Source organism: Lissotriton vulgaris, chromosome 8 (assembly GCF_964263255.1).
Source record: "Lissotriton vulgaris chromosome 8, aLisVul1.2, whole genome shotgun sequence".
Lineage (NCBI taxonomy): Eukaryota > Metazoa > Chordata > Amphibia > Caudata > Salamandridae > Lissotriton > Lissotriton vulgaris.
Genome location: NC_141696.1, coordinates 884298852 through 884370940, shown reverse-complemented (window position 1 = coordinate 884370940; position 72089 = coordinate 884298852).

Here is a 72089-nt window from a genome sequence, read left to right as displayed (position 1 = left end):
CATTCATTAAAACACAAGGTACATCATACACTGAACTTGGCTTGGGCATTCCCCATATATTCATGGGACGCCTAAATACTATCTCATAAGGAGTAAGACCTGTTCGAGAGTGTGGTACTGAATTAATAGACAATAATGCCAAAGGCAAAGCATCTGGCCAAGCCAGAGAAGTAGAAGCTTGTATCTGTGCTAATTTAAGCTTTAAAGTACCATTGTACTTTTCCACCAAGCCTGCTGACTGTGGGTGGAGCACTGCATGGAATTTCTGTTTTATTCCCAATCCTTTCAGGACATACTTGACAACGTCCGCTATAAAATGAGGCCCGTTGTCACTCCACAACAATCTACAAACACCATATCGAGGGGAGAATTCCTTCAATAGCACCTTTGCCGTAGTAATTGCAGTATTGTCTTTCGTAGGGTATGCTTCAATCCCTTTGCTGAATGCACAAACCACAACTAAGACATATTTCAGATTATTTCTGAGTTAAAGCTGAATATAATCCATTTGCAAAACTTCAAAAGGTGCAGTAGGTGTTGCAAATCCTCCTGCTGGAGTTCATGTCCCTTTTCCTGGATTGTACTTAAGACAAATCATGCAGGTCTGTACTACTCTCTTAGCCATGCTAGCAATCTCTGGATGCTCCCAAACTTGCGTAAGCAATTTCTCAATTGCTGAAGCCCCAACATGTGCTAGCCATTGTGCCATCTGGACCATAGGTTGTACAAAAGCTATGGGTAACTTCCACTTATCCATCTGCTTATTTCTCCAACAACCTTTGTCATCCAACTCTCCATCCTTGGACCATTGCTCCCGCTCTTTATCAGAAGCGGTCCTCTGTATCTCTAGTACCTCCTTCCTAGCATTGTGTCATCGCTCAGCTTGTGACTTCACAACGTACATTGAAGTGGAGTCAGGCTGCATCGCAGTTTCACGTGCTACTCGATCTACAAAAGCATTTCCTTCTCCCACTTTATCTGTTACTTTCATGTGTGCGTTGCACTTCACTATAGCTATCTTCTTTGGATACGTCAATGCAGTCAAAAGATTATATACTAATTCTCCGTACATTATTTGTGCTCCATGTGATGTCAAAAAGCCTCTTTCCTTCCAGAGCAGGCCGAAATCGTGCGCTACTCCAAAAGCATAGCGGCTGTCCGTGTAAACATTCACGCATAACCCTGCACTAAGCTCACATGCTCGTGTCAATGCTATCAGTTCCGCTGCCTGAGCTGATTTCTGCGGTATGCGTGCTGTCTCCACTATTGTATGTAGCGTAGAAATTGCATATGCTGCTGAGGTAGTACCATCTGGTACCTTCAGGCAAGACCCATCCACCCACAGCTCTCCATCTATATCCGTAAAGGGCGTGTCCTGCAAATCAATACGACCCTTTGTCTGTTCCTCAGTCACGAAAATACAATCATGTGCTTCTTGTGCCTCAGGCTGAGTCGCCTGAAATGGCAACAAAGTGGCTGGGTTTAGGGTTACACATCTCTTCAATGTAATATGAGGAGCCAACAGCGTCAGCTCATATTGTGTTAGACGAGCACTAGTTAAATGCTGCGTCTTTGTCTGATTCAAAAGAGCATTAACAGCATGGGGAAACAACCAAGTAACGCTCGAGCAACAGGATCAAGTACTGCCGAGAAGTATGCGCAAGGGCACTGTTTATCACCGTGTATCTGTATTAAAACTGATGATGCGCATCCATCTCTTTCATGTACATACAATGTAAAGGGCTTCGTGTAATCAGGGGTGCCTAACACTGGTGCTGAACAGAGGGCCTGTCGTAATTGCTGGAAAGCATTCTCACACTCATCTGTCCAGGGAAGGGGAATTGGAGTGTCCTTTGTCAAAAGCGCTAACAATGGTCTAGCAATGTGTGAAAAACCCAGTATCCACTATCTACAAAAAGAAGTAAGACCCAAAAATGCTTGAACATCTTTCTGTGTAGAAGGTGCTGGAGTGTCCAAAATTACTTGAATACGATCTGGTGTGAGTGCACTTCCCTCCTTAAACAAAAGGTGACCTAAGTAGGTTACCTTTGGTCTACAATATTGCAGTTTTCTCTTCGATACTTTGTGATGATGTGATGCCAGAAAGGAAAGCAAAGACAATGTACACTTCTCACATTGCTCGGGGGTATAGGCCGCCAACAAGATGTCATCGACATATTGTATAAGTGCCACACCTTCAGGCAGAACAAAATAATCCAATTGTCATTTCAATGCTTGACTGTAGATACTAGGACTCTCAGTATAGCCTTGAGGAACTCTACAAAATCTATACGATCGATTATTCAAAGTGAAACCGAAGAGATATCGGCTATCAGGATGAATAGGGATCGAAAAGAAAGCATTCTTCAAGTCTATAACAGAAAACAAGGTCGCAGTCGGTGGAACCAGAGTAAGAAGTGTCGTAATGTCAGAAACCACTGGGTATTGAGGTATCACAATCTTATTCACCTCCCTCAAATCGATAATAAATCGATAAATCCTAGTGTCAGTGTCTTTCTTCAGAATCGGTAGGATAGGACTGTTACAAACATTGTATGGAACCTCTTCTACTACCCCCTCTTTAATTAGATCCTGCACAATCTGTGTAAGCGCCACCTGCCCCTCCTGTGAAATGCGATATTGAGGTAGGTGTGGCAACACAGCTCCCTCCTTTACTCTAATGTGCACCAGGGGGATGACCATCTGTCGCACATCATTATCTGAAGTAGCCCACAAAGTACCAGGTAAAGAGGCCAATGCAATCTCCTCTTTAACCATACACACCCTCTCCATTATCGGATAGTTGTCATTCAAAATAACACGTACTCCTTCAGGGGAACAACTTATCGTGGCTCTGAAATGCTTGAGCATATCCAAACCCACAATGTTATCAGGCGTGTTTGGGGAGAGCAAAAATGGACATGGTGCAGCAAACTTATCTACGTGAAATGCAAGTGCTTGTGACAATGGGCTAAGGGAAGGCATTCCATCGAACCCTATTGATGTAATCGTTAAGCCAGACAGGGGAGCCCTCAGAACCAATTGTTTAGACAAAGCGCTACGAGTAGCTCCTGTATCAACCAGAAACTGATCAGTAGAACCCAAAACGTATGCTGTAACAGAAGGACCCCTCTGATCTACTGGCACTTCAACTGATTCCTTACCCCATCCTACGCAACCCTATGCATACTGTGAATCATGATATTCAGGGTGTTCGTAATCAGATATTTGATGCTGATTCCGTCGATCAAAAACATTAGACCCATCTTGCGGTTGTATATTAGAATTAAACCTAGCACGATCATTTGTATTTCCCCTGGGGCCTGAAAAGCCCCCGCGATTTCTCATCGGTCCTTGACCATGCCCTTGCCGCTGTGAACGCAACAATGGACACTCCTTAGCCCAGTGGTCCATCTGCTTACAATACGCACATTGATCCCTAGCCAAATTCGGACGAACAAAGGAAGAACCATAAGATCCTCGACCACCCGTCTCGGTACCCCTATGAGGCGGTCCATATACTTGTGCTAACATAACCTTCGTTTTCAAATATTTAGACTTCTCCTCTTCGTTACCCTTTGCTTCTAATTCCTGACACTCATAATACTGAGCCATCGTCAGGAGGGATGCCGGAGACGAAGTCGTCCAAGAGCTTTCACTTGCTTTTAACGGAGCTGCCACTCCTGCTAATAAATTTGAAACATACTTATCAACGAAAAGATGTCGGCCCGTGTCGTTCGTAAGCGACTGACCACTAAAATCATGAAAAGTTTCCTCAAACTGCATAAAGAAATCTGAAACTGATTCATCTACCTTTTGCTTACACGACGCTAACATAGTCCAATCAATCTTTTTAGGGGGATAATCGTTTTTAATTTAGTCAAAAATGCAGCAGGAAGATCCAAAATCGACTGAGGTGGCTTTTGCTCAGGTTTCCTGTCTCTATCCTCATCCTCAAGATCCGCCCATTTTGCTTTAAATGTTACAAGATCATCTACTTTCCGCACAGATCTACACATATCGGGGGTAATATAAGCCCAAAAAATAAATCAATATCGGCTAATGTCATAGTACAAGAATTTAGAGCCCCCTCAACTTCCTCATAAAAGGCGGCGGGATTCTTTTGTGGATAGGATAATGCAGTTTTTAATGCCATAACATCTGCTCTATTCCAGGGAGTGTAAATCCAATTATAAATGAAAAACCCTCTAGCATCAGGAGAAGATGTATCCGAACTAGTACCCGCTCCTGTAGGAGGAACATACAAAGGCGCTGCCTCTCCATAGGCTTAACATGACTAGCTCGATCTTATCTGAGTGAAGGATAGATGACTGCTTCCTGTCGCCGCTCGGATTCGTTTGCTCCTCCTCCTCTTTCTTATGGCGCGCTTTTTCTCGTAGCTGAATCATCTCATCCCGCAACGCAAACAGCCGTCGAACCGCGTTGGGCACCTGGGAAGGAAGAAAAATACCTTTACGCAATTCTTTAGAATCTGATACCACATCATCAGGTTCAAGAACATCAGAATATTTCCGAAAAGATGTAATCACTTCATCAGAAAGAGATTCAGTAAAATATAGTTTCTCCCTATCCTGCCATCCTTCAAGAGACTGCATTAACTCAGGGAGAGAAACAGCAGCATGAGTACTCGATAAGCGATCTTTCGAAGGTCAGCCATACGATCGTTCGATAACATAGACCACATGTCTATCTTGTCTTTGGGCAATCCAGAATCCTCTCCTCCCCCTCTCGGAGCGGATGGACCAGCGTACAGAGGCGGAGAGCGATCTAATAACAAAAAATCATCATCAGTTTTATTAAGGACAGGATAAAGAGGCTGTCCAACAGCGTACTGGCCAGATATCTGCAATATACGTTCCTTTTCCTGTTTTTCTTCCAATTCCTTTGCTTCACGCTTTTTCGACTCTTGCGCTTTCTCATGCTCACTCTTTCGGTGCTCCTTCTCAATCAGCGCTTTCTCACGTTTCTCGCTCTCACGTACTTCTTTCACCCACATACGCACACATTCAAACATGTCTTGCCTCGCTCGTCGCTTACACATACACTGTTCCACATACTCAATTTTACGCAAATCAAACGATCCATACAAAGGCCTACGTAACTCAGGATCCTTTTTCATGTATTTCCTCCACACTGTGCTCTACATTATAGGGGAAAGACCAAACTTCACATACATGTCCCTATTAGGGGTCCCCTCTGGGGGAGTCAGCTGCGATTCCTCAAGTCTTAACCGGTTACTTCCAAAACAGCAGCACCACTTACGGAGTGCGCCAAAAGCAGGCATGTCAAAAATAGTGCAAAATATGCAATATTATAATGAAAATGGCACTTAAAACATTGCGCCGCTCAAATCCAAGTTCAGAAAAAATATCTCCACATTACCTGCCTATATGTGTTGCAATGCATATAACCCATATCCAAAACCAAATATGCCAGTCAAACCAAACAAATTAGTCACACCAAGCGTATCCTAAAACTGCCTTGCCAAGCCAGACTACCAAAGGCTCACAGCAATTACCGTACAACGGCTCTTACCAAACCAGAGCATCCTGATTCCAATTGCCAAGTTCCGAATTCGCCCAAACGGCCACTGCATGGCACACCGACAGAAGAGGTCTCAGTCGAGGACCGGCGCCACCCAGATGGTCAGATCGGAAGGGAGGGAAGAAAACCTCGGGATTCCAGGACTAAAGATGCCGCTGGCAGTGATCACGTCACCGGCAAGGTTCCAATTATTTGTCACGACCAATCCTTCGAGCATCCGAGTCGCCGATGAGGCCTACGTGGCGGTGCCAAAAGATAAGTACAGGCCTCAGCAAGGCCTGTTAGTGCAAAGGGTTCGCCCTTCTGTGCACGAAGTCCTCAGACTATAGGAAGAAATTGGCACGAAAACTGAAAATACAAAAATACAGTTTAATAAACCTTTAAATGTGGTCCTACAACCTACACAACACTCTACAGCATTGTAAAGGGTAGCACACTGAACTCAAGCACATAGCCATATACACAGAAGAAGGGGTTCACAAGTAGGCGGGTACAGCTCAGAGCATGATTTATGACCATATATGGACATTTCAGAACATGATCAATACGTGGGTGGAGTTAACGGCTCTTGAGGCCCACGAAACATTTTCGTATTTGATACTAATCATGAACAGATGTGGTCCCTTCTGAGCATGCTCTAGACACACAAAGGAGTTATTTATAGACTGTTGCTGGGCAGATCTTAAGGGCGACTAGCGAAGAGGTAGGACTCGCCTCATGGCGGGCACATGGCAATATGTAGCATACAAAATAGAGGACATAGAAACAAGATGGAGTCTGAACATTACAGGATATGAGCGGAAAACGCAACATGTGAGTTACGATACCATGTCTTTAGCTAATGCTTAATCTATCGCTGTTTTATTTACAACATGACTTTTTGTCCATCTATGACTCTGGTACACAACACCTATGGGAGAAAATTGATGTGAAGAAATATCTAATGCTCTAACATCAGAGACACTTTTGATGGAAACTAAGCATAACAACATTGTAAGTTTAGCAGACAACATTTTGAGAGAGAGAGAGCGGAATTGTCTGGCCAATCTGAAAACAGTTTGAGAACAACAGAAACATCCCATAAAGAAGAATACTTAGCAAACAGAGGTTTGGTACAACAAACTCCTTTGAGTATACAGCAGATCAGAGGATGGGAGACAACTGGTTTGCCATCAATAGGGGCATGATTAAGAGAAATCGCTGAATAGTAAAGATTGATGGAACGATAAGACTTACCAACACTGGCTTCTGAAGCCAAAAAATTGACAACGAAGTTTAGAGGGGCTGAAAGGGGAGTCAGGGTGTTGTCCAGAATCAGATTGTTCCGGGTACCCTGGGGGCTCAAGAGAAGATCGTCGCATGACGGGAGAAGGACTGGAAAATCCACTGCCATTTCTAGTAGAGAAGGGATTCAGATCTGAGATTGCCAGAAGGGGGCTACAAGGACCAAGGTGATCGACTGTCGACGTACTTGGGAAAGAACTCTGCTGATCATGACAAAAGGAGGAAAGGCATAATGGAGATGGGGAGACCAGTCCTGGAGGAAAGCATCTGTTGGCAAAGCCAAAGGATCCGGCCGCCAACTGAAGAAGCGGGGTAACTGAGAGTTGAGGCGGGATGCGAAGAGATCTATAGGAAAGGGACCCCTACTTTTGAGAGAGAGAAAGGGAAACGGACTGAAGCAGCTTCCAATCGCTGGCGTCTCGGAGGAAATGCGAATGCCAATCCGCTACTGAATTGAGATCTCCTGGAGGATGCTCCGCTGTCAAGGAAAGCTGGTTTGACAGACAAAATTCCCAAAGACTTTTGGCCAGCTCCGCCAGAGGTTTGGATTTGATACCGCTGAGGTGGTTGATGTAACGGACCGCAGAAACATTGCCCATCCGAAGAAGAATAGAACAGTGGATCCTGTTTTTGGAGAGGCTTTGGATCGCAAAGGAACCGGCAAGCATCTCTAAACAATTGATGTGCAATTTGGACTCCTCTAGAGACCATGTACCTCCAGTCGATATTGGACCACAACGGGATCCCCAACCCGACAGGCTGGCATCTGACTCTAACACAAGATCTGGAGCCGTAGCAAAGATAGTACGGCCGTTCCACGCATCTAAATGGTCTGTCCACCACTGTAGTTCGTCTTGGGCACTCTGAATCCAGAGCGATGAGATTGGCGTGAGCCAGACCTTGGCGCAGGTGTTTGATTTTCAAATGTTGAAGAGCTCGCTAATGTAGAGGTCCTGGGAAGATGGACTGGATGGAAGAGGAAAGTAGACCGACAATCCTTGCTAAGGTGCGGAGGGAAATAAGAGATCTCTTGAGTACCTTGGCGACCTCCACCTGGATCATCAAGACTTTCGTCTGAGGGAGGCGGAGAGAGGCTGCGGGGGAGCCTACCATGAACGCCAAGAATTCCATGTTCTGGGATGGGGTAAGAGACGATTTCTCGAAGCTGATGAGAACACCGAGATCCATATTCATGAGGAGAATATCATCCAGATATATGACGAGTCTGATGCCGAGTGACCAAAGCTAGGCCACAACAGGTTTGAGGAGTTTTGTAAAGCACCAGGGTGCTGAAGAAAGACCGAAAGGAAGAGAGGTAAATCTGTACTTCACTCCCGCCCACTGGAATTGCAGAAACTTCGAGTGAGAGGGATGAATGGGAACAGTAAGGTAGGCGTCCTGTAAGTCCAGCCGGACCTTCCAATCGCTAGGACGAAGCGTGTCCCGAAAATGGAGAAAAGTCTCCATTTTGAAGAGGCGATACACCACAAATTGGTTGAACCATTTTAAGTTTATCACTGGACGCAGTTTTTTGTTCTTCTTTTGGACCAGAAAAAGAGAGCTGAGAAAGCCTAAGGAGTCGAAGGGAGAAATCTGGATGGCTTGCTTTTGGAGAAGAGACTGAATCTCGTTGGAAATTAGAAGGGCCATGTCTGAGGAGAAAACGAGAGGAGGGGGAAGAGAGGACTGGAAAGGTGGGGAATAGAGTTCTTTAAGATAACCTTGGACTGTGTTGAGAACCCATGGGTCTGTGGAAATTGTTTTCCATTTGGGAAGGAATAACCTCAACCGACCCCCTACGGGAGGAGGGGAAAGTAGGCTCACCTTGCTGGTTGGAGCTGTTGTTCTGATAGTTCTTCTGTCCTCTGCCGCGGTAGCCTCTACCCCGCTGCGGGTAGAACTGGTGTTTGTATTCTTGGGAATTGTTGTAAGAACCCCTGGAGCCCTGGTTGTTGTAGGGACGGCCGGAAGAGCGACCCATGCCTCTGCCGACCCGGCCAAAAACCTGAGGGGCGAAGACTTTTTTGATCGACTGTTGCGCCTTGTCTAAAGAAGCGAAAGTAGAAACAAATCTACTGAGATCGTGGATAGGGTTCTCTCCGAAAAGGAGTCCATTCACCTTGGAACCTCGGTCCAATGGAGCAAGATTGGCCAATTTGGGATCCAATTAAATTAGAAGGCCTTTGCGCCGTTCGTGCGTGATGGCAGCATTAGCATTACCTAACAGGCAGAAGGCACGCTGCGCCCACATAGACACATCCTCCGCCGACAGGTCAGAACCGTCCTCCGCCGACAGGTCAGAACCGTCTAGGCGGTCCGACTCAACCATATCGAAAATACATGCCAGTGGACCTGCCACGTCCAAAAGTTTGTCCAGGCAAGTGGACCATTCCTTATCTATGCCTCTGTGGGGGTCCTTGCCGAATTTGGAAAAGAAAGTAAGTAAAGGCTGGTTGATGGCGGGGACAAGGGTAATCTTTTCTGGAAGACAAGGTTTAGGGCATTCAGACTTCAGACAAGACCTAACTGTGGACTCTAGGGGAAGGCGAAGCCTGGCAGAAATGTATTCCCCCAAATGTGAAGCGGGCAGCCATTCGGTAGAAATGGGATGGCGAATGGACGAAGGGTCGAACATAGAAAGCCCTTCAGCATCAAAAACAGGCTCAAAAGTAAAAGAATCAGTTTTTGCTTTTTTGGAGGGGGAGGGGGGTTCAGCGTAATCAAACACAGTAAATAAATCATCTGGGTCAGGAATGTCATCATCATCATCAGTGTCCAAGATAGTGGATATAACCAGCTTCTGCTTTGGAGACTCTGCATGCTTGACCTTTTGTTTGCATTTGCCCTCGGTACTAACAAACCCCTCCATCACAGGAGGCCTGGGAGGAGCTCTGTCCTCAATCAAATGTGACGGAACCTCGCTGGACAACCCAGACGCAGTTTTTGAAGCACGAGAAGCAGAGGAGGCCACATTTCTTTTTCTGCATTCCCCCGCAGATTGGGTCAATGCCTTGGACACAAGGTTAATCATTGTATTTTCCATATTTTTAGACATTTGTCTCATAGAGACTTCAAATGCAGTCTCAACAGAATTATTAATGAATTTATTGAGGTCCTTCTTGAAGGCTCCGCCTACATCAGTAAGCTGTGCTGGCTCGGGAGAGCTATCCTTTTCCATAGCCTTATAGGAATAGCTGGAGGTAGGTAAGGGTTAACTGAGGGCCTGGGGGAGTGGCCAGCCACCCTGAAGCACAACCGGAGTGTGACAAGAAGGGGAGAAGCTCCAGAGAAGAGGCGAGGCTCTAGGCAGCAGAGCAATGGAGAAAGGAAGTCCGGGTGCGTGTGGGGCAAAAAACTGTGAGAAAGAGCCCAAACTAAGGAAAAAACGCTTGTGCAACGGAAACTGCAGCAGGTGAGCGCCGATCGTTGTGGGAACAGAGCGCGCCTCGTGCGCGAGCGGCAGAAACAACCGGGGCAGAACCCGGGAGGGGGGGCAGTGAGACGCGAGCAGCGCCCAGCGCCGAAAACGAGCAAGGAAACAGTGAAAGAGAGCACCGGAGGAGCGTGGGGGGCAACCAATATCTGAACCAGCGACAAGTAATATAAAATATGCACATAAACATTAGAAGAGCACAGCAATATTGGAGCACAAAAGATAAGGGCACTTATCTGACTGCGAGCAGCAAGAAAAAAGGAAGCTGCGCAGTCAGTGGTGACCCTTATTACTGTACTAGGACATCATTGGTCAGTTATATTGTTTTTTCTCTGTTCCCATTGGCCAGCCTGTTGCTTGGACCTCTGGGAACTGTAGTATTTCACTCATCTTGGCTGCTGTTGGTAATAAAGCAAGATAAGAGAGCATAATAGGAGCCTCCAGTCTTGCCATAAAATTGATGTTATGCGCTGTTACAGACAACTACAATTGCCTGTAGCCAGACCTAAAATGGGAAATTACCAGCACATTATTTCTATCATAGTAGATAGGACCCTTGCAGGAACACAGTGAGGCAGAAAACGCTGTAGCTGGTGAGGTCTGCACAACTTTCTTTAGTGATTATCATTCAGGACTTCACACTGGTTGAAGTATGAAAACCACCCTCATGGTTATCAGAAAGGGGGTTCTTACACTTAATGATTGGAGTAAGTTTGCCACATCAATTATTCATGTCCTTGCAGTAGCCTCTAAAGCTGTAAATGAAGATGCACTGCTTCCTCGCCACTGAATGACTGTGGGTTTCTCTGACACAGCTTTGAAATGGTTTCGTATTTTATAGCATTCCAAAGGCTTCAGGTGAGCCCAATAGTATAATCTGTTCAAGGCTAAACCAGCGTAGGTGGTAAAATGAAGTGAGATAGTTGTAATTTCAAGTCAAGGAGCTACATTTTTGGTAAATCAATTGCTGGGAGATATTCCTCCTGGCTCAATACTGGTTGAGAGATGAAGGACTCTTGGATGCTGAGGGTCATTGGGGGGCAAGAAACCCTCCTCTTAACTTCAGTAAGTCCGATACAGCGGGATTCCTGAGTGCTGGTCGGAGGCCCCGCCTCCTTCCTCCTCCACACTGAAAACTCAACTACTGGTTAAAAAAAATAGAAATTCACTTAAAAAACTAAAGGTTACAAGGGCGTCATAGTTAGGAAATAGAATTTGAAAACCTTACAAATTCACTGAAAAACAAAGGCTTTGTCACTGACCATGTAATGAGTGATGTAATATGTGAGGTCAGAACCAGTGCATTGCAGGGGCATTAGTTATAGTTAGTTTAGCCAAGATTTTGTACAAGTGAAATCTGAGCATAACTATAACGTCCCAATAACCTTTGGTTTTTTCAGTGAATTTCTAAGCTTTTAAAAAGTCTATTTCCAAACTAAAACATACCTGTAACCTTTACTTTTTTTCACTGAAAATATATATTTATTTATATATTCACTGAAAAAACCATAGGTTTCAGGGGTGTTATAGTTAGTTGGATATTTCACTCGTACAAAACCATTGAAATTCCCATGTTATAGTTAGTTCAGCTAACAATAACTTGTGTGCCCACAGTACACTGCTGATGACATCACAAATTACATCACTCATGACATGGTCAGTGACATCACTCATGACATCACTGTTGACATCTCAAATTACATCACTGATGACATCACTGATGACATCATCCAGTGAATGTGTGTTTTTCTGAAAATTAAATATGTTTTATTTATGTATATCTCAAGGTCGATGGAAGATTAAATGGGTATATAAGTGTCTAAATGGATGTTTTTTTGTTGAAAAATTTATTGTATAACTGACTGATTAAGTGTATCTTAGTGAATACATGGGTTAGTGAGTAATGTTTAAATATGTAAATATCTGTATCAGTCTCTCACTTTGTGTATAAGTGGCTGCATAGGTTGGTGAGTAGCTACATAAGTGTCTGTATAGGTTAGTAGTTGTTTTTTGAGTATTAGTATGAGTGTCTGTATGGTTTGGTGGGGGGTATTACGTAGTGCATTGATGCATGAACGAGTGACTCACTGTATGTGTTGAAGACAGCATGTGTGCAGGAATGTCTTTATGAGTTACTACTTATGTTTTAATCTAGTACTTGTGAGTATTGGTGTTTATAAGTGAGTATATGTGAGAGTGAGAGATTGGAAGAGTTCCTGTATACATTAGTATGTGTTTCTATAAGTGATTGCTTAAGAGAGTAAGTATGTTTAAGTTTCTGGAGCACTAAGTGTGGTGGAGTATGTACAACTGTATATGCAATTTAATGGATGTTTGATACTTTGTTTGCATGTGTGACTATGTGTGTGAGTAACTCTGAATGAATCAGTTTTCAGTTTTTAACGTCTTTATTTCGAATATTCTTCATAAAAGACAAAATATTTACATACATATGAATAATAACAATATTACATAATCAATGACATTATATGAAAATTAAGCGTAAAGAACAATAGAACAAAAAGAATTAAGAATTGATTAAAACCTCAATTAAATATGTGCATAAAGACGACAAGAGAAGATTATTATTGAACAAATGCATATAAAAAGACACAACCTCAATACTGGTCGGAGACACAATCTAGTAAAGTAACGTACTATATGGGTTTTTCATGACGGTATGTTACAAACTGTCTTAGACCTTAATAACCAAGCCCATCCAAGGAATTTGCCCAATCCAATGGAAAGACATTCAGAGGTGTTAGTTCTTAGAATGAGCAAGGCTTCACTGCTCGACCGGGTCTTTAATCTATAGCATATAGGCTTTAGCCACTTGTGGCGTGGTTCACGGTAAGCATTACAAACAAACAAGAAATGACCTATTGTTTCTTTATGGTCAGTACAACATGGACAAAGTGAAGTCGCTGGCTTCTGCCAACCACTGGTGAAGGCCCGTAATGGCAATGTACCTAGACGGAACTGAAAGTAAAGTTTCCTATCTAAGGTTTTGACAATTACATCCCAAAAGCACTCGGTATGAGGGACTAATTTATGTAGCAGAAACAGACCGGTCAGGTTCGGTTTCTCTGAAAGAGCAACGTGTTCATCTTTAACCATAGACCAGAAGAGAGATTTAAAATCTTTCTTAGAGGGAAAGATGTGGGAGCCCGGCTCAAACCACAACTGGGGGAGGCCCATTCCGATAAGAGTGTTTCTAATTGACTTAAACCATGGAATTTCACCTGCCCCCTGTTGTGATCTAACATCCTGAAGCTCTTGGGCAAACATGGCAAGTTCCGGTGTTGACCATATGCGTCTCCATAACGCCACCATCCTGTACTGGGCTTGATGTTTAATTGAATGGAACCCCATATCCATCAATAGTGGTAGAGCGGGTGTTGATGGAGGAAGACTGACTAGGTTTTGGAAAAATTTGTTCTGTATCCTATCAAGGACAGCCAGGTCCACACAACCCCATATATCAGCCCCGTATAATATGGCAGAGCTGATTTTTGCACTATATATTTTAAGAGCGGGCAATACCCTTTTGGTCAGAGAACTCCGCTGCTCCTTCACCAGACAACCGGACAGACGCGTTAATTTCAAGCTAAGCGCCGCTATTTGCTCTTTCCAGCGTGATCTATAGTCCATTGTCACACCAAGATAGGTCATAACTTCAACCTGTTCCAGACTAGACCCGTTAATCGTAACATTGCCCCTCTGTGGGTTTTTCTTTGTGAAGACCATAAATTTGGTTTTGTTGATGTTAATTTCTAAATCGTTCTCATTGCAGAAATCCACAAATTTGTCTATAGCTACCTGCAGACCCTTCTGTGTTTTAGCCAATATGAGCGTGTCATCAGCAAAAATTAAAAGGGGGAATTTAGTCCCACCCAGTGATGGGGCATCGGTAGGGGTTTCTGAGAGAAACTTAACCACTTGATTAATAAAAAGTATGAAAAGGGTAGGGGCCAGGACGCAGCCCTGTCTCACTCCACGAGTCACGGGGAAGGGTTCTGTGACCTGGCCCTGGCGGCCCCACCTAACTCTAGTAAAATTTCCCTTATGCATCCTGATGGTAAATTCTAGGAGCGCAGAAGGAACTCCCATCTTTCTTAATGCAGCCCACATCTTTCCTCTGGGGACCAAATCAATGGCTGATTTGAGGTCCACAAATGCAGCGTATATCGTGCCACCTCTCAAAAACACAGTTTTCCAGTAGATCATAACAAATCTTAAGATCTGATCTACAGTACTAATGTGAGCCCTAAAGCCAGCTTGTAATGGAGAGAGAATGTCAGCTTCGGTCATCCAGGTGTCGATTTTTCCTAAAAGCATTCTAGCCACTACCTTTTGTAGGGCATCAATAAGACTGATGGGTCGGTAGTTTCCTGCATCAGTTTTGTCCCCTTTTTTATACACGGGCAGGATCTCTGCCCCTTTCCATGAATTTAGATCCTGGTCCCCCTAGCTATCGCATTTGCTAGGGTAGTTATGTACGGAACCCAATGCACCTGGTCATACTTAAAAAGGTCCGCTGGGACACAGTCCATACCGGGGGCCTTACCGTTCTGGACTTGTTTAAGAGCAACTACAGTTTCTGTTTCTGTGAAGACAATGTGGTCAAGTATGGGCACCGCAGTCTGTACACTGGCATCTTCCCAAGTGTGGGAGATCCGTTCCGTGTTACTAAACTGTGTCGCGTAGTGCTTGACCCATTGTTCTGCAGGCACATGGTTAACAGGGACTTTCAAGTCCCCAGTCCCACCCCACCTCACAACCTCCCAGAATTTTTGTTGGTTAGATGAGGTGCTTGCTTGGTATAAATCTAACCAGCGCTGTTCGTCCCAGTTGGTTTTTGCCTCTTTAAGTACTTTCTTGTAATTAACCCTAGCTAGCCTAATATCATTGGCTGACTTGGATTTAATAGCAGCTATTAGGGTGCTATGGGCAAGACGACAAGATTTATCATACCATTTGGTCCTAGTTGGTACTGGACCATTATTCCTTCCTTTTGTGGGTTCATTAAAAAAAGTTTTAATCTTATTAAACAGAGACTCATGGATCGACCCTATTTCTTCCAGGGAAGTGCCTTCATTAACTATGGGTACCATCGAATTGGTGGCTGCTGAGACCTCCACCGCAACCCTTTCTAATACGGTAGGGTTGTCTATAAGCCTAGTCCAGCGTACCCGTCTACAGTCATTCGTGAGAACAGCCTCGGCTGTAACGGTAGTGGATGCAGAATCCAATCTGAGACCCTCATTCAGTAGTAATTTAATTGCCAGGGGATTATGGTCACTTTCAGGTCTTTGGACTACTTCCATATCCTCTAGGATTTTCCAAAACTCTATCTTTATTAAGAAGTAGTCAATACGGCTCGAATGCTGGGAATTGTCAAAAGTGACCTTTCCCATCGAATCTGATTTATTTCTACCGTTAGCTGCGCGCAGATCCCATTCAAGGCAGAGGCCTAACCACTGCATTGCGGCCTCTGTAACTTTTTTAATTGGAGGGATGGTTAATGGTGGAATATTCCAAATTTGATAGATTTCCCCATATCCTTCTTTGTCAAGACTAGGAAAAGGTTCAAAAGAACAATTAAAATCACCTGCCACCATTATACATTTGTCGCTAGTAATATTGTTTAATAGGGAATCTAAATCGCTAGCTGCTCTCGCAGGCTTCCCACCAGGTTGCCCTCTTGCATATATGTTAATCAGAAAAAAGTCCTCGTTATTTTTACCAGACAATTTCAAGGCAAGAATATCACTACTTAAGGTAGGAATGTCTATAATTTTAAAGGCTAGGGATTGTCTGATCCAAATAACCAGACCACCTGAAGGACGACCTTTAGGTCCTTTACAGGCTGGTTTATAGTAGTTAAGATAGCCAACCCGAAAGATGGCATCAGTTGACCAGCTTTCCTGTAAAATGATAACATCAAAAGAGTCCACATAAGAGCCCCAGTCATCCTCAGACATTTTCCCTTTTAATCCCGCTATATTCCAAGACAAGACTGTGAGGGTATTACTTGTTTCTTTTGGCAAGTTGTTAAATGGATTCACAGTCTCCTCAGGGACCAGGGGTCTATATGTGGGATTTGGAAGTTTTACCCTTTCTGCCTCCCCTTGGGAATTACCACTCAGCCCTTTTACAATCTCAGCCCTGGGAGATGGAGTAGGGTTAGGGGAACTCAGTACAACTTCACTCGGCCCGGGAATCGGTAGTAGATTGTCAAGTCAATCCACACCTTCCAAGCCGGATAGCGGAGCAAACCGGTTTGTGAGGTGCGGGTGAAACAAAGGGTAGACTGGGGTATCAAAGTGAAATCTCCCTCTTGGCCTGTCTCTTCTAGAATGTTGAAATGGGGTGTGGGGTCTACTTGTATATAAAGCAGAATAGAAATAATTCAACAATAATGTTTGCACATCCCCAACTCTTCCGAATCTAGGTTCCCTGCTGATAAATTCAGCCACCCATGGCTCTCTGAAACTTATCACCACACAGTCCCCCTCAAGATCTTTCTTACCATAACCTATCCAATCCACCCTTCTTACATTAAGAATTTCAGGATTCATGTTGGGTGGGAGCGGGCGATTTTTATTAAGCCAGAATGTTACTTTATTGTAGAGATCCTTGTGTGTTTCTCTTTTACCATCTACTAAAGGAGCCACGCCAGTTAAGATGATGGTGTAAGGCTGTGACTCTGGGGGGAGATTAACACATTGTTTCCTTGGGATAGGTTTGATATAGGGCCGGATGTTTTGGTCGTGACTACTAAGAGTTTTCTTGGCCTGGGGTTGCTTTGCGGCCTTCTGTCTAGGTGCGCCCTCAGAGCTAACTGTTTTCTTGGGGGCCGATACAGTTGTTGGCTGCGGGGCTTTTAACGTAGTGGGTCCCGCTTTTGAACTTGAGGCCCCTGCTTTGTTATTCACCAGAGTAGACTTCGATGATGACAGGGCAGTGGGGGGCAAGCCTTTGGGGGCTAAACTGGCAAGAGTTCTGTTTGTAGATGCTATATTATCTTTAACCAACCTATCCAAGAAATCCATTTTTGTATTCAATAGTCTTGTCCTTTCGAATAGTGGTAAGAGCAGGGATTTCATTAGTAACTCTATCTTAGCCAGAAGTATGCCTTCTGCAATACTAACTGTGGTGTTATGGTCTTCAAGTTGAACCACCACATTAGTATTAGGCAACTGTATAGGTGAGTCAATAGTACTTCCCGCCCCCTCAATATGTTCATCTAAGTCGGGAGAGTCTAACCTTTTACGTTTCCCAGGGTTCTGTGAGGGTAGAAGTTGTGAAAGGGGAGGGGAATTCACTTGCTCCTTACTGATATTAAGATTAGGTGAGTCCGAGAGACCTGATTTCTCTCCAGGCTGGTCTAAAAAAATAGTAGTCCCTCCATTTAGCATATTATCATGTGCAGTGGTATATGAGCTATCTTGACCCGTCCACGCTAACTCCACAGTTTGGGTCTCAGGAACAGTTACAAGCACTAAATCTGTATTAACATCATTGCTATCAGTGTCTAAAAGGGAAAGCGGAATGGGGGAGACTGCCTCATTAATTTTCCCAAGAGAGGATCGCTTGCCTGTAATTATATCTAGTGAAAGACGTTTTTCAACTAGAGCGATTTCTTTCTCCAGTATGGCAGTAGAGCGTTTAAAAAACTGGTCAATTGTACCCGTAAAAGTGCCATTAGAGGTGGAGACCTGGACTTGCCTCTCTTTGCCAGATCTTAGGGTCATCTTTAGATATACAAGTAACCAAATTAACACCAACCTCAGACCTCAAATTATGTACAATAATGGGCAAAGTTAGGTCAAAGCGGTTATACTAACAATGAGGACACAAGCCTGGTTATGGTCAGATGCAATGTTTACAAAATAAACATTTAAAACGTCTGTTAGGTGATACCATTAGATGTTATAAATATTGAGTGGTAAATGTTAGGAAGGTGGCCCGGCCCGGCCTCATTCGGCCTCTGACCGCCACAGACGGTCCCGCCCTTGTCCCGGGCTTCTCCCGGCGAGCTCCCGCGCGCTCCCGCGCAGCGGTATTCACACGTTAATATATGGCTCTTACGGTGATCACCCGGTCGTTGGGGGCGGGGCGGGGAGGGAGAGCAGCCCAGGTGGAACGGGCGGGGTTACTGGGACTCCTGGGAAATGTAGTCCCAGCCCTCTTGCTCGCAGCCCTCAGCCCCTGTCTTACCCCAGGAGCAGCTAACAGCCCACGAAGGAGAGCGCCCCTCTGCGAAGCGGGACCCGCGCAGCGGGTTCCGCGAGGCGTTGGTGGAGATGCAGGGAATCCACGGGCAATCCAAACAGCAAGGCAGGTTTGTCAAGGTGTCCCACGAAGTGCAGGGCAAGCTGGTATTTGATCACCCGGTCGTTGAGGGCGGGGCGGGGAGGGAGAGCAGCCCAGGTGGAACGGGCGGGGTTACTGGGACTCCTGGGAAATGTAGTCCCAGCCCTCTTGCTCGCAGCCCTCATCCCCTGTCTTACCCCAGCAGCAGCTAACAGCCCACGTTGGTGGAGATGCAGGGAATCCACGGGCAATCCAAACAGCAAGGCAGGTTTGTCAAGGTGTCCCACGAAGTGCAGGGCAAGCTGGTATTTGATCACCCGGTCGTTGGGGGCGGGGCGGGGAGGGAGAGCAGCCCAGGTGGAACGGGCGGGGTTACTGGGACTCCTGGGAAATGTAGTCCCAGCCCTCTTGCTCGCAGCCCTCAGCCCCTGTCTTACCCCAGCAGCAGCTAACAGCCCACGAAGGAGAGCGCCCCTCTGCGAAGCGGGACCCGCGCAGCGGGTTCCGCGAGGCGTTGGTGGAGATGCAGGGAATCCACGGGCAATCCAAACAGCAAGGCAGGTTTGTCAAGGTGTCCCACGAAGTGCAGGGCAAGCTGGTATTTGATCACCCGGTCGTTGGGGGCGGGGCGGGGCGGGGCGGGGAGGGAGAGCAGCCCAGGTGGAACGGGCGGGGTTACTGGGACTCCTGGGAAATGTAGTCCCAGCCCTCTTGCTCGCAGCCCTCAGCCCCTGTCTTACCCCAGCAGCAGCTAACAGCCCACGAAGGAGAGCGCCCCTCTGCGAAGCGGGACCCGCGCAGTGGGTTCCGCGAGGCGTTGGTGGAGATGCAGGGAATCCACGGGCAATCCAAACAGCAAGGCAGGTTTGTCAAGGTGCCCCCTCTGAATGAATCACACTGTGTAACTGGATGTATAGGTGTATGAGTACACATGATGAGTGAGTACATGTATGGGTGACTGTATAGGACTGTTGGTAAATGAGTGGATGTGTGTGTAGATCTTGGAATTACTAAATAGGTGTGTTGTAAGTGGTATTGGTATGTCCATTGTTTTGAAAATGTTAGTTTATATTTTTCAGTGTGTGTATCAAAGGTTATATCAGGGTGAGAGGAGGTCTACCACTCTATCAGAAGGATGATGTAATCAGTGATGTAATCAGTGATATCATTTGAGACGTCATCGGTGATGTCCTGCGTTATGTCACTGACTATGTCATGAGTGATGTAATATGTGACGTCATCAGCAGTGCATTGAGGGCGTGCGAGTTATAGTTAGCTGAACTAACTATAATGGGGGAATTTCAATGGTTTTATATGAGTCAAATGTCCAACTAACTATAACGCCCCGGAAACCTATGTTTTTTTCTGTGAATTTCTAAGGTTTTTTAAATGCTAATTCCTAACTATAACATGCATGAAACCTATGGTTTTTTCAGTGAACTTTAAAGGCTTTTTAAATTCTAGTTCTTAACTATGCCTACAGAGATAGGACATGTGAAGAAAGAAGAAAAAACACACAGAAAGAAGAAAAAGAAACAACAGAAGTCCTCAAAGACGATGAGAGAGGGGAAGATTTTACTATATAAATATCCTGGGACGTTCTTACCACTTAGCTAGCATGAACCCCTGTGTAGGCCCTACTGTTCAGCATTATAGGCCTTGATTAGATTGGCCGGAGTACTGCCATTTTGTGTTAAGAAAGCAGAAAGCAGGTCTGACCAAGACTTCACCCAGCCCCACTTGTCTGCGAAGCTTCTCCTCCTGTTTTAGAGCCCCCACCCAGCGTGTGTACTAAAGGTCTACTTCCATCCAATTCTTTCGGCATGACAGAAGGCCACATCCTCTAACTGTATTTGAGAAAAGAGGAACTTAGCTCCTCAGCCCTGCCATGCAGCAGTGATGGGCGTCGTAACAGGATATACAGATGGTACATCCTCACATAATATGTACTGTAAGGCGCTTTTTCTGTTAAACTACAACTAAAGCTAATTTACGGTAAACCTCAAGTCAACAAGGCATTACCTTTGGCCTAGCATAAAGTACCATGTTTGCGGGAAAGGGCTGCATTTTGAACATATGGATGGGAAGGGTACGGAACAGACCATAAATGACGGAGTAAGAATAAATAGCACGAGGTGGCGCAAGATGACATTGTCATAGACCCCTCACCATCTTAAAGAGTATAAAAGGGAGGTTCACAAAGACCTCTTTGAATTACTCCTCGTAAGTGAGTTCTTCCCAAGGATTATTTGAGAACCCTTGTATTAGTACATGTACTTTAATTTTGATGCTTTACGTTATATTCTGGCTTATGAAATGTTACATTTGAAATGTTGCCTTTGCTATATATTCTGTTAACCTTGCTTTTTCCTCATGATATTTGAAGTGTTTAACTTGTAATTGTAGGACTTCTCACTTATAGTCAGATATGAGTATTTCCAAGGTGTCTTTAAGGTATTAGACCCTTGTCCTCTAGCAGTTTCAAAGCTTGTATTGAGTAAATGCAATTTTCAGTACTGAAATCTATATCCACGTGGCAACCAGAGATTGCGGAGCACTGGATATTGAACTAATGTGATTTTTATGCCTTTTTCAAGAAGTTGCATCTTCTTAATAAAACTGTTAACCTTTCAGCTTCTACTTTGGAAGCACCTGGAAGGCTAGTTGGCCCCCAGGGGCCCTCAGAATTGAAGGGAAATTATTAATTCCCCAACTTAAAACATGCCACACGGTCTGTTTGCACACATCACTTCAGGCCAGTCCCCTCCCTTCACCACTGTATAAACGCACCCTGTGGCTGTTCTGAGTTGAGAGATTAAGTCCCCTTGAATCCTAAGGGTCCCTAGGGTCAAACTATCCCACTAGGTGGCTCCAGTAAGTGCCACAGAACTGCATTGCAGAGAGGTGTAAAAAGGAGGCTGGCATTTGAACACCTGTCTGCAACGCAGCTCCCTGGAGCATTCTGGAGATACCTGTTGGTCTAGTTGGCCCTCAGAGACCCAAAGTATTTACAGAGAATTAATTCCCCAACTTACAACTCGCCATGGGGTGCATTTGCACAATGATGAAGGAAGGGCAAGTGGCGTTTTAAGTTGGAGAATTAATTCCTCCTCAATCCTGAGGGTCCCTGGGGGCCAACTAGCCCACCAGGTACCTCCAGTATGCACCAGAAAGCTGCGTTGCAGAGAGGTGTTCAGAGGCCCCCCAATTATAATATTTAGAGCCTGGGAGGTGGCACACTCCAGGGCTTGGGGGGCCTTTGAGCCCCCACACCCATTTATTTTGAATGCCCCGGGGGGGTGGCGGTCCCCGGGGCTGGGGGGTCTGTTGGCCCGCCTGCACATAATTTTATAAAGAGTGGTGGTCCCCAGGGCTGGGGCGCCCCTTTGGGCCCCCCAACCCAATAATAATATTGCCCCTGGGATTTGGCCCCCCTGGGGGCTGAATATTAACGAAGTGCGGGAGTCTGCACTTTGTATTTTTCCCCTCAGCAGGATCCGTGCAACCTGCGTGGATTTCGCCAATTTGTTTTAAAAAGAAAAAAATGTGGCCCTGGGGATCCTTGTGGGACCCCCCTAAGCAGGCCTAGGGGGTCAGGGTATTTTTACCCTGCCCCCTTTTTGCATTTGCGCCCTTGTTTTCCTTTTTTCTTGTGCCTCGGTTCTACAGAGGCACAAGATGGCTGCCAACACTTCCTGGTTTGGAGTGTTGACAGCCAATTGGCATACAGCTTGTGATCGGCAGGGTGTACATAGGGTGCGCAAAGGGTGTGCGGATCTACCGCGGCCGTAGAGATCACTGTCTTTATTCCTTAAGTTCTCAAAAACTACTGAACGAATTTACACCATTTTTAAAAAGGTCACTTTTTGAGCCAAACAGTACCTTTTTGCCAAATTTGGTGTAATACTGTTGAGCAGTTTTTGCTACAACAGTGTCTAAACTTTCCTATGGGAAAATAATTTTTTCACCACTATTTTTTTAACTTCTCAGGAACTACTGAACGTATTTACACCTTTTTAAAAAAAGGGCGCTTTCTGAACCAAGGGCTACTTTTTTGCAAGATTTGATGTAATTCCGTTCAGCAGTTTGGGCTGTAGCTGTGCCTAAAATTTCCTGTGGGGAAATAACATGGGAAAATGTATTTTGGGAGCCCCTTTTTTCTCGGCCCCCGCTTAACGAATCATCCTCAAACTTTTAAGATAGGAGTGGATCGGAGCGGGCCGTAAGTTTTGAAAATTTCGCGAAGATTCGTCAATCGGCGCCAAAGTTATTGCAAATAGAATGTTGGGAATTTTCTTATGGAAAATAGGTCCTAACTATACCTACCTACTGCAACTGCCAGTAGGATATATATATATATATATTTAACACTCTTCCGCAATTAAGACGAAAGTAATGGGCGCACTCCCTCTCAGTTCCACAATCAGATTTATTGAAATATCTTCAAGTTCAGCATGAAAACAAAACGATCTATACGTTTCAGTGCACCTAGCACCTTGCTCACGATCACTTTCTCAAGTTTTTTTCAACATATTTAAAGCAATCACCAGTACTTGATGTTACATCACATCCTGTTCTTGATAGCTAAGCATTGTGGTATTTGTGGTTTTTCAAAGTTTTTTATAAAAAGAGTCTCTAAGTGGAATTCAACCAAACATTTAACAAGAAAAATCAAAACCCCTTATTCTCATGTTTGAGCTCTTTTCAATATTAGCTGACAAACCGATTTAAATAATTCAATTTAGATTTTCGCCATTATTTCTGGTTTGCTAAATTTATTTTGTCCTTTTCAATCCCTCTAGTGGGCTTTGTCAACCATTTGTTCGTTAATTGGGGTCCCTTTATTTTCTGATTTTTCTGAGTCTTGTTTTTGAAAACGGTTTCAACCTCACAAGCTCACTTTTTCACGTTCTTCATTTGTCCATATTAGAGATGAATATATAACTCCTCTGATTGGTTAAGGCCGTGCGGGCTTAGGGTTCTGAAATTTAGGATGTGGCGTGACTCTTTTTGTCTCAAGATTTTTTCACGGTCTCCTCCACGTATGTTCTTTGGTACTGTTTCTATCCCGAAAAATTTCAGTTTCAGCCAGTCCCCATTATGTTTTTGCTCCATATGTTTTGCCACTGCATTCGCTCTGTCCTTGTGTGTTGTGGCTCTAACATGTTCCATTATTCGTTTTTTTAGTTCTCCCTTGGTGCTGCCCACATACAGTAGGGGACAAGGACATTCTATTCCGTAGACTGTAAAAACCGTTTTGAAGGAAATTAATTGTCGTATCTGCCATTTTTTGTGATTGGGCATTGATATTTCCTTGGTTTGTTTTGCAATTTGGCACATTTTGCAACCATAACATTTCACGAAGCCAGTCGTTTTGAGCCAGTCTTTCTTTTTGTTGATTTTGCAATGGCTGTGAATCAGCTGGTCCTTTAGGTTCGGTGCTCTCCTGTATGTTACAACTGGGTGTTGACCCACTAACTTCCCTACTGTTTCATCCAAATGTAGGATCTTCCAGTTTTTCCTCAGGATTTGCACAAGTTTTTTGCTGTTTTCCGAGTAGTCAGTAATGAGTCTGATGGGCTCTGGTTCATTTATGTTCTCATTTTTTTATATATATATATATATATATATTTCTCTCTTCCTTGCCTCGGAAGATCGTCACCGCCTCCAGACCAACGGGTGTCTCACCTGGAACAGAGACCTCCGGTGCCGGGTCTCTTTAATTTAACAGAAGCAACGAGTAGAAAAACCACACGCTGGCGAGACTGTGTACCAGACAAATTAGTTTATTTGTCAACCCTCAGACGCGTTTCGCCTGACCCGCAGGCTTGTTCACCAAAGTTTCATTACAAACATTCACCTTTTAAAGTGCAAAAGTGTTGGGTCACTTGATCGGAACCAGGTTACAACAGTAGGAATGGAAGAAAGACTTATGGTTACTCCCATTACAGATTTGGTAAAATAACTGTTCAACAATTCATTGTTAATACACTCAGCAGCTTAAATATCACTTTAAAGTATTTTAAATTCATTGTTGCATTGTTAAAAAGCCCGCATACGGAGAACAATTTTAACGAGAAGGAGGGCATTCCGACAAGGCATGTGTACGCCGTCGGTTCAAGCGCTAATGTTTTTTTCTCTCCTGATTTTGCTAAAACTTTATTAACCCCAGGTAAAATTTCAAAGTGCTTACAATACTTGCACAATCTTGCTCGGACTTCAATATATCTGTCCTGATGGCTAACGCCCAAGCGGGCAAATAACCCCACAATTAGTGCAATCAATATATTACAATGCAACATATTTCAGAAATAAACCGTATCTGTGCTGCCCGATTTACAGAAAATACAGCCCAAGTGGGCAGTTGCATTTCAACTGTTTACCGATGTTTGCCCAAAATGCATGTGCCACACTTAAAACAAATTGTGCAATTAAAAACAACAACAACTTCATCGAAGGAGCGGGAATCATCAACCTGCCTCTCCCCATTTTTCTAGAATTTGCACAGAACCCATAGATCAATTTCCTATGACAATGTAGACTCAATCACCTCTTAGAGAGATCCCTCTCTAAAGTTGTGTTTTTAAGACCTCTTCCAGAGTAAGGCCCCCAGGGGCCTTGGCATTGAGTTCCAGGATGTACCTGGATTCCAAGCGCCTCAATTTTTGTAGACGATCCCCGCCCCGAATGCTGTTCGGAATGGAGTCAATAACAAAGTAGCAGAGCCCTGTTACATCCTGATTATGGAATGCCTCAAAGTGCCGGGCCACCGGGTACGTTTGGTCTGCATGCTTAATGGCTCTCATATGCTGTAAGATGCGTACATGGACTGGATGGATTGTGCTGCCCACGTATCTCAACCCGCAAGGGCATTGAAGCACGTAGACAGCATAGTCCGTTTTGCAATTAAAGAAACCTTTTTGAGATTCCAGCTTGGTATGTGCGGGTATTGATTCCCGCAGTGCACGCCTTACATTTTGAGCATTTTAAAAAGCCTGATTTCCTTTTAAGCCAGTCTACCCAGCTTTTTTGTTTTTGAGGTGCTGCCGGTAGCATGTTAGAGATCAACATTTGTTTGAAGGATCTGGCTTTTCTGAAGGTAATCTCGGGTCTCTTTTTCACCATTTTTTCAAGTACTGGATCGTTGGCTATAAGATGCCAGTGCCTATTGATTATACCCCTCACTGCCTTGTGTTGTTTGTTATACGTCGTGATCATCCTAATTTGGTTCAAGGAATGATCCTTTGCATTGTTTTCAGAGGGTTTCTTGAACAGGATATCTTCCCTGCTTCTCATTTTAGCCTTCCGTATCGCACTTGTGATATTAGAGTGCGAGTAACCTCTAGCTTTGAACCTCTTCTCAAGGGTGTTAAGCTCCCTTACCTGCCCTTCAGCATCACTGCAGTTACGTATTACACGCAGACTTTCCCCATAGGGGATGCTTCTAATGAGGCTATTAGGATGGAAACTGTCCGCGTGTAGCAGTGTATTCCCTGCTGTGGGTTTTCTGAATAGCTGAGAATGCAGTCGGCCATTTTTCACATAGATTGTTAAATCTAGGAAATTTAAGGAAGTAGTGCTGATTTCACTAGTGAATTTCAGATTGAGATTGTTGGCCTGTATTTTCTTTACAAACTTCTGTGCACTGTCTTCTGTACCTTTCCACACCACAAATAGGTTGTCTATGTTACGACTCCACTGTAGTATGTTGTCCCTCCATTCGATGTGGTACTCCGCTCGGATCACCTGCTCCTCCCACCAGCCCATATGCAAATTAGCATAGCTGGGGCGAAGCAGGTGCCCATCGCGGTTCCACATATTTGTTTGTACAGAGATGACTCAAAAAGAAAAAAGTTGTTGTTTAAACATACTATATATATGTATATATCTTTACAATTGCTCCCACGAAGACCCCGGAAAGCAGTAAGTGGCACACCCAAGCTGAAACTGTATCCTTTAATCATTGCAGCAACAGCACTCCCTTCATCTTCCCAACGCGTTTCGACAGTTCGTCTTGATCATGGGATTGACAAATACAGGAACTCCTCACTCCCACAGGTGATCTGAAAGAATGCAAAGAAAATGTGCGTCATCGCTGCAATGCATCCTGGGCAAGGTAGTTTCAATTGTCATAATCATAGGGGTCAATATGCTGCAGTCAAATTTTCGAGGGTTCAGCTTGTTCCACCACGGGCCCACAATCAAGATGGCCCAGGTAGACCCTCAAACGTGGCATTCCGCGGTGACTCACACAACCTGTCTGAGAATCTGCAGGAGATATGACGTAGTTTTGGAGGTGACGCCCACTTCTACCGGCACTGGGCTGTGCCGCGAAATATGTCTTTACAATTGCTCCCACGAAGACCCCGGAAAGCAGTAAGTGGCACACCCAAGCTGAAACTGTATCCTTTAATCATTGCAGCAACAGCACTCCCTTCATCTTACCAACGAGTTTTGACAGTTCATCTTGATCACGGGATATATATATATATATATATATATATATATATATATATATATATATATATATATATCTATATATATATATATATATATATATATTACCTACTGGCGGTCGCCAGTAGGTATATATAGTTAGGATTTTTTCCCTATGGGATTTCTGAAAATTCTATGCCTAATAACTTTTGCGTTTGTGGACGGAATTGGCTGAAATTTTCAGGAAAATGGCACATTTTGTTTCTGAGCAGCCCTTGAAAATTTGGGGGGGTTTTGTGGAGGGGGGGCCGAGAAAAAAGGGGGGTCCCAAAACACCTTTTTCCCATGTTAATTTCCATAGGGCGGTTGGCCTCACTTTTAGCCCGAACGGCTGAATGGATTTTCACGAAACTTGGCAAAATTGTAGGGACTGTTAGCCTGATGTGCCTTTGCTAGGTCTCAATATATGTGCTTCAGTGGATTTTGAGAAATTAACGTTTAAATCAAGATATATATCTGTAACAGCGCTCCGGGCAGCTATCCGGTTAGCGAACCTTTCGCGTAACGGAACTTTGCGATGAGAAGCTGATTGGCCCTCCGGTGTCTGTCAACATTCTAAACAGTCCGGAGCGGCCGCCATCTTGTCTCTCGGTAGGATCGAGAGACAAGAGGAGGCCAAAACAAAGGGGGAAATTACCATAAGGGGGCATAGTAGATCCTCGTTGACCCCCTAGGTTTTATGTGGAGGTTTTAAAAGGGCCTAGGAGGGTCCAAAAAAAAAAATTTTTTTTTGCGTGGTAAGCGCCAAGTTCGCGAACCGGATAGCTTTCTGGGCAGCGAACTTTATGGATAAAAGAATGAAAGACTTTTCTAATACTGTATGTTAATTGTTTGTTGTTTTTCTTGTTTTTTTTTGTTTTCTTTTTTTTAAAGTGTTTTTTTTATTTTGATTCTTTTTCATAATTTATTAAACTTTCTAACATTTCAGTGTCTGAAATGTCATTATTTTCTTGAAATATTGTTTGCAATCTGTGAGGTTGCAAAATGTCCTCATTTGCAAGGAGGACATCTACTGCTTGGACACATTGCAGCAGTTCATTATCCAAGCTTTCATCCATAAATTCCATGTCAATTGGTTCAATTAATTCCTGGCTGCTCTCTTGCAGGTCCATCTCAAAAGAAACTTGCTGCTCGCCTTCCATTTTGCCTGAAATTTGGATTAAAAAATATATATTAGTAGAGATAGGGCACTGTTGGGATTAATTTTAGATAGGCAGTTTTTATCAGTGAATTTATCTTTTGGCAGTGTATAGTATGAGAGTGGAAATAGGACTATAAAAAAGTGTATGTGATTTAACCAAGACAAGCCTTACTCCATTGATAACTATAACAGAGAAGTCTATCTAAATACATTACTACTACAGAGGGATAGTGTATATCTAGCAGAAAAAGTCTACTATATTAAGTCATAGTGCACAATATATTAAATTATAACTTACCTTCACAAAGAAGTTGAAGTTTTTTGAAGCTATTGAAATAGGAGGTACAACAAGAAGTAGTAGTCAAAATGGCTGTGTTTCCTTCTCTCCCTTTATATATATACAGGTATATAACCAATCAAATGTCAGGTAATAAAAGTAGAAAATGAAAGTAACATTTTCATTGGTTGTCAATTCCAACACTTCAGATGTGTTTTGTGAAGTAATTTACCTCACGGTACTTGGAGAGGTCTACAGGCTAAATGGCTAAATGAAATGTCAATGAAATTTGTGAGAATGGAAGGGATTGTTATGTAGTATGAGCTAATGTATATTTGGTGAGAGTGTCTCTAGTCGTTTTTCTGTAAATTACTTTCCCGCCTTTTTTTTGGACCGCTTTCCGGGAAGCGGCCCGGTTAGCGAACCTTAAGCGTCAAAATATCTAAATATATTTTGGGATTTAAAGAATAATACATTTTACAGCTACAGATGTTAGCTTTTAAAAAACCAATGAAATTCACTGAAAAAACCATAGGTTATAGACCATATATAGTTAGAAATTTGCATTTAAAAAACCATTGAAATTCAATGAAAAAACCATAGGTTATAGACCATATATAGTTAGGAATTCGCATTTACAAAACCATATTTTACTCGCACAAAACCATTGAAATTCCATATATAGTTAGTTGCACTAACTATATATCGCGCACCCGCAATCCACTGCTGATGATGTCACATATTACATCATTCATGACATGGTCAGTGACATCACTGATGACATCACTGATGACATCTCAAATGACATCACTGATGACATCACTGATGACAACATCCAGTGACTGTATGTTTCTGTAAAGTTAAAATATGTCTTACATATTGAAGAATGAGTGGATGTATAAGTGTCTGGATGAAGGATTTAGTAGGTGCATGACTGACTGTATGAGTGAGTGATTAAATGTGTCTCACTGAGTGCATGGGTTAGTGACTAAACTGTCTTAATTTGTGCATCATTATGTCTGTTGTTCTGTAAACTGTTGCATGTGTTGATAAGTAGCTATATGAGTAACTATATGGGTTATTGATTGGTTGCCCAAGTATTTGTATGGGAGACTGAGTGTGTGTGTGGGTGGCTGGGAGGTGTATGACTCTGTGCATAGATGTGTGAGCAGTTGATTCACTAGATGTATGGTTTCAAAAGTGCATGTGGAAACAGCTGTATGGGCGGTTGACTGTGTGCATGAGTGTATTGGTGAGTGAATGGATATCTCAGTGCTACATGTCAAAGTAAGTACACATGTAAAACACAGTACATGTGAGAGTTGACATATATAAATAACTGTGCATAAGAGCCAGTGAATGTGTGAGTGGCTGTATGGATCATTGTGAACTTGTATCAGGGAATGTATAAGAGAGTAAATATGTGTTAGTATATGTTTGAATAAGTAAAGTTTGTATAACTGTATAGTTGAGGAAATGGAGGTGTGATTGATTCTTTGCATGACTGACTAGGTGTGTGAGTAACTCCATGGATGAGTGACAGTCTGTGAGTGTCTGTTTACACTGATTGTATCTAAGGTTATATTAGAGTCTGAAGAGGTTCATCGTATTATCACATGAATGAGATCATCAGTGATGTGATCAGTAATGTCAAATGAGATGTCATCAGTGATGTCATCAGTGATGTCATTTGAGATGTCATCAGTGATGTCATTTGAGATGTCATCAGTGATGTCATCAGTGATGTCACTGACCATGTCATGAATGATGTAATATGTGACATCATCAGCAGTGGATTGCGGGTGCGCGATATATAGTTAGTGCAACTAACTATATATGGAATTTCAATGGTTTTGTGCGAGTAAAATATGGTTTTGTAAATGCGAATTCCTAACTATATATGGTCTATAACCTATGGTTTTTTCATTGAATATATATATATATCTATATATATCTATATCTATCTATATATATATATATATATATATATATATATATATATATATATATATATATATATATATATAGAGAGAGAGAGAGAGAGAGAGAGAGAGATATATATATATATAGATATAGATATAGATATAGATATAGATATAGATATAGATATATATATATAACGGGGTTGCCTGGCAATGGATGAAAACCTCCAATCAGATCCCGCCAAACGAAGAGAGCGCCGCAAAAGAGGACATTATTGTATGCCAGGGTGGGTCACTGTACCTCACCTTGGACTCTAGAGGCATGTTCCAGGTGGCGAGATCTGGCCACGGCATCCGGGGACTTCGGAAAAGGAAAGCGGCGAAAAACACTCGTGAAATGGAACTTTCCCAGTCCGCTTTCCATGGCTATAACATCCAGCCAATAGGAGCCCTCGGCAGGACTTATGAAAAAGTCCCGCGAAAAAACAACATTTTGAAGCGCACTCAAGACATCCCGGCACTGAGGAAGGCAACCGCCGAAACGCGTCTGCCAGGGACAGAGAACTGTGTGCAGTACGCGCTATTTTATGCTGTAAATTGGAGGTAATAAACCATTGTGAGCAACCCCAGCATGTGTCGGGCCCGTTCTTAACCAGGGCGGGACTGGAGGAGTATGGAAGCAAAGGCCGACCAGGCTTTATCCGACACGCCCCTCGGTCAGGAGCTCCACGTATGCCGGCAACTTTCTGGATTTAGTGCACAGACTGCACAACGTGGCGCCCCCCCGACCTGGACTTTTGTAAAGGAAACGGGGAGAGGGAGCAGATGGTCTGCTAACGGGGTTGCCTGGCAATGGATGAAAACCTTCAATCAGATCCCGCCAAACGAAGGGAGCGCCGCAAAAGAGGACATTATTGTATGCCAGGGTGGGTCACTGTACCTCACCTTGGACTCTAGAGGCATGTTCCCGGTGGCGAGATCTGGCCACGGCATCCGGGGACTTCGGAAAAGGAAAGCGGCGAAAAACACTCGTGAAACGGAACTTTCCCAGTCCGCTTTCCATGGCTATAACATCCAGCCAATAGGAGCCCTCGGCAGGACTTATGAAAAAGTCCCGCGAAAAAACAACATTTTGAAGCGCACTCAAGACATCCCGGCACTGAGGAAGGCAACCGCCGAAACGCGTCTGCCAGGGACAGAGAACTGTGTGCAGTACGCGCTATTTTATGCTGTAAATTGGAGGTAATAAACCATTGTGAGCAACCCCAGCATGTGTCGGACCCGTTCTTAACCAGGGCGGGACTGGAGGAATATATATATTTTGTTTGTTAAGATGTATTAACAACGTAGTTTAACCATTCCAACATGGCCGAACCAAACCTTTGGGCTTGTGACCTGCGACCTGTGTCCTTTGTCTATGTTGTTATTGTTTCAGTATTTACACTGCACAAACGCGTTGCACAAACTTACGTGAACAAGGCTTCCCGTAAGCCGAAACATGTTGTAAGGGGTCATTAAACACCCTTGGAACCTGCTGATGTCTGGCGTTTATTGAGTGCCTGAGAGCGTGGTACAATTTGTTACGAAGTGTCTGACAATCGAATTTACCGGCTGGCTCTACCGGCGCCCACGCCACTTCCCGCGGGGCCGACCGCAACCTTTTGGAGCAACCGAGGAATGTGAATATATATATATATATATATATATATATATATATATATATATATATATATATATATATATATATATATATATATATATATATATATATATATATATATATATATATATATATGGAAGAAAAGGTTGCCACCTAGGTGGGAATGCACTTACAGGTAGGAATTAATGCCAGCGCAAGGGCACGAGCTGCGAACAGAGTCCCTTTCCTGCCAGACGCGTTTCGGGCCAACGCCCTCTTCAGTGGCAGCACATGTGACATGACGGCAGCTGCAGGCACCAGTAAATACCCTCAGTGATTATGCACAGGTGTGAAACCTGAAGCAATGCTTTCTGGGACTGGTGGTTCGATAAAACCCAAGTGGGTCGCCGCCGCCATTCGCATGCAAAAAAAGTTTTAAAGGGATTGCCAATGTCCCCGCAAGCACCCCGCAAGTAAAGGCACCTCCTGTACCACAAAAAGCTGCCCAAATGAGGCAGCCGTGGACCCGCAGTTTGTCCGCGGATGTGCAAACCCGCGACCGTGGCCGGCCGCTAACAAATGGAAGAAAAGGTTGCCACCTAGGTGGGAATGCACTTACAGGTAGGAATTAATGCCAGCGCAAGGGCACGAGCTGCGAACAGAGTCCCTTTCCTGCCAGACGCGTTTCGGGCCAACGCCCTCTTCAGTGGCAGCACATGTGACATGACGGCAGCTGCAGGCACCAGTAAATACCCTCAGTGATTATGCACAGGTGTGAAACCTGAAGCAATGCTTTCTGGGACTGGTGGTTCGATAAAACCCAAGTGGGTCGCCGCCGCCATTCGCATGCAAAAAAAGTTTTAAAGGGATTGCCAATGTCCCCGCAAGCACCCCGCAAGTAAAGGCACCTCCTGTACCACAAAAAGCTGCCCAAATGAGGCAGCCGTGGACCCGCAGTTTGTCCGCGGATGTGCAAACCCGCGACCGTGGCCGGCCGCTAACAAATGGAAGAAAAGGTTGCCACCTAGGTGGGAATGCACTTACAGGTAGGAATTAATGCCAGCGCAAGGGCACGAGCTGCGAACAGAGTCCCTTTCCTGCCAGACGCGTTTCGGGCCAACGCCCTCTTCAGTGGCAGCACATGTGACATGACGGCAGCTGCAGGCACCAGTAAATACCCTCAGTGATTATGCACAGGTGTGAAACCTGAAGCAATGCTTTCTGGGACTGGTGGTTCGATAAAACCCAAGTGGGTCGCCGCCGCCATTCGCATGCAAAAAAAGTTTTAAAGGGATTGCCAATGTCCCCGCAAGCACCCCGCAAGTAAAGGCACCTCCTGTACCACAAAAAGCTGCCCAAATGAGGCAGCCGTGGACCCGCAGTTTGTCCGCGGATGTGCAAACCCGCGACCGTGGCCGGCCGCTAACAAATGGAAGAAAAGGTTGCCACCTAGGTGGGAATGCACTTACAGGTAGGAATTAATGCCAGCGCAAGGGCACGAGCTGCGAACAGAGTCCCTTTCCTGCCAGACGCGTTTCGGGCCAACGCCCTCTTCAGTGGCAGCACATGTGACATGACGGCAGCTGCAGGCACCAGTAAATACCCTCAGTGATTATGCACAGGTGTGAAACCTGAAGCAATGCTTTCTGGGACTGGTGGTTCGATAAAACCCAAGTGGGTCGCCGCCGCCATTCGCATGCAAAAAAAGTTTTAAAGGGATTGCCAATGTCCCCGCAAGCACCCCGCAAGTAAAGGCACCTCCTGTACCACAAAAAGCTGCCCAAATGAGGCAGCCGTGGACCCGCAGTTTGTCCGCGGATGTGCAAACCCGCGACCGTGGCCGGCCGCTAACAAATGGAAGAAAAGGTTGCCACCTAGGTGGGAATGCACTTACAGGTAGGAATTAATGCCAGCGCAAGGGCACGAGCTGCGAACAGAGTCCCTTTCCTGCCAGACGCGTTTCGGGCCAACGCCCTCTTCAGTGGCAGCACATGTGACATGACGGCAGCTGCAGGCACCAGTAAATACCCTCAGTGATTATGCACAGGTGTGAAACCTGAAGCAATGCTTTCTGGGACTGGTGGTTCGATAAAACCCAAGTGGGTCGCCGCCGCCATTCGCATGCAAAAAAAGTTTTAAAGGGATTGCCAATGTCCCCGCAAGCACCCCGCAAGTAAAGGCACCTCCTGTACCACAAAAAGCTGCCCAAATGAGGCAGCCGTGGACCCGCAGTTTGTCCGCGGATGTGCAAACCCGCGACCGTGGCCGGCCGCTAACAAATGGAAGAAAAGGTTGCCACCTAGGTGGGAATGCACTTACAGGTAGGAATTAATGCCAGCGCAAGGGCACGAGCTGCGAACAGAGTCCCTTTCCTGCCAGACGCGTTTCGGGCCAACGCCCTCTTCAGTGGCAGCACATGTGACATGACGGCAGCTGCAGGCACCAGTAAATACCCTCAGTGATTATGCACAGGTGTGAAACCTGAAGCAATGCTTTCTGGGACTGGTGGTTCGATAAAACCCAAGTGGGTCGCCGCCGCCATTCGCATGCAAAAAAAGTTTTAAAGGGATTGCCAATGTCCCCGCAAGCACCCCGCAAGTAAAGGCACCTCCTGTACCACAAAAAGCTGCCCAAATGAGGCAGCCGTGGACCCGCAGTTTGTCCGCGGATGTGCAAACCCGCGACCGTGGCCGGCCGCTAACAAATGGAAGAAAAGGTTGCCACCTAGGTGGGAATGCACTTACAGGTAGGAATTAATGCCAGCGCAAGGGCACGAGCTGCGAACAGAGTCCCTTTCCTGCCAGACGCGTTTCGGGCCAACGCCCTCTTCAGTGGCAGCACATGTGACATGACGGCAGCTGCAGGCACCAGTAAATACCCTCAGTGATTATGCACAGGTGTGAAACCTGAAGCAATGCTTTCTGGGACTGGTGGTTCGATAAAACCCAAGTGGGTCGCCGCCGCCATTCGCATGCAAAAAAAGTTTTAAAGGGATTGCCAATGTCCCCGCAAGCACCCCGCAAGTAAAGGCACCTCCTGTACCACAAAAAGCTGCCCAAATGAGGCAGCCGTGGACCCGCAGTTTGTCCGCGGATGTGCAAACCCGCGACCGTGGCTGGCCGCTAACAAATGGAAGAAAAGGTTGCCACCTAGGTGGGAATGCACTTACAGGTAGGAATTAATGCCAGCGCAAGGGCACGAGCTGCGAACAGAGTCCCTTTCCTGCCAGACGCGTTTCGGGCCAACGCCCTCTTCAGTGGCAGCACATGTGACATGACGGCAGCTGCAGGCACCAGTAAATACCCTCAGTGATTATGCACAGGTGTGAAACCTGAAGCAATGCTTTCTGGGACTGGTGGTTCGATTCACACCTGTGCATAATCACTGAGGGTATTTACTGGTGCCTGCAGCTGCCGTCATGTCACATGTGCTGCCACTGAAGAGGGCGTTGGCCCGAAACGCGTCTGGCAGGAAAGGGACTCTGTTCGCAGCTCGTGCCCTTGCGCTGGCATTAATTCCTACCTGTAAGTGCATTCCCACCTAGGTGGCAACCTTTTCTTCCATTTGTTAGCGGCCGGCCACGGTCGCAGGTTTGCACATCCGCGGACAAACTGCGGGTCCACGGCTGCCTCATTTGGGCAGCTTTTTGTGGTACAGGAGGTGCCTTTACTTGCGGGGTGCTTGCGGGGACATTGGCAATCCCTTTAAAACTTTTTTTGCATGCGAATGGCGGCGGCGACCCACTTGGGTTTTATCGAACCACCAGTCCCAGAAAGCATTGCTTCAGGTTTCACACCTGTGCATAATCACTGAGGGTATTTACTGGTGCCTGCAGCTGCCGTCATGTCACATGTGCTGCCACTGAAGAGGGCGTTGGCCCGAAACGCGTCTGGCAGGAAAGGGACTCTGTTCGCAGCTCGTGCCCTTGCGCTGGCATTAATTCCTACCTGTAAGTGCATTCCCACCTAGGTGGCAACCTTTTCTTCCATTTGTTAGCGGCCGGCCACGGTCGCGGGTTTGCACATCCGCGGACAAACTGCGGGTCCACGGCTGCCTCATTTGGGCAGCTTTTTGTGGTACAGGAGGTGCCTTTACTTGCGGGGTGCTTGCGGGGACATTGGCAATCCCTTTAAAACTTTTTTTGCATGCGAATGGCGGCGGCGACCCACTTGGGTTTTATCGAACCACCAGTCCCAGAAAGCATTGCTTCAGGTTTCACACCTGTGCATAATCACTGAGGGTATTTACTGGTGCCTGCAGCTGCCGTCATGTCACATGTGCTGCCACTGAAGAGGGCGTTGGCCCGAAACGCGTCTGGCAGGAAAGGGACTCTGTTCGCAGCTCGTGCCCTTGCGCTGGCATTAATTCCTACCTGTAAGTGCATTCCCACCTAGGTGGCAACCTTTTCTTCCATTTGTTAGCGGCCGGCCACGGTCGCGGGTTTGCACATCCGCGGACAAACTGCGGGTCCACGGCTGCCTCATTTGGGCAGCTTTTTGTGGTACAGGAGGTGCCTTTACTTGCGGGGTGCTTGCGGGGACATTGGCAATCCCTTTAAAACTTTTTTTGCATGCGAATGGCGGCGGCGACCCACTTGGGTTTTATCGAACCACCAGTCCCAGAAAGCATTGCTTCAGGTTTCACACCTGTGCATAATCACTGAGGGTATTTACTGGTGCCTGCAGCTGCCGTCATGTCACATGTGCTGCCACTGAAGAGGGCGTTGGCCCGAAACGCGTCTGGCAGGAAAGGGACTCTGTTCGCAGCTCGTGCCCTTGCGCTGGCATTAATTCCTACCTGTAAGTGCATTCCCACCTAGGTGGCAACCTTTTCTTCCATTTGTTAGCGGCCGGCCACGGTCGCGGGTTTGCACATCCGCGGACAAACTGCGGGTCCACGGCTGCCTCATTTGGGCAGCTTTTTGTGGTACAGGAGGTGCCTTTACTTGCGGGGTGCTTGCGGGGACATTGGCAATCCCTTTAAAACTTTTTTTGCATGCGAATGGCGGCGGCGACCCACTTGGGTTTTATCGAACCACCAGTCCCAGAAAGCATTGCTTCAGGTTTCACACCTGTGCATAATCACTGAGGGTATTTACTGGTGCCTGCAGCTGCCGTCATGTCACATGTGCTGCCACTGAAGAGGGCGTTGGCCCGAAACGCGTCTGGCAGGAAAGGGACTCTGTTCGCAGCTCGTGCCCTTGCGCTGGCATTAATTCCTACCTGTAAGTGCATTCCCACCTAGGTGGCAACCTTTTCTTCCATTTGTTAGCGGCCGGCCACGGTCGCGGGTTTGCACATCCGCGGACAAACTGCGGGTCCACGGCTGCCTCATTTGGGCAGCTTTTTGTGGTACAGGAGGTGCCTTTACTTGCGGGGTGCTTGCGGGGACATTGGCAATCCCTTTAAAACTTTTTTTGCATGCGAATGGCGGCGGCGACCCACTTGGGTTTTATCGAACCACCAGTCCCAGAAAGCATTGCTTCAGGTTTCACACCTGTGCATATTCACTGAGGGTATTTACTGGTGCCTGCAGCTGCCGTCATGTCACATGTGCTGCCACTGAAGAGGGCGTTGGCCCGAAACGCGTCTGGCAGGAAAGGGACTCTGTTCGCAGCTCGTGCCCTTGCGCTGGCATTAATTCCTACCTGTAAGTGCATTCCCACCTAGGTGGCAACCTTTTCTTCCATTTGTTAGCGGCCGGCCACGGTCGCGGGTTTGCACATCCGCGGACAAACTGCGGGTCCACGGCTGCCTCATTTGGGCAGCTTTTTGTGGTACAGGAGGTGCCTTTACTTGCGGGGTGCTTGCGGGGACATTGGCAATCCCTTTAAAACTTTTTTTGCATGCGAATGGCGGCGGCGACCCACTTGGGTTTTATCGAACCACCAGTCCCAGAAAGCATTGCTTCAGGTTTCACACCTGTGCATAATCACTGAGGGTATTTACTGGTGCCTGCAGCTGCCGTCATGTCACATGTGCTGCCACTGAAGAGGGCGTTGGCCCGAAACGCGTCTGGCAGGAAAGGGACTCTGTTCGCAGCTCGTGCCCTTGCGCTGGCATTAATTCCTACCTGTAAGTGCATTCCCACCTAGGTGGCAACCTTTTCTTCCATTTGTTAGCGGCCGGCCACGGTCGCGGGTTTGCACATCCGCGGACAAACTGCGGGTCCACGGCTGCCTCATTTGGGCAGCTTTTTGTGGTACAGGAGGTGCCTTTACTTGCGGGGTGCTTGCGGGGACATTGGCAATCCCTTTAAAACTTTTTTTGCATGCGAATGGCGGCGGCGACCCACTTGGGTTTTATCGAACCACCAGTCCCAGAAAGCATTGCTTCAGGTTTCACACCTGTGCATAATCACTGAGGGTATTTGCTGGTGCCTGCAGCTGCCGTCATGTCACATGTGCTGCCACTGAAGAGGGCGTTGGCCCGAAACGCGTCTGGCAGGAAAGGGACTCTGTTCGCAGCTCGTGCCCTTGCGCTGGCATTAATTCCTACCTGTAAGTGCATTCCCACCTAGGTGGCAACCTTTTCTTCCATATATATATATATATATATATATATTCACAGAAAAAACCATAGGTTATAGACCATATATAGTTAGGGATTAGCATTTAAAAAACCTTATTTTATTTGCACAAAACCATTGAAATTCCATATATAGTTAGTTGCACTAACTATATATCGCGGACCCGCAATCCACTGCTAATGATGTCACATATTACATCATTCATGACATGGTCAGTGACATCACTGATGACATCACTGATGACATCTCAAATGACATCACTGATGACATCACTGATGACAACACCCAGTGACTGTATGTTTCTGTAAAGTTAAAATATGTCTTACATATTGAAGAATGAGTGGATGTATAAGTGTCTGGATGAAGGATTTAGTAGGTGCATGACTGACTGTATGAGAGAATGATTAAATGTGTCTCACTGAGTGCATGGGTTAGTGATTAAAGTGTCTTAATTTGGCAATCATTATTTATGTTCTTCTGTAAACTGCTGCATGTTTAAATCAGTAGCTATATCAGTAACTATATGGGTTATTGAATGGTTGCCCAAGTATTTGTATGGGAGACTGAGTATGTGTGTGGGTGGCTGGGAGGTGTATAACTCTGTGCATAGATGTGTGAGCAGTTGATTCCCTAGGTGTATGGCTTCAAAAGTGCATGTAGAAACAGCTGTATGGACAGTTGACTGTGTGCATGAGTATATTGGTGAGTGAATGGATATCTCAGTTCTACATGTCAAAGTAAGTACATATGTAAAACACACTCCATGTGAGAGTTGACATATATAAAAAACTGAACATAAGAGCCAGTGAATGTGAGAGTGGCTGTATGAATCATTGTGAACTTGTATCAGTGATTGTATAAGAGAGTAAATATGTGTTAGTATATGTTTGAATAAGTAAGGTGTGTATAACTGTATAGTTGAGGAAATGGAGGTGTGATTGATTCTTTGCATGACTGACTAGGTGTGTGAGTAACTCCATGGATATGTGACAGTCTGTGAGTGCCTGTTTACACTGAGTGTATCTAAGGTTATATTAGAGTCTGAAGATGTATTATCACATAAATGATATCATCAGTGATGTAATCAGTAATGTCAAATGAGATGTCAGTGATGTCATCAGTGATGTCATTTGAGATCTCATCAGTGATGTCATCAGTGATGTCATTTGAGATGTCATCAGTGATGTCATCAGTGATGTCACTGACCATGTCATGAATGATGTAATATGTGACATCATTAGCAGTGGATTGCGGGTCCGCGATATATAGTTAGTGCAACTAACTATATATGGAATTTCAATGGTTTTGTGCAAATAAAATAAGGTTTTTTAAATGCTAATCCCTAACTATATATGGTCTATAACCTATGGTTTTTTCTGTGAATTTCATTGGTTTTTTAAAAGCTAATATCTATAGCTGTAAAATATATTCTTTATTAAGTGACGTATCACGTAGTCCGTGAGACGCCTCATGATGCATCGCATAACCGTGACGTATCGTCTCTGCAGCGCAAACCAAACCCAAAACGTAAGCGCGCCAAAACACGCTTAAAGATATATATATATTTTTTTAACCTTAATTAGACAAAATCCACACGTGCACATATCACAAACGTTCAAAAAACACAATATGTCGGACTCCCGTTACGCTGCCGGTTAGCTGCCCGGTTAACGTACCAGGAAGCACCTTTACCGCGAAAAATCGCATTTTTTTTTCACCCCCCAGGGAACTTTAATAGCCCCCTCATCAATCCTAGGGTTCAGGAGGGGTCTGCCTTACCCCTTTCATTCATTTACACCTTTTTTCCACCTCTTGTCTCTCGATCCCACAGAGAGACAAGATGGCGGCCGCTCCAGACTCTTTACAAAAATAACAGCCAATCAGCTTCTCCTCAGACTCCCGTTACACTGCCGGTTAGCTGCCCGGTTCGCGTACCAAGACGCGTCTCTACGGCGAAAAAATCGGAATTTTTTTTTTTTTTTTTTGGGCCCAGCGTGGCTCTATAATATCCCCTCATCAATCCAAGGGGGTCAGAAGGGGTCTACCTTGCCCCTTTCCTTCATTTCCCCCTTTGTTTTGGCCTCCTCTTGTCTCTCGATCCTACCGAGAGACAAGATGACGGCCGCTCCGAACTGTTTACAATGTTGACAGCCAATCAGCTACTCGTCAGACTCCCGTTACACTGCCGGTTAGCTTCCCGGTTAGCTGCCCGGTTCGCGTACCAAGACGCGTCTCTACGGCGAAAAAAACGGAATTTTTTTTTTTTTTTGGGCCCAAAGTGGCTCTATAATATCCCCTCATCAATCCTAGGGGCTCAGAAGGGGTCTACCTTGCCCCCTTTTCCTTCATTTCCTCCTTTGTTTTGGCCTCCTCTTGTCTCTCGATCCTACCGAGAGACAAGATGGCGGCCGCACCAGACTGTTTAGAATGTTGACAGACACCGGAGAGCCAATCAGCTTCGCTTCGCAAAGTTCCGATAAGCGAAAAGTACGCGAACCGGATCGCTGCCCGGAGCGCTGTTACAGATATATATCTTGATTTAAACGTTAATTTCTCAAAATCCACTGAAGCACATATATTGAGACCTAGCAAAGGCACATCGGGCTAACAGTCCCTACAATTTTGCCAAGTTTCGTGCAAATCCATTCAGCCGTTCGAGCTAAAAGTGAGTCCAACCGCCCTATGGAAAACTCAATGTTAAAAACGCGTTTTGGGACCCCCCTTTTTTCTCAGCCCCCCCTTGACGAAACCCCCCCAAATTTCCAGGAGCTGCTCAGAAACAAAATGTGCCATTTTCCTGAAAATTTCAGCCGATTCCGTCCACAAACGCCAAAGTTATTAGACATAGAATTTTCAGAAATCCCATAGGGAAAAAATCCTAACTATATATACCTACCGGCGACCGCCAGTAGGTAATATATATATATATATATATATATATATATATATATATATATATATATATATATATATATATATATATATATATATATCAACTTCAAACAAGAGGTCCCTGGGTCCCTCCCGGGACCAGGTGGTGTGCGATGCTGGTGGAACCACCTACGGGATTCGTAATTCATAAAATATTCAAAGTAAGCACGCACACTCAAAAGTCCATCTATCAGGAACTGATGATTTATTCCTCAACAACGTTAGCGTTTCGCCAAAACTAATGGCTTGTTCACACGCCGAAGTATCCGAGAAATCCGCGTACCTGTGGGCCACAATCTTGACGAAGAGTTAGAAACTCACCTGTATGAGAATTAAGTAATATGTGTAGTTTTTATGAACTTAGCTCCCTGCTATTTTTGATGCCTATGTTGAACAGCAATGATTAATGACAAATACACCTAAAGAACTATGCACTTAATAATTTTACTTTTACCCTTACAGTTTCTATCCTCATTTGAATTCAGGATTTTAAATGTAATGTCTGCAATTTGTGCTTTTTTATGAGTTTAAATGTATAATATTAGTTTTCTTATCTTTTTTCACAGAAGGAAAGGAAGGGACCCACCACTAGAGAGTTGGTCACTACACATGTTCCCTACCCTTTTCTTCACCCAGGCTTGGGCTAGCACTCACAATAAGATAAAAACCACTATTTTGTTATTTGACTCTCATTTTTTGGATTGGTGATAACACAGTTGTTTAAAATTTAAATTCGACTACATAGGACCTTTTATTTGCCACATGGCACATGAATGAATTTTCAGAACTTTCAGAATCTAGTCATTGAATAGGACTTCAAACTTCTTTGGCACACATTCACAGAGACTTTAAACGCCCTTGAACTTCCATAGGCAAAAGTGTAAGATGTAGAATGTATACAAGCCACTTGGTGTATGCATATAGCCTCATTACACCATTCTGCTTGGGCCTGGTGAATATGGTAACACGAGTACCTTGTTTTTGTCAGAGCCTTTTGACTGTTGGATTTACGTGTTATAGGACTTATTTATCTTTACCATATCAATATAAAAGTAACAGACAATGTATATTAATTATGCACATAAATCGTTCATGGTAATAATGTACTCTAAATATGGTTTTATATCTGTTTAAACTGTATGAATGCCCTCAACAGTGGATTCAGTGATGATACTTATATTGAAACTTATATATATATACATGTGCCTCGGATGCAATATTATCCAGTCCAATATGGCCAAAATATTTCTAAGGACAGCTATTTGTATGTAACATAGAGTCCTATGTTGATTTAAATTGTTTATTTATGCACGTAAACTTGGATACTTCTGGGTGTCCAAACAAGCCATTAGTTTGGCAAAATGCGTAACATTGTTGAGGAATAAATCATCGGCTCTTGATTGATGGACTTTTGAGTGTGCGTGCTTACTTTGGATATTTTACGAATATATACATATATATATATATATGCAAGTGACTGCTCAGGAAAACCGCTTCTCACATGGAACTCCAGCAAGCAGAAAACAAGCAGACACGGACCCAAGCTGTGTGCAAGAACTTCTGCGTTTATTCTTTGTCGGCCATAACACGTTTCACCACCGGAGTGGCTTGATCACATGACAGCGCTAACATATCAACGGACCACTTAAGAAGCTGCACCTATAGCACGTGATTGTGAAGTAAGTGATAGACATAAAAGAAATCTTTTTCGTTCCCAAGCTACAGGTAAAATACACTGTTTATCCAAGCTAAAACAAATGTGTTTTTCAATAGGTTTACATGAGCGGCCACGGAGTGAAGGAAAACATTCAGAATTGCTGTATAAATACATGTATTCTAAAAGGACCAAAAACGAAAAACCAATGACCATAAAAATATATACATATTCGACTATCAGAAAATATATGTATGTATATGGTTATGTACAGAAATATATGATATCTATGTTAAAATCATTTCATATATGTACATTTATAATAATAAACAAATCAATACTAATTGTATTAAAAATATCATCATAAATGCCCAAGTGCAACATGGCAAGAAGCATTATGGTTTCCAACACTGGCCAAGCATGAAGAAATTGCGGGGGCCCCTGTTCTAATTGGGTGCCGCAATGTACTAGAGCTGGAGTGCCTGCCTGGTTGGGAACAAAAGTGCGGAAGTGCTAAGGGTGATAAAAAGAGAAGGTTAAAAACCACAGTAAAATTTGGTGAGGAGACGTGGTCGGTGGCTGTAGGGATTCAAAAGATGTTCCACAAGGGAAATATGGAAGCTCGCCATAATAGTAGGGATATTAGTGTGGCAATAGGGTCATGTACTAACATGAACTAATGATTGCCAAGTAGAGGACACTAAATGAAAAGGACGCATGGGGTAAAGCTCAAGTGGTGGTGTGGAATCCTATTGAGCGGGGAGGCTGGGTGATATTATATATTACAGACAAGTGTGCAGGCCTTCAGTGTTATTGAGACCTCCCGGGTTTTTGCTGTTGAAATTAAGAATATCGTGGGTTTCTAATTAGCGCATTTTGTGTTCCCTGTCCCCGCCTTGTTTAGTTTTGGGGACTGTGTCAATGACATAGCATCGGTGGTCATGTAAGTTGTTATTGTGGACCTCGTGAAAAATGCCTGGCCACGGGGTAAGTGGGGGTCATGATTGGTGATGGCCCTCATGTGCTGTAAGACCCTCATGTTGGCTGGTAGCTTAGTGCTACCCACGTATCTTAAGGGACACGTGCACTCAAGAACATAAATGGCAAATTCCGTCTTGCAGTGGAGGTTTTTAGTGATTTTGACTTCTCTGTCACTGAAGGCTGTGCGGTAACTGGTTTTGTTGATACCATATTGGCACGCTTTGCTAGAGTGACATTTGGTAAAGCCATTGGGTGCCTTAAACCAGTCTTTGGAAGACTTAGACTCAAGGCAGTTGGAGACAAGGCTATTATGTAGAGATATGGCCCTTTTGTACATTATGCTGGTCTTGGCGGGCATGTCCATGCCTATAATGGGATCACTACGTATAATAGACCAATTTTTGTTGATGATTTTGTCTATAGCGGTTTTTTGGGCATTGTATGATACAATTAATCTGACCCCTGTGGCACTGTGGGAGGAATCACCTGTGGTGTCATTAGAGTTTCCGGATTTTTTAGGAGTGAGGAGAAAATTTCTGTCTAGCTCCTTGGTTTTGTTAATAGCTGCTTCTATGGTTGTTATCGGGTAACCTCTGGAGAGAAATCTCTACTTACATTCCTGTTGGGCATTGGCTAAATCCATTGGGTTGCTGCAGATCCTTTTCATTCGCTGCATTTCACCGTAGGGAATGCTGTGAATCAGGTGCTTTGGGTGGAAGATAGAGTAATGCAGGATAGAATTACCTGCAGTCTCCTTCCTATATAGTTTTGTTTCCAAAGTGTTGTTGACAATATACAAATATATATATTTTTATTCCATCAAAATTGTTTCCACATCATAAAGAACAAAACAATGTCCAACCCGCGTGTGTGAAATTCATCAGCGTGTATTTAATTCAGTAACTCTCACTCTACGCATTTCGGGGGACAAATCTCCTTGATCACGAGTACGAGTGTATGTTTTCACAACATTTAAATACATGTCACGTATTTCACCATAAGTGCAGACATAAACAACAGACTCCCAGAGCAGATTGCTACGTTCGGAGCTGAAAGGCAGACTCTTTTTGCATGTATTGGGGATTTCAAAACAGATGTTGTTACACAATTAAGAGAGTTGACTATTTTCTGATAATGAGAAGCATTGCACGTTTTATTGCCATTCACAGCAACAAGAAATGTTGGATGCAACTGGTGCTAGAAAATATTACCTTCTGCCCACTGGGCCTAATGTGCTAAATAGGAATTTGGGATGATTCAGTATTTGAGCCAATACCTCCATAGAAATGAATGGCACAAGCAATGCCTGTCAAAAATGCATGTTTCACCAAATGCTGAACAATCCGATTTACTTTATTGTATTTTTATTTTCATTTTACCGCATGAAGGTGTAATGAGTATAGCAATGAACTGTACATGTTCGTGCTTAATTGTGTAACGACATCTGTTTAGAAATCCCCAATGCATGCAAAAAGAGTATGCCTTTTAGCTCCGAATGTAGCAATCTGCTCTGGGAGTCTGTTGTTTATGTTTGCACTTATGGTGAAATCACGTGACATGTATTTAAATGTTGTGAAAAATACACTCGTAATTGTGATCAAGGAGGCATGTCCACTGAAAAGCGCCGAGTGAACGTTAGTGAATTAAATACACGCTGATGAATTGCACAAGTGGCCTGGACATTGTTTTGTTCTTTGTGACGTAAAAACAATTTTGGTGGCAAATCGGGAGTCGCAACCCCATCCGGGTAGCCGCTGCGAGTGGATGGGGTTCATTGCGAACTGTGGAGTTGGAAATATATATATATATATATGTTCTCCATTGTTGGTTCCATTTGCCAATTATGCAGCGCTCAGAACGGGTGCGGCGCCCTGCAGCTGAACCACGCTGCTAACACATCAATCACTATTCCTCCAGAGAAGAACAAATCGGGTCGCACTCCACAGGTCGTTTCGGTATTCCAAATACCTTGCTCATGATCGTGAGCAAGGTATTTGGAATACCGAAACGCGTAGATTGTAACAACTGCCCTTGTTTTTGGAATGTAAAGAAAAACAATAAAAAAATCGCAAAACCGACCTGTGGAATGCGACCCGATTTGTTCTTCTCTGGAGGAATAGTGATTTATATATATATACATATATATATATATACAAGGGCGCCTGAGCCCGAAACGCGTCATCTGTCGACTGCTGTTTGGTTAATTAAAACATCTTGCCTGAATTCAGAAGTGGTTCGTGTCTCTCTCTTCGCCGCCGGGGGTTCTCTGGTGGAAGTGGAAGGAGTACTTGTTCGAAATATATATATATATACTCCAACTCGCCTTCAAAGTGCCTCGTGCACAGAGCGGGTACGCAGACAGCAAATAAGAACGCCAGAGCCGGACTTCAAATTGTGATGCTTTTATTTAGTGCAAATTCGGTGCATGTCGTCAGACGCGTTTTGGGCACGTCCGTGCCCTTGCTTACTGATACTGGACTGTTACACAACACTGCATTTTAAAAGGACGGGTCCTCAACTGTTTTTTCGCGCCAACTCGTAATTAGAACATGGCAATAGACATAGGACTATGGAGTGAACGTCATAGATAAAACTTGGGAACTACGGACGCCATTTTAAAATGCATATGAAATAACATTTTGACATCAGACAACTCGATACAAAGTAAAAAAATATTCACATTAAAGCTTTGTTTGTGTCCTCTATGCGTTGTTGGAACTTCTTTAAAGTGCAAAAGTGCTATTGGTTAATAACAAGAGTAGTATTTTTTTAAATATATATATGTGTGTTCAATCCATTTTCCGCATTGCTCCTTTGCCATCAAATGGTCGCGACCCCCGAATTTGTACAAACACCAATCCCCAAAATCTGAAAACATTGCGCCAAGCCCAAAGTCCTTTTTAGCATGATTTATTCAATCAAAAGCATATGGCAAACCCTGCCCAACGTGTTTCGGAACTGCAGTTCCTTTATATATATATAGATATCCACAACAACTGTTTGTTTCTTAGTCCAAAAATGATGCCACAAGCCACAAATCCTTTGTGCAGCGTGATTTTTATTCTTAGCTTTCGGCCAAGTCACTCGACGAGTTTCGGAGTAAACCTCCTTTTTCACGAGTACGAGTGTAACGCAAAATGAAAGTGTTTATACAATACCAGTGACACACCTCCTCTTAATAAACAGGGAAGACATATGCAATGACATACATGAGTACACGGAGCTAGAAAACAGACTTTTTTAAATCATTCAAATCATTTCATGGATAATCGTGAATTGATTGTGTTTGCGACGGAAAATAAATTGTCAAATTGCTGGTCATCAATGCACAAATTAAATATACAAATATGAAAAAAACATATTCTTGCCTAGCACACATTTGTGATCCTAAACTCGTGTTCGCCCTTTAATTAAACAATAAAGTTGAACCTGAATTTTATTGTCCAGACTCGCGTTTAGGTTTTCAACGCAAATGTAAACTTAAATTGAAAACCTAAACACGAGCCTGAGAATAAAAAACACGCTGTTCAAAGGATTTGTGGCTTGTGGCATCGTTTTTGGACTAAGAAACAAATGATTGGGCCACGGCCAACTGCTGAATATATATACGCTCCAAACTTGCCCTAAGCAATGAGTCGCACTCCAAACACCAACATAAAGCAATGCTTTTATTCAGTTGCGAACAGCACACGCCAGTAGATTCAATCAACAGCTGTTCCCTCGAGTCTTCCCCTCACGCATTTCAAAGGAATAACCTTCTTCTTCAGAGGCAAATGAAGCAGACAATTCTTTGCAGTTTTCTGTTCAGTTCCACTTAATTAATGCTAAAGTCCACGCCCCCAGATGGGCTGCTCGTTTGAGATACCCGTGGAGCATTCTGGGAACTGTAGTCCAGGAAAATTCCTTGCTAGTCATTGGAGCACAAATGCACTGTAAATAACCATTTCAAGCCCGCAATGGGCTTCCGCTGACGGGCGCTGCTCTTCATCCTAATTGGTGTTTCCAACGGCAGGGCTCGGTTACATCAGACCCCTTGGCCCCCTCATTCTGGGGTGGTGCGTCCTTGGCAGCCGGGCACGCCGCCAAAAATATACGCTCCAAACTTGCCCTAAGCAATGAGTCGCACTCCAAACACCAACATAAAGCAATGCTTTTAATCAGGTACGAACAGCACATGCCAGTAGATTCAATCAACAGCTGTTCCCTTGTGTCTTCGCCTTATGCGTTTCAAAGGAATAACCTTCTTCTTCAGAGGCAACTGAAGACAGACAATTCTTTGCAGTTTCCTGTTCAGTTCCACTTAATTAATACTAAAGTCCACGCCCCCAGATGGGCTGCTTGTTTGAGATACCTGTGGAGCATTCTGGGAACTGTAGTCCAGGAAAATTCCTTGCTAGTCATGGGAGCACAAATGCACTGTAAATAACTATTTCAAGCCCGCAATGGGCCTCTGCTGATGGGCGCTGCTCTAAATCCTAATTGGTGTTTCCAACGGCAGGGCTCGGATACATCAGGCACCTTGGCCCCCTCATTCTGGGGTGGTGCGTCCTCGGCAGCGGGGCACGCCGCCAAAAATATACGCTCCAAACTTGCCCTAAGCAATGAGTTGCACTCCAAACACCAACATAAAGCAATGCTTTTAATCAGGAACGAACAGCACACGCCAGTAGATTCAATCAACAGCTGTTCCCTCGAGTCTTCGCCTTACGCGTTTCGAAGGAAAAACCTTCTTCTACAGAGGCAAATGAAGACAGACAATTCTTTGCAGTTTCCTGTTCAGTTCCACTTAATTAATGCTAACGTCCAAGCCCCCAGATTGGCTGCTCGTTTGAGATACCTGTGGAGGATTCTGTGAACTGTAGTCCAGGAAAATTCCTTGCTAGTCATGGGAGCACAGATGCACTGTAAATAACCATTTCAAGCCTGCAATGGGCCTCCGCTGATGGCCGCTGCTCTTACTCCTAATTGGTGTTTCCAACGGCAGGGCTCGGAGACATCAGGCCCCTTGGCCCCCTCATTCTGGGGTGGTGGTTCCTCGGCAGCGGGGCACGCCGCCAAAAATATATGCTCCAAAGTTGCCCTAAGCAATGAGTTGCACTCCAAACACCAACATAAAGCAATGCTTTTAATCAGGTACGAACAGCACACGCCAGTAGATTCAATCAACAGCTGTTCCCTCGAGTCTTCGCCTTACGCGTTTCAAAGGAATAACCTTCTTCTTCAGAGGCAAATGAAGACAGACAATTCTTTGCAGTTTCCTGTTCAGTTCCACTTAATTAATGCTAAAGTCCACGCCCCCAGATGGCTGCTTGTTTGAGATACCTGTGGAGCATTCTGGGAACTGTAGTCCAGGAAAATTCCTTGCTAGTCATGGGAGCACAAATGCAGTGTAAATAACCATTTCAAGCCCACAATGGACCTCCGCTGACGGGCGCTGCTCTTATTCCTAATTGGTGTTTCCAACGGCAGTGCTCGGATATATCAGGCCCCTTGGCCCCCTCATTCTGCGGTGGTGCGTCCTCGGCAGCGGGGCACGCCGCCAAAAATATACGCTCCAAACTTGCCCTAAGCAATGAGTCACACTCCAAACACCAATATAAAGCAATGCTTTTAATCAGGTACGAACAGCACACGCCACTAGATTCAATCAACAGCTGTTCCTTCGAGTCTTCGCCTTACGCATTTCAAAGGAATAGCCTTCTTCTTCAGAGGCAAATGAAGACAGACAATTCTTTGCAGTTTCCTGTTCAGTTCCCACTTGAATTCAACGTGTGCCTTCCCTACGCGTTTCGGTCTCCTGACCTTCTTCTTGGGGAAAATGGCCATATGTTGTTTGATATGCAAACTGTTCACCCTTATACTGTTGGCTCCTCCCTCACCAACCAATCAAGATCATGCAGATGGATTCTTGTCTTCGTAGTTCCTCCAAATTGTAACTCTTCGATACGGGCAAAAGCTATCTTAATATATCATAATTTATGTGTCACTCTATGCCTGAAAGGTTATTGTTTTGACTTATACTAGGTGCTTCCTTGTGTCTGGACAAAGCTATACCTCTCTGAAGAGCTCTAACTAGAGCAAAACACTGTGTCAGGGGATGCTTTTTCTCATTTCAGGTTTGCTTGGTTTGTATTTTACCAATTCACAGCTGTAATACTGTGCCTGGAGTGGAGTGTATATATGGCGGATTTTGCTGGGCTACAATATGCACAATAACATAATACAATTGATCCTTGAGGACTCATTTATCTCTCAATTAATGTTTTGTAAAGTCACAGCAGTGAACATAATTTAACAGAACTCATAAGGTTTATAACAAAAACAGCTTTTTATGTGATAGGGTGAATCAATTATTACAATCAAATCATTTTTGCAGAAAATAGAACAAAATTCATAAATCAACATCATGTTTAGCAACACAATAACCACTGTTAAGAATCCTTTTCATATACACAGTGGATTCTGACACCTTTTGTTCACATATGAGCCATGCATAGAATCAGTCATATATAATAATCAATTCTGCGATCTTCAAAATATTTACAGAGCATCCATTGTTAACATATATACAAAAGTCGTGTTGTTGCATCGACGTTTCGGTCTTACATCCGGGATTCAAATTCACCAGTCATCATCAGGACAGCTGTTTCACCATGAATCTAATAGTGATAATAAAATATATATAAATTGACAGACTGTCTAAATAATAACATAATTCTGGTGGGTCTACAGGTGCGGAATGTACCAGTGATATTTGTAGACAATGAGGATTTTAAAGTAGGGTTTAGTTTCGTTTCAAATAAATGCTCTAGAAGCTGGATGGTTCTCAGTATTGAAATGGCTCTTAAAAATATAGAAAGATTGAAGAGTGAGATTGCAGTATTGGAAAAACAAATCATGGAAGATACCACTCACACTGATGCTCGTGAGTTTTTAAAGAAATTAGAGACCATCATAGCTGATTTCCAAAGAAATAATATTCTGAATAAAACTGACAAACTGCAAAAAGATATTAAGAACTACACGAGACTTGCACTGGCTGCCTGTTGCCCACCGTATCCAGTTCAAGGCCCTTACTCTGGCTCATAGAGCCCTGCATGGTTTCGGCCCGGTTTACCTCCAGAGGCGTTTTTCCTTCTACACGCCTCGTAGAAGTCTCCGCTCTACCACTCTGTGCCTGACCACCGTTCCCCGATTTCGAAGGGTTTGGCTAGGGGGTAGCTCCCTCTCTGTTAAGGCTGCGGAGGCCTGGAATTCCCTCCCTTGGAACTGTGCAACATCCAGGATACCATGCTATTTAAGAAACAGTTGAAGACTTTCCTTTTTAACCAACCCATCTAAATATGCTGCTCGCTGTTATGGTTCACCTCCGCGCTTGGACACTCTTGAATATCCAGGCGTTAAAAATGTTTAATAACATAACATAACATAACATAACAAGGGAGCGTACATACCCATACCTAAAGAAGGATTATTTCGAACAGAATCCAAATCAATCAAATTGGGCACAAAAACATACTACGTTCTCTGATACAGCTTCTTCGAGCTCAGATGAAAACACAAGTCGAGGGAATCCTAACCATAGATTTGTGAGAGGAAATAATCCGGCTTTTAAAGCCAGGGCCCATCCTCCTCAGAGGGGGCGGGCTCGGAACACTCGGAGGCGATGGTACAGGAATCAATATACCCCTGGGTTTTGTCAAACCAGGAACAGCTACTGCGAATGGTAGAACCTGAGTTGATTACAGATCCATCTGTAATGAGGAATCAGAACAATTCTGTTTTAGAGGTCATACCTATCTTTAATCTATCTTCTTATGAAATGAGTGCCAAAGAGATTGAGTTTTTAAGCCATGGACTATCATTCGTGCCAACAAAAAGAAATGATACGTTCACAACCCAGGTAGAGTTGTATACATTTTTCAGGACTATTCGATTGAAATATTGGTTTAACAAAAGTCCTGTAGTAACACAAAATATTATCACTGGGTTACGATGTGCATCGACATTTTATCCAGCAACTAACCTGATGCCAAAGGAATTGATTACATTGAGAATGTGGTACTAACTGAGGTTGAAATTTTTTTCCATGAGACTAAATATGCCAAATATAATTTCTCGAACGACGAACATATGACTCTCAAGGCCCTTGCCAGTCGGGATGATATTATTATCAAACCGGCTGACAAGGGGGCTAGTATCATTGTACAGGATAAGGTTGATTACAACAAAGAAGCCCGTAGGCAATTGAACAATGTAGGACATTACATCAAATTATTGGGTGAACCTACACAGAAAATCAGGAAAGAAATCTTGATAGTGACACGTGCAGGTCGAGAGTGTCTATGGCTTAGTCAAAAAGAATTTGACTATATGAAGAACAAAGATTTTTCTATCCTGCCGTTCTATACGCTGCCAAAGATTCATAAAGATAATAAGAACCCACCAGGGAGACCTATCGTGGCCGGTGGTCAATCCATTTTACAACCACTTGCAGAACATGTTGACTTTTTCATAAAACCTTTTGTACCCCTCACAAAATCTTTCACAAAAGACAGTACCAGCGTTATCACACAACTGGAAGGTGAATTATTTGATCCCACAGTGAACATTCTGGTTACTATGGATATAGAAAGCTTGTATACAAGCATACCTCAATCACAAGCCCTCAATGTCATCAGAGAGTTATTAGATGAAAGATCACACCCACATCAGGTTCCAACTAAATGTATTGTTAATTGTGGCAAAATTGCATTGGAACAAAATTACTTTATATTCGATGGAGACTTTTTTGGTCAAATACATGGAGTCGCCATGGGCTCAATTTTTGCTCCAGATTTAGCGAACCTTTACGTAGCAGCATTTGAGGATAAGGTAATTTACAACAATAATCCTTACCTATGCAACATCAAAAAGTATTTACGATACATTGACGATGTATGTATCTTGTGGGAAGGGAACATTACAAAATTACATGAGTTCCACATATGGTTGAATCAGCAAAATCAAAATCTGCAGTTCACAATTGAATATGACAAACAATCGATCAGTTTTCTTGACTTATGCATTTGGAATGATGGGGGCGTAATAGCTACACGCCTTTCCACAAAACCCACAGCGAGAAACACGCTGCTAAAATATACGAGTCATCACCCACGCAGTTTGCGTGATTACCTCCCTTTAGGACAATTTTTACGTATTAAACGGAATTGTACCAAGAGGGAGGATTATTTTAAAGAATCAAAAATCATGCAAACTAAACTAATGATGAGAAACTATACATACAGAATGGTTAAATGCTCGTTAAAAAGGGTGCGGTATTATGATCGTCAAGCTCTATTGGAAACCAAAAGACCTAAGGAGAATGAACCAGAATGTGTCACATGTGTTACCACCTTTGGAACAAATTCTTCAAATGCCATTAAAAAGATAGTGAAAAAAAATTGGCATCTGATACAAAAGATTGAACTACAACCTAAACCACCTCGTTTTGCATTCAAAAGAGCGATGAATTTGAGACATCACCTAGTGAGAGCTTAGAGAGAACATGTTCCAACAACAATTCAAAACAGCTGGGGGTTGATGCCGATTCTAGGTCACTATCCATATGTTCACTGCGCGGCTTGCGCGACTACAACAATGATGAAATCGTGCAATGTAATGGCAAGCAATGGACATTACGCCACCACTCAAACTGTCTAACTAGGAATGTCATCTATTGTATACAGTGCCTGTGTCAGATGTATTATATAGGCAAAACTACACAGGAGGTAAAGAAGCGAATAACTCAACATCAGTCACGTATACGATGCCAAATTGTAACAGCACCTCTAGTTGAGCATTATTTGGAGAAACAACATGCTCCACTGGATATGAAATGGTTTGTACTAGAGGTAGTAAAAAGTACTAAAAGGAGACAGAATGTTGAGCGTTTGCTTGCACTTAATGAAAACAGGTGGATCTGGTCTAGTAAATCAGTTGAAAAAGGCTTGAATGCTTTTGTTGAATGGCAGACTCTGGCAAAATTAGAGACAGTCTGGTGCTAGTAAGAAATGTATAGTTGTTGCATATAGAGTTCATAGTCTCCTAAGTAAGTATGGGAGAATTTTGCGAATCTCGCGTTCGCGAATTTTGCGGATTTGCGAACTCGCAATCCGCAAAATCCGCGAATTCTTGCGAATTTGCGGATTTTTTTTTTTTGTGTTCGCAAGGATTTCTGCCAGTTTGCGAGGGTTTCGTACCAGTTCGCAATTGCGAACTTACATTTCGTCGCGCAACGGTCGCGAAATATGTTGTTTCTACGTCTGGTTCATCATCACAGGTTCCCAGCACCCTCTGTTTCACCACTGCAACCCTCTGTTACATCAATGCCACCCTCTGGTTCATCATTACTGTAGATTATGGGGGGGGAAAGCAAGCACACCAGCCCTGCTTCAACTGAGATGAATTAATTTGGGGTTAGTTTATTAATGTGTCACTGTCTGGCACCTGCTTCCTTATCTGTAATTTTGCTTTCTGTTGCAGTGCATTTTTTTTTCCCCAGGAGTCAGGACCTTCTTTGTGGCCTACTTGTAGCTATTGTATGAGCCTGCTGTGAGGGTCAGAGCAGGGTCATACAATTGTTGCAACTAGCAACTGAATTCTGGAGGGGCCCCAGTCAGGAAGCACTACCGGGAATTGTTACTAATGATGAGTTTGAACTCTTGCCCCTGCCGAGTGCTTTCAGTTTTGAAAAACTCGTTTTTCTGCAATTTCGCGGGGTTCGCGGGGTGCGAACACGCGCGAGATCGGATTCGGAAGCCGCAAATTCGTGCGAATATGCAATTTGTTTTTTTTGCGGCGTGTTAGTTGGCAAGGTTTTGTGCGTTTTTGCGAGCCGCTCGTAGCGCAAGACGCGAAGTTACCCTCGCGGTCGTTCAAGGGCGCAGCCATCTTGTTTGCCTGACGTATTTCCGTTTCCGGGCGCGACGTGTAATCTCGCATAGTCCGCGGCTTGCCAGTACAGTCTCGCGCGTGTTCGCAAGGAAAATCTCGCGCGAACTTACCCGCGCGGTCGTGAACGGGCGCGGCCATCTTGTTTCTCATTCATTGCTATGGTTCTGGGCATGGTCTTTGTATCCTCTGTCAATCTCTGCCATCCTTTGCTTGTTTGAAGTTTTTTTTGATCTATTTTACTTATTATCTATCCCTCTATTTTTCTAGCCCTATATTTTTGTGTTTACTGCTACTTTTGGTTAATTTTAAACTACTTTTGTAAACTCTTTTCTTTTCTTCTCTTCCCTATTCTATTTTCTTTATTCCTTTCCGCCCAGACCATGGTGAAGGGAGCCGGGAAGCATCCCGAGAAGGGAAAGGGTCCCGCACCCCGTGTCCGGCTCCCGTGCGGGCGTTTAAGGGGGGAGCTAGTGATGCCACGGGAGATCTTTACCCCGGAGGAGGTGGCCCAACTCATTTTTTATGTTCAGCGCCGCCTCCCCAGGACCATCATGGGAGGCGGCAGGATCAGTGCCGGGTACAGGGCCCGGGAGCGCCGGAAGCGGTGGGAGAAGGTGTGCCAGGCCATTTACCACCACTCTCGGGTCTGGCGCACCTACAACCAGGCCACCCACCGCTGGACGGATGTCCTGACCCGTGAGCGAGATCTGCTCGACCTCCTTGGCCTTGAGATCCCCGGGCTTGGTGAGTAGTAGTAGCTATGTCTTTACTACTATGTTTTCTCCTGCTGTGTTATTATATTGCAAATTTTTGTTTTTTACCAAGAGCAATAATGCTGCTCATTACATTGTAGGTAAATTTTATTTCAAAATCTTCTGTGCATTTCAGGTACACTGCTCTCCTTCTTCTCAGTAGTGTTGCTACTATGCTTATTTGTTTTAGATTTTGTGTTCATTTCATTGGCCTGTGAAATTATGTATGAGTGTAGTTGAAAGAACTGCGTAATGCTACACACTAAGGTTCAGATTTTTAATTACCGGCGCATCCCTGCAAAGTTGCAGGGATGCGCCAGTAATTGTGCGTCACGCCACCATCACCCATGGTGCGCCGTATTTACAATGCGGCGCGCCATGGGCCCAAAACGTCACCAAAGCGTTACGCATCTGTGCCGTAAAGGCGGCGCATTGCTGGAGTTGCGTCGCAACGATGGTGCAGCTCGATCAATGCTCTGGGGTGCCCTATCTCCCCAATGCTGCGTCAAGCCGTACGTCTGCTTCAAGCAGGCGCAGGGTTTGAGTCACGCATCATTGTCCTCAAAGTGACTGATTGAAATCTTGTAGATTTCCCTCAGCCACTTTTAGGATGCGTTCCTGCGCAGGAATGCCCTCCCTTGCGCCGGAACACCCCTTTTGGCGCAGGGCTTTACAACGTGATGCATCTCCCAGATGCGTCACGTTGTTAATATACGCCGCACCATTGCGCCTCTTTTGTGCTGTCGCTGCGTCACAAAAGTCACGCAACAATGGAGCAAAAGAGCCGCAAGGGCCTTCTAAATCAGCCCCTACAGACTCAAGTCCAGTCCTTCCTTTGTACACATGGCGATAAGAAGAAATAGTAGTGGTGGATTAATAGTTTGAGTATTTTAATGACTGGTGAATGTAGTAGGAAACTTTAGTGTTGTCGCTGATCTTCAATCACGATGGACTTTGGCTGTCACTTTGCGTGCTGCGGACTGCTGCCTGCCAATCCTAGGCAAACCTTTTTAGTACTTTGTTTAGTGAGTTACATAGGGTAGTTTCCAATTCGACGGTCCGCAAATCAAGCAATACTAAAGTAATGACGTAGTCGACCACATGAGATTGGTCAATAATATATCCCATGGAGTCGTTCCCTATTTGCTATTTCGCAAAAATATTTTGTTACTTTGTTAGTTCTTTTTTAAATGTTTGATTTGGTTGAGAAATATCATCCATGTTTTCTGTTTTTCTTTCTTTCATGTTCATCAGCTTCCCCCAGGGGCAAGAGGAGGACACAGGAGGAGGAGGAGGAGGGTGCTGTTGTCGATGCAGGCCAGGACCGGGCAGTCGAGGGCTCCTTTGCTGGCCCCAGTAAGTTTTAATTTTAATATAAAGTACTTATTTTTTCCTAGCGTTCCTCATTCGATTTTTTCTAAATCGTCTTTGATCTTCTTGTAGACAGGATCTAAATTCTTATCCGGCCTCGACTATGACTCCGTGTGGTATTACTAGATTATTCTTAATAGTCTGTCTGTGTAGCTAACTAAGATTGCACATTTGGCATTTCCATTGGACTCCCATTCTAGTCAGCAATAGCTGTATGCACTGAGTGTAGTCCTCTGGGATTGTCCATAATGTCTTTTCAAGTATTCTAAATGTTTATGCTTTGACCATTGCCAACAATAAAAAGGTGAATGACCACCACCAAGAAATAATAGGATACTACTTTACTTTTGGTTTGGATAGGAGGGCAATCCATTCTACTACTGTTGCAGGGACAAATCTGCACAAACAGAACTATGGACACTAAATAATGCATCGCTTAGCTTATCAATTATAATAGGTGCTGTAACTGTTAGACTTTCCACATACCTCAGTGATAACAGACTTTGTAGTTGAACCCCCAATCTCCTTACTGACTAGATAGTGTGGCAGAGTCATTTAGCTCCCAAAGTCACCGATGGCAGAGGCACGGACTCATGCTTGCAAAAATTCGAAAACCTTTAGCTCATCCACTCTAGTCTGGAGGACCAAAAACCACAGAGTCTACTCAAGTTTAAAAGCTTTATTAAAAGTAAACACATTTATTAAATTCAAGTTTGTCATAAAAGTGAACGTGTAACTGAAAATGGAAAAGTGCTTAGTGCTGACGATTAATTGGACACATTTCTTGTGGTCGAGCCGAGCTCTCACCTGGTTTGAACTTGATCCTGCTCGTGTTCTTAGAAGTCAAGGTTCTGTCTGTTAGGAGAAAAAGTGGTGCGTGTTAAAAAGTAAAAAGCAAACATTCATCAGTTGTGCCAAAAAGTGCAGCAAGACAACAGCCTTCCCTGGAAAAAGGGACATTTTTACTCTAGAGTAAACAGTCAAAAATTATTAAATTGTACACTTTTTTCACATTTCTTTCTTCCTCCTAGACCAAATATTATATAGTAGTGAGTGGTGTATTCTAACATTATTAAATGTACTTTGTAGGTGGAACATCTGGAGATGGGGCCAGCACGGAGGTGGTGGTGGCATTGGACGAGGAGGACAACTCTGGGGAGGAGGCGGTGCAAGTGCCGGACAAGGACATGCCTGTGAGGGTTCACACGGTGGTGGCGGGCAGAGGTAAGCTATACATTCCTTAGTCATTGAGATTGAAGACTGCAGAGTGTGCTTTCTGCATGGGTGTATTATAAAAAAAGCAGGTAGTAGCCTCCTCTAAATGTACTTCGACTTAGCTGTGAAGTTTTTGGCGAGAAGAATCCCAATCAGATCCGAGGTGAACTTGATGGATGGGATGAACGAAAAGCGAAAGAAGGGTGTAAGTAAGTGTGGAAGCACGAGAAATGTAATGATGACTGGCAAAGAAGAATGATATGTGTTTGCTTGGTCCCCGAGGTGGCTGGGAAGGTAAGAAAATGGTATGGTGCATGGCTGGGTGAATGATGAAGCAAGGATGGGTGGAAGGAGAACAGCCTGGGTGGGTGAGACAGAAACTGTATGTGTGCAATATACTTTGAATGGATGGATGCCTGGATCATTCATGGTACTATCTGACTCTTAGATAGCATATGTGAATCTAGAGAGAGTAGACGGTCACTGGATGAACTAAGTGTTACTTTGAAGAGCATGTAACACCGCACCCGCACGTCCGTTCCAGTGTAGGAAAGGCAAGGAAAAGAAGTTGTAACGTTGTCCAAAGACTACCATGAATAGTAGCAGTAGTTTGTATTGCAACTGCAAGCACAGCATATATCCAGTTATTACGGTGGACACTCCCTACCTCCCTTAATAACTTTAGTTTAGTAGTAGTACGTCATTCATGTGTGGAGGTATCACTGTTCACTCAATAATAAGCAAAGCACCTAAAGTCATCCCATATGTCATCAAATACATCCCATGTGAAGTGATAGATAATCAGATAATTTAGCTTCTTCATTTTCCTTTTCTAATACTCATTTGCACTGTAGGGTGAAAGCTAAATTAATTAAGCAGTAGCCCTTTTAACAGAGTATTCTCAGTGCCACCCGTAATAGAAAAGTAAGAGCTTCACCACCTGCATGTACTGGACCGGTACAGTAACGCAAGTCTGTCTCACTCACCATGGTGTGCGTCTGTTTTTCTCGGGTGCAAGTTCACTGCGCTGGCATTATGGCGGCTTGCATAAGATAACGTACCAATTTTCCTAAACAAGAGAGAAGAAGAAGAATAAGAGTGGTGTACTGTCATAGTCGACTGTAATAGAAGTCCATAGTGCTCGTAGAATTTGTTCCTTAAACTCCCACTAATGTTAGAGCAAGGATGAAGAAGTCGGAGGTTACATAGATACTGTCCTCAATAGTTATGCACTGTGCTTTCAATTTGCTACTTGTACTGTGACAACTTTCTGCTCAATCATTTTGTGTTAATCTTAAGGAGCATTGGTTACAGACTATGTCTTTCTTTTTTCATGTAGTTGCTCCTTCCAAATCCAAGACACCATCAAGGAGGAAGGAGCTGGCTCGAATGGCCCGGCAACGGAGGCTGGATGCCACTGTTGCTGAATATCGGCGGCTGGTGGCCCTGGAGGAGGAGGAGACGCAGTCTGGTACAACAACAACGTCCACTGGGACAGCTGCATCCTCCTCCGTGCGTGCTGCCAGCCAGCGCAGTGCTCCAGCGGTACGGAGCCGGGCTACCAAAGCCAAACGCCACCGCCCAGCAGCAAAGAAAGCAGCTGTCCCTCACAGGATTTGCAAGGCACACCGGCGCCGCTTATCCCTCAGACTGTCCTACCTGGAGCAGGAGGTCCATAATTATAAGAACGTGGTGGAGGGCCTCCGCTTCGAACTTGCCACCCTCCGCAAGGAGCATGATGCCCTGGCTGCTAATTCCAACAGCACCCTGCCATAGTGTCCCTTGCCCCTTTTTTAGAGACTTTTGGGGGGTGGGAATTGGGAGTTGTGATTTTTGGGGACTTTTGAAGGACAATCGTTGGGGTTAGGGAGGGTCTTGCGGGAGATTCTTTTGTTAGGGCTATAAAAATATACTTTTTGAAACTTTATCTGACCATACCTGTTTTTTACTGCTTTTGAGTCTGGTGGGTGGGGGTTTAACATAACAGTAAGTTTGTTTTCCTGAATAGTCCTAGGACTTTAGTAGTACTACCGTCAATTAAATCTCTCGTCTCTCCTAATACTCCATTATACTACCTCCAACCAAACGCCTATCTTACCTGTAATTTCTGTTTGCAAGTAGGGCTAGGCCCAGGGCTGGCTCCACGGGAAACAGCAAATAAGGTTGGCAATCCTGGGCGGATAAAATTTCCTCATAGCGGTGGTAGTAGTGGTGTGACACAGTGGCAGTTGCTTGCCTATGAAAAAAAAGAAAATGAAATCTGGTTTGTCCTCCTGAGCAATACAAAGGTACAATACAGAATATAGCAGGTGACAGAAGTACACTAGAACAGTGCCACATTGTAGCCTAACAAATGTTAAAGTATAACTAATTTGGTTGAAGTTCTTTGACATTAGCCATGGGTCTTTGTCAAGCAGAGTAAGAATATATCCTCGGATTTCTTCACCAGCCTGTTGCTATCACCTTATCCTCCCCAGCAAGTGTGTGGATTTATTGCTGTAATTTAGTCACACATCAATCAAAACCACACAGCCCGGGGGAAGAGCGTTAGGGTTTGAAAAATGGATGGGTACGGGGGTGTTTGGGAAAGGTTTTGGGAGACAAGAAAAAGTAGCACAGCATGGACACACAATTGTGAACATAAACAAATCTTTGGGTACAAACCTATCCATCAATCTTTGAAAGTGCATACACTACTGCATGCATGTCAGTTAAAAGTAAGTAGTACTTTCGACAACTGTGGAAGAAAGAATGCGACAGTACAGGGCGTGGGTGGAAATATTGATAACTATATTCAACATAAGGTCTCTGTAGCCAGATACCTGAGAGCCTTGCTGGTCACTATAAATCCATTCACAACAACACTCAATGGGGTTGGTCTGGAAGGTATAGTAGATAGAAAAGGAGAAATTGCTTTTTTTCTAGGTGTCCCCTCACTCACCAGGGTTGCCCCTTGGTGACATGCTTCATCATTGGGGCCATCCCAGTCCTCTACGGGCTGGGGCGTGCTGCGACTTGCGAATTACGTAGGAGCACTTACAAATGACTATGTGTGGTGCAGATGTGATAGTGGAGTGGACTAAGTGATGTGTTAAGGGATCAATTTAGAAGCCGAGAGAGATCCAAGAAATGCAGTCACACTCAGAGAAAAAGGCAAGGGATACTGTATCTATGTGGTTGTAGTGGTCCTGTTGGAAGTGGTAAGTAAGTTGCCTGCAGAAAAAAAAATCCTCCTTTTAGCAGCACTCCTCCATTGCAGCCGACGCTTCGTCCATCGATGTTAGTCACCAGAAGACACCCTGTAAAAAAAAGCACAGCATAGACAAACAATGGAACATAAACAATTCTTTGGGTACAAACCTATCCATCAATCTTTGAAAGTGCAGGAACTACTGCATGCATGTCAGTGAAAAGTAAGTAGTACATTCGACAACTGTGGAAGAAAGAATGCGACAGTACAGGGCCTGTGTGGAATTATTGATAACGATATTCAACATAAGGTCTCTGTACTTAGCCAGATACCCGAGAGCCTTGCTGGTCACTATAAATCCATTCACAACAACACTCAATGGGGTTGGTCTGGAAGGTATAGTAGATAGAAAAGGAGAAATTGCTTTTTTTCTAGGTGTCCCCTCACTCACCAGGGTTGCCCCTTGGTGACATGCTTCATCATTGGGGCCATCCCAGTCCTCTACGGGCTGGGGCGTGCTGCGACTTGCGAATTACGTAGGAGCACTTACAAATGACTATGTGTGGTGCAGATGTGATAGTGGAGTGGACTAAGTGATGTGTTAAGGGATCAATTTAGAAGCCGAGAGAGAGCCAAGAAATGCAGTCACAGTCAGAGAAAAAGGCAAGGGATACTGTATCTATGTGGTTGTAGTGGTCCTGTTGGAAGTGGTAAGTAAGTTGCCTGCAGAAAAAAAATCCTCCTATTAGCGGCACTCCTCCATTGCAGCCGACGCTTCGTCCATCGATGTTGGTCACCAGAAGACACCCTGTCCACTGCCTGCCTGATGCTGAATTGTGGCTCGCTACTGTGAAGCCTGACTCCATCCTTTTTTCCCCATTGCAGAGACTGAAACCCGGCCTGTAATTATTCAACGAAAAACAGGAAGTGATATAATATTACAACACCACTGATAAATAAATATAAGGTATGTAGGCTGTGGAGTGCAAAAAGTCACAATTTGATTTTCCTAGTAGACAGTACAATATTTTTGAAAGTGCGTACTCTGAGTCACCTTTTGAAGGATAAATAAGTATGGGCAAATTAATGTAGCGGATCTTGCCCCTCAAGCTAGGTGTACTGTAAACTGTGTTTTAGAACAAAATTAGATCTTCCTAGCAGTGCTCCCACCCAGACCCTTACTAAAGCCAGTCGCAAAAATGTAGAAGACCCCCAATCAAATCTCAAAAAACGAGGCCTAGCAGAAAACTGGTGACAAAACTTACTTTGAAAGTAAAAGTAGGCCGAAGTACCCCCTTCCTAATTACCCATTACCCACTGTGGATTGCATTGAAACCACTTGCAAGCAACCAAGCAAAAGTAGCCATAGCCACCATCGCTCCAAGACTCGAAATCCCCCCCACTCAAACACATGCAATAGAAATACTGCTAACCCTAACAAACCCTAAGTTAAGAATAGTGGCAAAGGCTTTCTTTAACTATGCCAAATCCCCCCTTTCCCACCTTGGATTTTCTTCAAATGACTTGCAACCAAAATTACACATTCTCACGAGTGCTCTAAGACCCCAGAACTCAGTTGGAATAATCTAGAACACCCCGAAACACATGCAATCCTGCTGCTAGGGCTAACCCTAACGAACCCTAAGTTACAAAAAGTGCCAAAAGGCTTTTCCGCGAGGATTTTGTCCCAACCACTTCTACTCGGTATTAGACCTTCCCAGGAATGCCCCAAGACCCGCCAACCCACCCGCCAAGAAGCATAACACCCCCAAACAGGCCAAAAGCAAAATCTCATACTTGCAATATTTCTGGGCCTTCGGTCCAAACGCGCTGCGTAGCTAGGCCATAAGTCGGGGTTGGCACAACGGATTTCCTGAAAAGCAAATGCAATCAAGATTAGAGTGTCCCAGCAATGCTCCCAGACCACGAAACTCACCCACAAACAGACGGAACCCCCCCTAAGAGCACCTCAAAGGCAAGCAAGTCATCAAAAACACAAAAAAATTTCCGCCTGGGATTTGGTCCAAAACACTTTTATCCGGTATTAGAGCTTCCCAGCAATGGCCCCAGAGCCGTCAACCCAGGAGAAAACGAGTAGAAGACCCCCAAACAGCCAAAGAGCAAAAGTACAAAAATGGGGACTTAGTCAATTTTTCACAAATTTCCCAAATCTCTCCGCGCGCGCTCTGCAGCTAGGCCCTAACTCCCCTCTGCCACCATGGATTTGCTTCAAACCTCTTGCAAAGTAAAGTATATATAGCCAGCAGTGCTCCCAGACCACGAAACTCACCCACAAACACCAGGAAGCCCCCCAAACAGGCCCCCGAAAATGCTACATAGAGCAAAATGTCAGAAATAGCCAAAAAAAAAATCGGCCTGGATTTTGTCCCAACCACTTCTACCCGGTATTAGACCTTCCCAGGAATGCCCCAAGACCCGCCAGCCCACCCGCCAAGAAGCATAACACCCCCAAACAGGCCAAAAGCAAAATCTCATACTTGCAATATTTCTGGGCCTTCGGTCCAAACGCGCTGCGTAGCTAGGCCATAAGTCGGGGTTGGCACAACGGATTTCCTGAAAAGCAAATGCAATCAAGATTAGAGTGTCCCAGCAATGCTCCCAGACCACGAAACTCACCCACAAACAGACGGAACCCCCCCTAAGAGCACCTCAAAGGCAAGCAAGTCATCAAAAACACAAAAAATGTTCCGCCTGGGATTTGGTCCAAAACACTTTTATCCGGTATTAGAGCTTCCCAGCAATGGCCCCAGAGCCGTCAACCCAGGAGAAAACGAGTAGAAGACCCCCAAACAGCCAAAGAGCAAAAGTACAAAAATGGGGACTTAGTCAATTTTTCACAAATTTCCCAAATCACTCCGCGCGCGCTCTGCAGCTAGGCCCTAACTCCCCTCTGCCACCATGGATTTGCTTCAAACCTCTTGCAAAGTAAAGTATATATAGCCAGCAGTGCTCCCAGACCACGAAACTCACCCACAAACACCAGGAAGCCCCCCAAACAGGCCCCGAAAACGGTACATAGAGCAAAATGTCAGAAATAGCCACAAAAAAAATCGGCCTGGATTTTGTCCCAACCACTTCTACCCGGTACTAGACCTTCCCAGGAATGCCCCAAGACCCGCCAACCCACCCGCCAAGAAGCATAACACCCCCAAACAGGCCAAAAGCAAAATCTCATATTTGCAATATTTCTGGGCCTTCGGTCCAAACGCACTGCGTAGCTAGGCCATAAGTCGGGGTTGCCACGACGGATTTCCTGAAAAGCAAATGCAATCAAGTTTAGAGTGTCCCAGCAGTGCTCCCAGACCATGAAACTCACCCACAAACACCAGGAAGCCCCCCAAACAGGCCCCCGAAAACGCTACATAGAGCAAAATGTCAGAAATAGCCAAAAAAAAAATCGGCCTGGATTTTGTCCCAACCACTTCTACCCGGTATTAGACCTTCCCAGGAATGCCCCAAGACCCGCCAACCCACCCGCCAAGAAGCATAACACCCCCAAACAGGCCAAAAGCAAAATCTCATACTTGCAATATTTCTGGGCCTTCGGTCCAAACGCACTGCGTAGCTAGGCCATAAGTCGGGGTTGCCACGACGGATTTCCTGAAAAGCAAATGCAATCAAGATTAGAGTGTCCCAGCAGTGCTCCCAGACCACGAAACTCACCCACAAACACCAGGAAGCCCCCCAAACAGGCCCCCGAAAACGCTACATAGAGCAAAATGTCAGAAATAGCCAAAAAAAAATCGGCCTGGATTTTGTCCCAACCACTTCTACCCGGTATTAGACCTTCCCAGGAATGCCCCAAGACCCGCCAACCCACCCGCCAAGAAGCATAACACCCCCAAACAGGCTAAAAGCAAAATCTCATACTTGCAATATTTCTGGGCCTTCGGTCCAAACGCGCTGTGTAGCTAGGCCATAAGTCGGGGTTGGCACAACGGATTTCCTGAAAAGCAAATGCAATCAAGATTAGAGTGTCCCAGCAGTGCTCCCAGACCACGAAACTCACCCACAAACACCAGGAAGCCCCCCAAACAGGCCCCCGAAAACGCTACATAGAGCAAAATGTCAGAAATAGCCAAAAAAAAATCGGCCTTGATTTTGTCCCAACCACTTCTACCCGGTATTAGACCTTCCCAGGAATGCCCCAAGACCCGCCAACCCACCCGCCAAGAAGCATAACACCCCCAAACAGGCCAAAAGCAAAATCTCATACTTGCAATATTTCTGGGCCTTCGGTCCAAACGCGCTGCGTAGCTAGGCCATAAGTCGGGGTTGGCACGACGGATTTCCTGAAAAGCAAATGCAATCAAGATTAGAGTGTCCCAGCAATGCTCCCAGACCACGAAACTCACCCACAAACAGACGGAACCCCCCCTAAGAGCACCTCAAAGGCAAGCAAGTCATCAAAAACACAAAAAAATTTCCGCCTCGGATTTGGTCCAAACCACTTTTAGTGCTTCCCAGCAATGGCCCCAGACCCGTCAACTCACCTGCAAAGAGGTAGAACAACACCCCCACAAGTGTTGAGTCTTTCTTCATTGGGCGTAAACCAGCCCTCTGCTTTGATGGAAATAGGAGTCTGGAGGAGGAGGATAGAGGAGCATGTTCTTCTGAACTTGTGAACCTGAGGAATGCAGACTGCGGCACCTTCAAATCAATTAGCAAACAAGTGAAGACAGTACTGCTGATGGGCTTGTTTTTGTGATTATCTGATTAAAGTTTGAATTATATTAACTGAGCACAACAAAGAAAGACAGACACACAGGAATAAAAGTGAATAAGGATCAAAAAGAAAGTTATTGATTCGTTGTCTCATTTTCAGGGCTCGGTATCACGGTCCAGGAATAAGAATAAGGCTTCATCATCATACTCTGCGAATTCAGGCAGGGTGAGCTCAGTGTCACCTGACAGAGTAGAAATTCCCTCATCTATGTTGCTGGCCACCTCCTCTTCATCCGGCACGCTCTCTCGTACTCTGAAATCTGGTGGTATGAGGTGCTGATTCATCTTGATCATTGTTAACCTCTCCACATTTTTGGGCGAGAGGCGGCTCCGTTTGGGAGTTACAATCCCACCAGCCGCACTGAAAACCCGTTCAGAAGACACGCTTGCGAGTGGGCAAGACAAGTAGTTTAAAGCCAGGTTGGTGAGCTGTGGCCACAATTCTTTTTTCCCATGCCAATACGCCAATGGGTCAGAATTAACATAGACCTCTGTTGAGTCATTCAGATAGTCCTTCACCATCGACTCAAGGTCCTCATCCAAGGTTCCTCCACTTTGCTTAGCTCTTGCTGTGCCTCTGACCTTTTGAGAACCAAACCCACGCAGAGCTAGCCAATCCTCTTCAGCCTCCAATGTTTCTGTTGTCTTTCGTGCAGATGATCCGGTTGCCGGTGTCTTTAACGGCTGAGAGGTCACTTGTGCCACAGCCACAGGTGCAGAAGTGGATTGTTTTGACTGGGGATGGCCTGCTGATGTACTGCCATTTCCTTCAATTTCCAGCCGTTCTGTTTCAAACCTCTTGGCTGACAAGGCTAGCCAACGTTTGTACTTTGGAACATGTTCAACATCAAAAGGAAAGAATGCTTGGCCTGCCAGCGCCTTTTTGTAGCGTGGATCCAGAATAGTAGCACAAATGTAATGCTGTTCTGAGTGGATCTTTTTAAGACGTTCATCACCTTGTAGGAGCTCTAATAATTGCTCAGCCAGAAGCAAAGAGTCTTGGTTTTTGTCATCTTTTCCAAACACAGAACACACCTCCTTCAGTTGGTCCTCCAGCATGTACAACAATGGGATAGATTTTCCCAAATTAGAGTCCTCCTTGCTGACTGCACGCGTGAAGAACTCAAAAGGACGAAGCATGCGTGTCAGGCTTTCAACTATGTTCCATTGCGGCCCACCCATCCTCAGCTCCTCTGTACCCTCTTTAAGGAAATATTGATCGAGTTCCGTATACTGCTCATACAGACGCTCAAGCATGTAGAAGGTTGAGTTCCAACGTGTTACCACCTCCTGGATGAGTGCTTTCACTGGCATTTGACGTTGATATAGCAGGCTCCTCAGCTGCTTCCGGGCCTTAAAAGAATGCCTGAAATGCTTGCACATTTTTCGGCAGGTCTCCAATACACTGTACGCTGCACTGCCTTTATTACCCAAGAATTTTTGGACAACCAGGTTTATACAGTGCGCCAAACACGGCACTCTGAAATAGTAACCGTCCCTCATGGCCTTAACTATATTGGCGCCATTGTCCGTGGAAACATAACCAACCTTGCGTTTTAGTGGGGACAGCCAGTTAAGGACCTTTGTGTTAAAGACATCCAAAATGTTTTCTGCTGTGTGACGTTTCTCCAAACCAAACATGGCTAGTGTTGCATGTTTCCGAGCACCTTTAAAAACAATGTTCGTGTCAACACCTGCGTTTAGCTTTGCTTTAGCCCCTGAAAAAGAGACCCAGTGTGCAGTGATGCACATGTAATCAGCGCCTGCGCCACTGGTCCACATGTCTGTTGTCAGATGTATAGTGTGAACAGCACTCTTCTGCAAAGCTGCCCCAATCACCTTCAGAACATCTTCCTGTAGTGCTGGAACCGCAACTCGGGCAAAATAGAACCGGCTAGGAACCTTCCATTTAGGGCAGAGCGCTGTCACTAATTCTAGAAAACCAACCCCTTCTACAAAAGAAAAAGGGAGAAGGTCCAGAGCTAGCATTTTAGCCAGCTTAGTGTTATACAGACGGGTCATTGGGTGGTTGCGTTCATATTGCGCTTCTGTAAACAACATCTTTTTAATGTTGCCCTGGACCAAGGATTTACGGGATGATGATGATCTCTTCGACCCAGTTACGCTCGCTGATGAACTTTTCCGCATTGATGTCTCACTCTCTCCCACACTCTTAGTGTGGCTCCCATGGGGTGTGCTGCTGACAGGGGAACTGGGTGTAAGTGAAGTGTTTGAATCGTCTTCTTCCTCCTCGTCATCATCAGATGAAAAATCAACGTTTTCATTGCGTGCAATTCTGGCTTCCTTGATCGCGTGTAGGTGCGCAAACCATTGGACATCGTGCGTTCTCCTAAGATGACCTCTCTGGCCTCCGGTACCATAGTTGGAACCCAACTTACCACGACTAACTCGATGCTTACAAATGCTACAAATGGCTACGTTTTCCTTTTTTGGGCAAACACTAAAGAAGTCCCAAACTGGAGACTTGAAATGTCTTCTGGGCCGGAGGAGGCGGCGATACTGGTGGTGGTGGTCCTGCTGCTAATGCCAGATGAAGTGGAGAATGTGGATTGCCGAACTTCAGTACGTTTTGCACTTTCACCACCACGAATTGAGGTCGAGGACGAGGTGGGTACCTTCTTGCGAGGAAGAAATATGGAAGCGGTTGGTTTTGGTGTACTACTTAACTCCAAATCTAATGATTCCATTTCCATTGCCTCCTCGCCGACATCATCATCACGCTCAGCAGCTTCTCGGGATAGGGTCAAAATGTCTCTTTGCTGCATGCCCGGTGGGGCTGCAGTGACCTTTGTGATGACTGGCTCGTCGTCATCGTGAGAGGCTTCATCACCAGCAGTATCTGTCACTTCTTGTTGAGCCTCATCACACTCCATAGGTTTGAGTTTTTGGACGACCTTCCTTTTACGCTTAGGTACCGGTGTCAGATCATGGTGTGCCTCACTGTCAGACCGCAGTTGTGGTTCCCAAGCTGGATCTGTATCATCAGAAGGAGGTGGGCTTGAAGAAGATGTAGACACCCCCCTTGATCTTTTCCTTGCTAGGGATGTGGAAGACAATGAATGATCATCAGGAGGAGTGGCTTCCAATGATACCTCGGCTTCATTGTCGATTTCCTGATGTGCCCCTACTTCGGGAGGAACAACTATTGTGGGCACTTGTGAACCTCCATGCACCTTTGCTTGCGCATCTCCTTTTGCTGCCTCTCCTTCGACATGTACTTGGGCGTGTACTTGCACATGGTGTTGTTGTTGCGACTGTGGTTGTTCAACACTTGTCAGATGAGTTACAACAACCTGTGTTGATTCAGGGACATTGCTGCTACTTTCTTGCGATGAGCCAACATCACTGGTCGATGGTGATTGGAGAAGTACACTGACTGCCTCTGAAGCACTCAAGGGCTTTGACTTAAGTTGGCGTGGTGGTGGAGGCACTGAACCCAATGGAGCAGGGGTGCTGCTCCCAGCTTGGTCCCCAGCAGATCCTGCTGCTGCAGGCGTACTTTTTTTTTTCTCCCAAAAAACGTGGCGGGTGGCACACCAGCCTCCTTGGTAACTTGCTTCTTCTGCTCCTTACTAGCAACTTTCTTGCTAGAGGAGCTACGGAGAACTTTCTTTGGGGCCATCTTCTTCAGAGCAGGTCAGACAGCAGGCCGCAGTTGCACGAATTGTAGAGTTGTCTGAGGCCAGACGTGACGTCGCGTGACGTTATGCTGCACACACACACCGCTGCAGGACTTCTTCCTGGCACTGGTGGTTCTCTTGAGTCTTGTGCACCTAAAAAAAATGGAAGACAGAGGAACATCAGTTCAGTTATAGAGCACAAAAAAATCGAAAAACACTGCAAAATCAGCACAATCCTATTCCATCCATGGCCTCCATGATGTTTAAATTCAAGACAACCCACAGAAAGACTAGGCCCATGCAAGACTCACTACCCCTGGGCATAAATAAAGGTTGAAAAGTAGGCAAAATGGTTGGAGGCCTAACAACAAAGCCTGCATTCAAAATGGCCACTTGCCTCCTAGCACATGGCCAGGGCCTGCCTGTACCAGCACTCAAAATGGCCCCCACCCACATGGCCTGTCCCCATGAACACCCCCAAAAATCGAAAAACACTGCAAAATCAGCACAATCCCATTCCATCCATGCCCTCCATGATGTTTAAATTCAAGACACCCCACAGAAAGACTAGGCCCATGCACCACTCACTACCCCTGGTCAAGGCCCCAACAACAGGTCAAAAATCGAAAAACACAGAAAAATCAGCACAATCCCATTCCATCCATGCCCTCCATGATGTTTAAGTTCAAGACAGCCCACAGAAAGACTAGGCCCATGCTAGACTCAAATACCCCTGGTGAAAAGGCCACAAGTACAGGCCCAAAAAACGAAAATCACTGAAAAATCTGCACAATCCCATTCCATCCATGGCCTCCATGATGTTTAAATTCAAGACAACCCACAGAAAGACTAGGCCCATGCAAGACTCACTACCCCTGGGCATAAATAAAGGTTGAAAAGTAGGCAAAATGGTTGGAGGCCTAACAACAAAGCCTGCATTCAAAATGGCCACTTGCCTGCTAGCACATGGCCAGTGCCTGTAGCTGCACTCAAAATGGCCACCAGCCACATGGCATGTCCCTCCCCATGAACACCCCCAAAAATCGAAAAACACTGCAAAATCAGCACAATCCCATTCCATCCATGGCCTCCATGATGTTTAAATTCAAGACAACCCACAGAAAGACTAGGCCCATGCAAGACTCACTACCCCTGGGCATAAATAAAGGTTGAAAAGTAGGCAAAATGGTTGGAGGCCTAACAACAAAGCCTGCATTCAAAATGGCCACTTGCCTCCTAGCACATGGCCAGGGCCTGCCTGTACCAGCACTCAAAATGGCCCCCACCCACATGGCCTGTCCCCATGAACACCCCCAAAAATCGAAAAACACTGCAAAATCAGCACAATCCCATTCCATCCATGCCCTCCATGATGTTTAAATTCAAGACACCCCACAGAAAGACTAGGCCCATGCACCACTCACTACCCCTGGTCAAGGCCCCAACAACAGGTCAAAAATCGAAAAACACAGAAAAATCAGCACAATCCCATTCCATCCATGCCCTCCATGATGTTTAAGTTCAAGACAGCCCACAGAAAGACTAGGCCCATGCTAGACTCAAATACCCCTGGTGAAAAGGCCACAAGTACAGGCCCAAAAAACGAAAATCACTGAAAAATCTGCACAATCCCATTCCATCCATGGCCTCCATGATGTTTAAATTCAAGACAACCCACAGAAAGACTAGGCCCATGCAAGACTCACTACCCCTGGGCATAAATAAAGGTTGAAAAGTAGGCAAAATGGTTGGAGGCCTAACAACAAAGCCTGCATTCAAAATGGCCACTTGCCTGCCAGCACATGGCCAGTGCCTGTAGCTGCACTCAAAATGGCCACCAGCCACATGGCATGTCCCTCCCCATGAACACCCCCAAAAATCGAAAAACACTGCAAAATCAGCACAATCCCATTCCATCCATGGCCTCCATGATGTTTAAATTCAAGACAACCCACAGAAAGACTAGGCCCATGCAAGACTCACTACCCCTGGGCATAAATAAAGGTTGAAAAGTAGGCAAAATGGTTGGAGGCCTAACAACAAAGCCTGCATTTAAAATGGCCACTTGC